This window comes from Arvicola amphibius, chromosome 13 (assembly GCF_903992535.2).
Source record: "Arvicola amphibius chromosome 13, mArvAmp1.2, whole genome shotgun sequence".
Taxonomy (NCBI): domain Eukaryota; kingdom Metazoa; phylum Chordata; class Mammalia; order Rodentia; family Cricetidae; genus Arvicola; species Arvicola amphibius.
In genome coordinates this window covers 8,518,306-8,590,394 of record NC_052059.1, presented here as the reverse complement: position 1 = coordinate 8,590,394, position 72,089 = coordinate 8,518,306, and the positions used below count along the sequence as shown (strand labels likewise).

The following is a 72,089-nucleotide window of genomic DNA, read 5'->3' as shown; positions in this document are numbered from 1 at the left end:
ATCTCTCTACTCAATCTTTTTGGCATTTTAAAGATATTTTCTCAATATATCCATATCTGTAGTTCATTTGGGATAAAAATATGCATTTTCAAAACTGATTTAATGTAGCATTTAAGATCAAGAAAAACATGCACTATAAAAATTGGATATTTGAAGACCTTATTAACAAGGTTATTTGTAAAACTATTAAAATCCTATGGCATTGAAAAGTAGATGAATAAACATAGGCACAGGGATACTCTGTAAAAGGAAGTAAACCTTTCTTTTCACAAAGAAAGAGAAATAATAAGGTATTCTAAGGATTAGTGTCCAAATAGATTCAGGTTTTAAATAATCGAGAATGGAAGGCACAATAAATTCCCTACAACTGCAGTTCTAAACCATGCACTTTGAGATAATAAAATGCCCAGTCAGAATGGGCTTGTCATGAAAGATTTCTGCAGTGGATAGGAGAAAGCCAACAACACATTACTGTAAGCATGTGTAAGATAATGTATTAGGCAAAAGGCTGTCCAAATCCCATTTACAATCTAATTGTGTCTGAGCTATCAGCTAGACTCAGGAACTAGGCAGAGAGGCCTTTATGGACTAGCCAGTCCCTGAAGGCATCCGTGCAATGTGTGCCTCTAGCACATGGCTTTAAATAGTAAGCCTTCCAAAAGCCACACTGGAAAAGTACCCAGGCATGCAGACTCTATTCAACAATTAATTCCTGAACTGCCCAAATCAATGTCACAGCTCATACAGTGTTGATCTTATTTTCCAGCTACAAGCCTTCAGCATTCATTCCATTTAGGATACTGCAGATGTGGCCAACAAGGCTAATGTCTGCCCACCTACCCACTGAAAATTGTTACCAGCACACTTCTCAGTGTTTCTGTGTGACCCCTTCATCCTGGGTGAGTAGTCCCCTGCTCAGCACAGACAACTAACTACCAGGGAAAACTAAACAAAATGCTCCACTGCAGCTCAGCTCAACAAACCAACAAAGCAAAGAACAGTAGCATTATGTGCTCTTTGTAAGCAGGAAGATAGCTCATTTTCTGTAATGAAGATATAAAGAAAATGTTTATCTTGATGAATTCTGACTGTATGCACCCTCACTACATGGCACCAGGGCAGGAAAAGTCATTTGAATTTTGCCTTATTTAGGTGATTTTGCAAGAATATAAATCTTGCCTTCCTTGTTCCTCACTCTGTGTCATTGCATCAGTGCATAATGTTCTTAGTTTAAATTACAGCACTGTAAAAAATTAACAGGAGCATAAACAGGCAAGAATAGCAACAGAATCCTTAATGCTTGTGTTTTCTAACTACAATCTATGTAATATGTACAGTCTTTGAAAGTACCAGTATTACACAACTGAACTCTAGCAGTAGAATATTAATGCCTGCATCTCTTTATGCCTTTCAACTCTACAGTAGAGCACCACCTGAATAACTGATGTGCAGGTCTATAATTATCAAATTCCACACCTCTATCTTTTAATTAAAATGATTTCCACATTATATCCAGTTTTCCTTATTAAAACAGAACACAATAACATAACAGAAGTCTGACTGAACTGGCCACCACCTTAGCATATAGGGATGGCTAATTCCACATGATGGCACTCTTTCCTGTGAACTCTTTCTTTTTTGTTTTTCATTTCTTATTCTGCAGATGCTCAGCAAAACCGGTCAGAATTAGAAGTGTCTGTGATGGAATGCTACAATTCCCTTTATATCTATACTGTGTCCCAAACACACGCAAAAAAAGCAGGTTTTTAAAACAGGTTGAAACCATTTGTTCATGCCTTCAATAGGCAAGTTCCAAAATGCAGCCTATTCTAGGTGAGAGTGCTGTGTGCTTCTGCCATCTACCGGACAACGACTTCTTGCTGTTTTCATCATTTTTGCAATAGTAGAATCAAGACAACAGTGACTGAGTTAGACGCACTAGACACTTCAGATAATTTGTCATGGCTCTATGATATTCAGTATTCTAATATTCCCAGGAAAATATATTCCAAAATTAGAAATAGTCAAGAATGTGTGATAATATTTTTTTCTGGGATAAAATTAATATTTGCATTGAAAAATACTTTTAAGATGGCTTCTTGATGTGCACCAGGTGTAGGGAGACATAAAGAGAAGTCTAGATTTCCAAAACCAAAGGCTCTAAATAACAGGGAGAAAATATTAAAGCCCAACATATGCATTATTAGTCCCTGGGAACATTAAATTTGGCTGAAAGGGGGTTCCTTGCCATAACCATGGCCAATCTGATAATTTCTCATTTATTCAAAAAAATAACAGTTTCCTGGTCTTTTTCCACTGGGTATTGCATTCAATATGTACCACAAATTTAAATTCACAGGATCGTGTGAATTTCACAATGCTTAGTGTGGAAAATGCACTGCTACTTCTATAGTTAGGGAGGTGAGAGAACTGAAGTGCAGAGGGTTTGTAGAAATTGCAAACACTTGCCCAGCCATGCTCATTGCCACTCTAGCCTCAGGAGCGAAGAAACGGAAAACAGGAAATGTCCTCCAACTAATGAATGGGTAACAAAAATGTTACCCACATTTAACTGTTAAGAAAAATTAAATAATGAAATCGGCAGGTGAATGGATAGATCTAGAAAATGAAAAATTAAGTGAAATAACCCAGACCTAGAAAGACAAATGCCACGTGTTCTCTCTTATTTGTGGATCTGAGATACCAGTCTTTAGACTAAGTGAGCTTATAATCTGGAGTAACCATAGAAACCAGGAGAGTAAAAAGAGACCATTGGGGAGGGAGGGAGCTCAAGAGAAAAAGAGAGTAGGATACAGGTTTGTGGTGAGGAAACTGGGAGGATGGAGAAATGACCTTTCTTCTCCCTTCTGCACAGAGCTGTGGTGCTCCTTACCACTCCCACCTACTGGGCATACCTTTCCTATAAGCCTTTTGCCAGCAGGCTCTCTGCTGCTTCTTACCTCTCCAAGTGCTCTTTCTTTTTCTCCCTTTGAATGAGCATGCCAAAGGTCATCTCAGATAGCTCCTTGACTGACACCAATTCCATCAGCTCAGCAAATAATTCATCTTTGTCCTATGGCAAGAAAGGTTTTACCCTTAAACTTAAGTCACTTATTTGAATGTTTATGGATGAAAGTTACCGCGCACTGTGCCCCCGTGTCTGTGTTAGTTGCGCTGGCACCCAGTTCGCGAGATTCGGGCAAGGGGGCTGGAGGTTAAAATACACAGACACATACAGACAGAGAGACAGCAACAGGGATCATCCTTGAATTCCCCAAGAATGCCCCCTTAATTGTGTTCAGGGGCAGATTATATAGAGATAGCCATGCCCCAGCCAAACCCACCAGAAACCACTCTCCTGCCATCAGGAACTTCTGAAGGTCTCGTGCTCAGAGCAGCTGTAGGCACTCAGATCAGGGGATTACAAGAAATTCAGGATCTGGGGTCTCAGTGCTCCCAACAGAAAGTGATAAGATATTAATCCTGTAAGAAAAGGCATGATGTTGCGTGTTATGAAAGTCTAAATTAGTTAAGCCTGTTGCTTATGGCTAATAGAAATTGAATTATTAGAAATCAGATGAACTGATAAGACATCATGAAGACCAAACATTTGTAAGTAGACAAGGTATGGGATGCAGAGGTTGGGTCATAAAAACTGGTATAAAAGTCATTTCGTGTGTTAGGTCTGGGTCATTCAGGGTGAGGTTAAACCCTAGGAATTCAGGTTGGGAACTGGTTTGAGGCTTCAACTAGAACAATTATGATGTAGAATTAATCAATATTGAGACTATTCATCATAGTAGTTTAAGGAAAAGTTTGAGACTGTGAACTTAAATCTCATCCCCTCTAGTTACTGTTAATGTAGAAATGAGTTCTATAAACTGTAATTGCATTATTTTCCCACATGACCCTTGAAATATGTGTCTCCTGTTGTTTTGTTATTTTGTCTCCTGTACATAAATAAGTACAGATGCTATATCCCAATAAGGAAGGAGACAAATCAAAGCACATTATTGTAGAAACTTTAGAATTTTAATTATAAAGTAGGTTTTCAATGGAAAGGACAGGCACTCATATATCACAGAATAAATAGTGTAAATACTTCTCATCTAGACCACAGATCAGCCACATAGTTTGGGCACATTCCTTTCCTTGCCACTAATTCTACAGTGAGTTCCATTTAAATGGTAAGGATTTTCTTACCATTTAATTCTTGGTTGAAAAGAATAGCTTAATGTTGCATACTTACTATGTTCTGGAATACAACTCTATAGCAGCAGGCTGCTTGTTTGTCCCAGCAGCTTAGCCCCGAAATAACCACGCAGAAACTATATTAATTAAATCACTGCTTGGCCCATTAGCTCTAGCTTCTTATTGGCTAACTCTTACATATTAATTTAACCCATTTATTAATCTGTGTATCTATGTGGCTTACGGGGAAAAGTTCCGGCATCTCTCTCTGGAGGGGCTACATGGCTTCTTCCTGACTATGTCTTCTTCCTCCCAGCACTCAGTTTAGTTTTCCCTGCCTACCTATATTCCCTGTGGAGGCCCAAGACAGTTTTTATTATTATTATTATTATTATTATTATTATTAACCAATGGATTTACAGCAGCAGAGGGAATCCCACATCACAGCTCTAGAGTATTATTTATTCTTAAGACAGTATTCCACATGGGAAAATGTCACCAACTGTGATTCTCGGAGATAATATACCACTATAGTTTTAATACATGACCCTTTGGGCAGCAATGTCTTCTAGTCTAGCCGTCAACCACTGAACAAATTGGGCCACAGAAATGGGTGAGTCAACATGGGCAAGATCAGTCAGTTATTTCCATGCCAGGCTAAGTTAACATTAGTTTTTGCTGTTGCTGATAATGGATCAGGGCATTCTCTTTTGTTTTCTAATATAATTTTCTCAATCCTGGATCATCTTGCTTCTCATCTATGGCCAGAAAAGGGAGGTGTCCCTCTGTATTCTCTCATACAACTAAAGATAATTAAATTAATTTTAAATTTTAAACCCACTTAAAAGTCCATTTCTATATAGCTTATTGAACAAAAAAAGTTAGTTCCATGGTCAAAACTTCTCCATTTTACTCTTTTTCTTTATTATTTGAGACAAAATAGAGCTTCATTTTTTTAAAGATAACAGTATTAGGGTCTTTTGTTTGCTGTTGTTATTGTTGCTTTTTTAAAAAAAAATGGTTATATTCTGACCCTTGGCAAACCTATAGAAATTAACACTCAGTCGAATAAATACTGTGTATACTACTTTGAGAACCTGCTGGAGGCAATATCTGTCATGCAGGAAGTCTCTCTTCACCTCAACAGAGACCAGGAGGGAATCTGACAGGGTAGAACCTAAAAAGCACATTGCCCTCAAACTAAAATATTGTTTAGGCCTCAGCCATTTCCTATTCCCTTTAAGAAACTATGACCCACACACCGCGTGACAGTTAATTTCTTTCAAATAAATTTGTTTTGTGCAGATCCGGTGGTGAAGAAAAGATTAATCTTCAAGCAAAATACCAGCAAAAGCATAAACATGCATTTCTTTCTACCTGTAGCAATGAATTAAACATTTCTTTTGGCGCAGTACAAAAGCGTTCTCTGCGTTTGAATGGCCTGTAGCTAATATAGTGGCACTAAAAATTTTTTTATAGTGCTGATTTATTACAATTATTCTGCATAACCCAGAAGCCACTGCAAATGAAATCATCTCATCACTGTCAGAACGAGAATTTTCCAAGCAATAGTTAAAATGCAAGTAGTCATATTGAAAACGAATCCTTAATGAGGAATTATACTTTGAAAATTAAAAACTTTGTATGGAGAAGTAAAGTTCCATGACTTTCCTGGGCATGTTGTATCCAGTCAATTATACATTTTTTTCTGAGAAAATAAATCTTTTGTAGTTGTTAAAGAACTAAGGGGTTGTTTTGTTTTTAATGATGTGCCCTGGTGGATTTAATTTAAAATTTGCAAACAGAACATAAAAATCATATGAATACTAAATCTGAATGCTCATCTGCCTTCCAAATTCTCATGCTATCAAGTCTTGACTAATCTGATGGGACTCTATTTCTGTGAAACAGTGGCTTTTGTATTCCCGGGTCAAATGCTATGGAGTGTGGGAGCACTAAAGATCCTGAAGGAGGGATTTCAGATGTATTTCTCTAATATCAATTTTAGATTATGCACAAGGGCTAATTATCTGTTATTATCTAATGCAACTTACACTTTCAACTTAAGCAGATTTCTAAACGTTAGTTTGTTTGGGACTATCGTGCTTGAGCGCAGTATATGTGATCATCCTCACCTCCCTCTCGTCACATGCGCTTGCTTTCTTCCCCTCCTGCTGAACTTCTTCTCAATTAGTACACTACTTCTTCCCTGTTGACTGTGTGTATGTGTGCGCACATGTAGGTATCATGCAAGTGATCATGGGTGCTATGTGTTCATGATTACAACACCCATATTAAATTCAGGAGAAAGCATTTGTTTTATTAGCCTGTCCCTTGGCTTTTTTCATCTTCCCACATTCCTCTTCCCTTGTTCCCTGAGTGCCCGATGGGGTGACTCAGATGTCTGCTTGGGACTGAGCACTCAGCAGTCTCTTATTATAGGATTTGACTGGTTATGATCACCTGGTTCTACATTTGTCTCCCTTCTTTGGATAATTCAGTCAAATACAAATGTTGACTAATTTATTTAAGCATTCATTTTCTGTTTAGTATAAGATTTAGACAAATGCATATCTTTCAAGGTGGATAAAAAATGTAGACATTTGGCTTTAAAATTCAGGTTTATTAGGAGATTTTTAAAAAGTGACATGCTGTTTAAGAACATTTTGTTCTAATGTGAGTTCCATATTACTGCCAACTGACTCTGCTGAGCCTCCATCCTCTCGTGTGTAAAATGGTACAATAGTTTTGGACTCGAAGCCCTGACAGGATTGAAAGAACTTGTCAAGCAAAAGGCAAAGTATGTGGAGCTAGTTGTTCAAGGCACAGTTATTCCTTTTTTTTCTTCCTTATATCGACACAATGGAAGTTTGACAAGTCCTGGGTTATCAGGCTTTTGCTTGAAGGACATTGTCTCCTGATCACTGATTTAAGATCTTCCAATTTTTTTTACGTACATAAAAAAATTTACATAGAAACTTGTTTGTTGAGAGACAAAAATGGGGTAGATTGAGATGGGAGGGGAGATGTGGAAGAACTGGAAGGAGGAGAGGGAGGGAAACTATAACCAGAGTATACTATGTGAGAAAAAAAATGTATTTTTCAATAAAAGGAAAATAAAGAATATGGTTTCAGCTTCATTTGCTTTGATATTTTTGTCTAGAGAGGAACCTAGAATGATGATACGTTCTGATCCACTCACCTTACATTACCAACAATGATCCCTTGGCCTAGGACAAAGACTCATTTGTAAAAGACTCCCAAATTACTTGCTTGGCTCTGAGTCAAGGTTTATCCATTAGAAAATAAGACACAAGGCAAAAACTCACTACAAGCAAACACTTACATAAAAATTAAACACTTCTGTCTTGAGGTCAGCATTATAATAAATACCAGCAATGTTTCACACACAAACAACCATCATATGTTTGGTTGAACTTAGAGAGGTATAATAGTTTAACAGAAAAATCACAGAACCAAGTGGCCAAAGTTTGCTTTCCCAACCCAACCAATCTTAATAGATTCTGGGTATGACATTTAGAATATTTGACCTGCAGTTTGATTTGCAGTTTTTTTATCCATATAATAGTAACAAATCACCTACCCTGTCTACTTTAGTTATTTAAAAGATAGAATAGAGACAAGCATAAATTTTCCAAAGGCTAAAAATAAATGCAAAGCAGTTCTTGCCCCCAGTGAACTCAATATGAAGCTTCCATTAGATCAGGGTTTCTTCCATTCTAGAGGAGCCAGTACTATTGTATCAGCAAAACCATGGCCAAAATGTCAGCAAAAACTCTTTTCTGCCAAAAATAAAAACTGTCATGGCAAGGAAATGAATATCTCCTTAAGTGCACTGCCTACTAGACTTACTCCTTAAACATGTTTAATTCACAAGTTAAGTAAATACATTAAACTTTTAGCAAAGGAAAAGAAGATTTATGCAAAATGGGCCATGAAGTAGCAAACTGAGGGGAATCTCATGACTCTACTCTGGTTATTTTTAACAGCACATCAGGTTTTGAAATTCAGATTATTTAATCCTTAAAAGGCATTTATTCTTGTTAGCCTTTCCAGTGATTATCATTTGAGTACTGAGTATCCATGGGTCATCTGAAAACGATGCTCCACAGACACGCATGTGCATGTGTGTGTCTGTGTGAGAGAGAGCAATCTATTGATAAGTCCTTAATACCACATGACTAACCCAAAACCAGCCCCACATTTACCTACTGATACTGTTAGCATTCTCATTTCCACTCCCTGTTCTCTGCAAACTACATATTTAGTAGGTAACTAAATAATAATAATTATCCTTTTGTCATGAATAATGAGTTAGCCTGTTGCTAAAAGCATGCAAATCATGAATACTTTATCTCCAAGTAGTGCTGAGACCAAGTCAAGGGAAGAATTCTCTAGCAAATAATTTTATATTCCTCCAAAATTTTAGGTGAAGATGTCAGATACTTCCAATAGGAACGGCTTGACATTTTCAGCAATATTCAGACCCATCAGTGACAGAACATTTCTCAGTAGATACTTTAGCATAAGGATTCACATCTCAAAAGTTTTTATATAATATTTGAGAGACATTACATCTTTGAAAATAAACCTGCCCACATATATGCAAGACTATTCAACAAAAAAGTGAACAATGGCATGTTTTTATTTAAAGCCAAATAACTAAAAATTACTACTGAATAGATGTCTTCATTCTCTTTAAACATAATTTCCAATCATTCACTTTGGTGTACTGGTAAGAACACTGCAAAATACAGCATTATTATAGATTAACACCGACGCTTCTTCCGAACGCCACGCACACGTGGCAAACGCCTATATGTCACAATTCACTGCAGATGCTGAGTCGTATGTACATTCTCCGCTCTACCCAAACTCTATGGGAATATTCGGTGGTCAAGATAATGCAAGCATTTCTAGCCAGCTGCTATAAAGGAAATCAATACAGTGTAATGATGATTTGGGATGCTTCTGAGTTGAATTTAAGTAATTTTCCCTTTTCTACTTTGAGATTGTAAATCTAACAAATTGCTTCACACTCTCTAGAATCGCTTCTTCTTGCTAAGTATAATTGCTATGTCTGATTTTCCTACGCCCAGAGTGATTTTATGGGGGGCTTACTACTGATCTCATTAGGCATCAGGCCCCGTGCTGTTCTTTACCTACTTCAGTCTACTTGATAAATTAAATCTAAGCCTCGTCCAATTTACCCCTTCAAGTCACAAATATTACAGTTTAGTAGGGATTAAATTAAATGAACAGGCATTTTGGCTTCTTCCACACTGACATATACATTAGTTGACTTCAGTTTTCCATGGGAATACCAATACTGAACGCAGAGTTATAAGGCTATTTGTGAAATAGGTGAGTTTAAGGAAAGATCATTCTAAGACAATTTCTAAAATTGAAAAGTGAATTTACTTTATCATTGTTTAATCAGCTGTTCTCTGTAAAGGTGGAATGCATAGATGAGAAAGAAGAAGACAGGGAGATAAAAGTAGCAACAAACAAGGATAATTGCCAACCTGGGTGAACCCCTAACTGTAAAGTCACTCATTTTGATAACCGTATAAGAATCCCCCTTTTCACTTCCACCTAACACAGTTGTTTTTTTTTTTTTTCATTTAGACCCAATTATTTTAGTCGCATCAAGGAAACCACTTCACTGTGATAAGCTCCTTGCCTCCTTGTTGCCATTGTCCCTGTGTTCACAGCTGGAGAGCGAGACAAACCCCAGGCCTTGCCAAGGACATTTCAGTTCTGGGAAGCTTTCTAGTGCTGTCGTTCTCGCTGGACACTTTGTATACGGAATGTTTTCTCTCCAGTGAAGCCTTCGAGCAAATTCATTTGTATTGGCACCGAAGCATCACTCACCTGGAACCACCCGGGAATGAGCCTTCTTGTCTTCTTTGTTGATGCTGTTGTTGGAACGTCTCTTTGAAGACAATATGCTGACCTAAGGCTGTTCATGCAGCAGAGCACATAGTCTTACAGGACAGAGGGGAAAGGCTGAAGGCAGCTGTGAGATGGGAATGTCCGTAAAGCAGAGCCTATTGCAGTAAAGCATCTTCCCATCAAAGACTCGACCATGTGATGCACATGGTGTTTTTCAAAACAGCAAATGTATGAGCTACAAAACTGGACATTTTTATCTCGGGTTACTATCAATTCAGAGGGAAAAATAAGACAGAAATTTTAAAATATTTAAAAAAAATGAAGTACATTCTATTTGAAGTACATTTCCTTCTAACCTATGCTTGGGAGTTTCCTTGATAGAAATGGAATCAGTCAGAAATGTTTTGTGCATCTAGTTATGTTACTCAAATCCTGAAACTGAACTATTTGCACTGGTGAAACTTGGGAAGCTTAGAATTCAAGTGAGGTAGGATGTTGAGAATGGTTTGTCTGAGTGGCTCTAAGTCAGATTTTTCTCATGAAGTGACACTGGCTGGAGCTGCTGTTACAGAAAACATTGTCTAGGCTAAAGAGTCTTACCCCCGAATGAGTAACTTGAGGCTGTTAGCAGAAGACAACACTCACAAAGCTGCTGACAGAACCCTTTGCAGTGTGTGACAGGAAGCCTTGGGGTCGTACCACCTGGGCTGCTCCATAGGACTCCTGTATGTCCTCATGCTATAGCATCTGGTTTTCTCAGAGTAAGCCACCCATAGGGTGAAGAAAGCCTCTTGAAGACTTTTTAATACCACTGGTTCAATTCTCCTGAAGAGATTTTTCTACTTAATGTTATCATATGTTGGAAAACAAAAAGTAGTTTTCTCTTTTTCTGATAAAGAAATTATTATACAACTTTAAGGCTGTGGCAATGAACTATAAAACTCAGTTGACAATTTCTTAAAAATTAATTATCTGTTTAATTATAATCACAGTTTAAATGTTTCTGATTAGCCATTATAGTTCCTACATTTTAAACTCAGAACGGCGTGCTCATATTTACACACAATTAAATCCCATACCACTCTTTTCACTCAGTGAAGCAGGCATCTGAGTCATTCATAACCAGATATGTGAGTGGTCAAGCCAATTAATCAGTAAACATCTGCGGAGACATTAGAAGATACTGACTCCCTCAGGAGGCCATGGAGTCAATAGCCCTTTGTTACAGTCTGACTACATGAATAGAAAGAAAGAGAAGCACCATTCTTTTTTCCTTTAAATTTGCAAGGTCAATATTCAAATAATTAAAAGAGGTACTAATGCATCAATTCAAAATTCTTCAGTTGATGACAATCGAACTGAATCCTCTACTGTTGTAAATGATTATTTTTTCAGGTAGATTTCTACCAGATTACAATACGTGATCGATAAGAATATAGTTACACATTGAGTCAGCTTGAGGACTGATAGAGCATCTTACAGAGAAGATTTCTAGGAGCTGGGGTGATAGCTTAGTGGTTAAGTGTAAGCACTCCTCTCCCAAAGCACTGGGAGCCTTTTGGTGACTCCAGTTCCAGTGAATTTAACACCTTCTTTTGGACTGAGCATGCAATTGTAGTCATGTGTGTTAACATGAACATGCAGACACACACATGTACACAAGTTAAAAATAAGATAAACCTGAAAACAGCACGTTTTAAGAAGGAGTATGTGGTGGCTTGGAAAAAAAGGGAATGGCACTATTAGTATGTGTGGCTTTCTTAGAGTAGGTGTGGTCTTCTTTGAAGAAGTGTCTTGCTGTGGGGTTGGGCTTTGAGGTCTCTTCTCAAGCTTCACTCAGTGTGACAGTCAGCGAATTTCTTGTTCCCTGCAAGATGTAGGACTCTCAGCTCCAACGCTATGTCTGTCTATATGCTGCCATGCTCCCTTCTATAATGACATTGGACTGAACCTCTGAAAATGAAAGTAAGCCCCCCTCAATTAAATGTTTTCCTTAAAAAAGTTGTCATGATCATGGCGACTCTTCACAGGAATAAAAACACTAAGACAGCGTGGATCTTGCAGACATTTCAAATGTACTATTATGATTCCTTTTCTAGAGTCAGAGCTATTTTTAAAGCATAACTAAAGAAATAAGCAAATGTTGACCATCTGGCCCAAAATAAACACACAAATGAAGTTTGATGTGCGAAGAATATCCCCTTAAAACCTTCACAGAGTCTACCTTGCAGTATCTAATAGAACAACAGGAAGTTGCCTCTAAACTGAAATATTTTGGATAGCTTGAATCAATATGATGCTTGTTGAAAGAAATGGTAGATTTGGCATAACCTATAAAAGTGTCTACTAGTGTAGAAACAACTCATGACATTTGCATGTGGCATTTAATTACAGACATCATTCAAACAGTCTTACTATGGTTAAATGTTCAGGCTTAGGTCTGAACTCATAACCCCAGGATTAACCCTCTTACTTGATCAATGATTAGATGTTTGTGCTTTAAAGCTATTCATTCCAAATTTTTTATCTGAAAAAGTGAGCTGTTTCTATAACCAGCTCTCAACAGCTAGAGATGTGGTTCAGTGGAAAAACGATTGAATTTCTTTTGGGAATCTTTGGATTCTATCTCCAACTCCATTAAGGGAAAAGAAATAAAGGCAAGGCCAACCCTCATCTATTTGAGAAAGAACTAAGTAAGATAATTCCCATAAAGAACTCAGTAGAATTCCTAGCACTTGGTTAAGTATTTTTCTTGTTATTCTATCTACAAGCTGACAAAATGTCAGATTACCTAGAACACACTCTCTGCAGTTTCATAGAGCCAAGGATTCCTGGAGGAATAGGACAACAAGAAAAATCGAGATTCACAGTGCAGGAAATGTTGAAGCTGTGAAAAGCTATGTTGTGTTTTCCCAGTACAGGTGCCCTAACAGACAGTTCTTAAGAGCCCACAGCAGATACTCAGGAAAACAAAATACTGACCATCTTAATAAACAGACAAGTGGTTGTAGGAAGAGCAACCATGTAACAAGCACTAAGGGAAATTATAGAAAGAAAGAACATTTAAATCTGTCTTTTCAAAGTAACATTTTCAAAAAGAAATCTCTTTATTCTGCTTTTTAAGATGGAATATAACCAGTAAATTCGAGATAAGCCTCCTTCTTTCTTCTCTGGGTACCATGACGCTTGCTTACCAACACACTACTTCAGTTACAGAATTGAAAATGAATACACGGATTTGCAGGATCCAAAATAATCTCTCCAGCAGAGGGAGCAAATAAGTTTCTTCTTTATGAGTTCTGCAGAAAGGAATGTCTCCACTTACAGTGTGCTTTTGGGTAAAACGGGAAGAATAGGCTACGCTCAAATGCCTCCGTAATAAACTGAAATCCAAGTACACTTGATGGCATATATTGAGTGTTTGCAACACACTCAGATGGAGACCTTGTGCTTCTCCTGTTTCTAGAGGTATTTTGGAAATATTAGAAAATATGATTACTTTTCATCTCTTAAAGTACTAAAATATACACAGTACCCTTTTAATGATCATCTGTTCTAGAGTTGCGGTGGTTTCTTAGGTGTTTGTTTTATTTTTATTTTTTATATATCTCTGAGGAAGTTAGTAACTTATGAAGCCAGCATTCAAATGAAGCTGTGGGGGAAACACTGCTATTCCACTGAGACAGACAGTATTTGAGAGGTAATCGTGTAGCACTAAAATCAAATCAGAGCCTAATGATTTAATTATTTAGGCTTTCAGATTGTAATTCTCAGCATTCGTTGCTCTCACATTCAGTCTTAAACTATTTCAATAATTTCTAAACAGCTTTATAATTTGAAATTAATTAATTAAAGTTGTACTTACTCCTCAGTTTTCATTGAGTCTTAAGAATACTTAGCTGTCTTAAGAATAAATAATTATTTAGGGGCATTCTAGACTGAAAAGTGACAGTAGGCTTTTTGCACTGACTTCCATTTCTACAGGAAAGCTATGTTTAGGTTTGCTTAAAGAAGTTAGCATTGAGTAGTTTTTAATACATAGTCTGAAACTAGAAGGTGTTTGCTGCACACAGACTTATGGCTTGCAAAATGGCACAGACTTGTTCTGCGAAAGGCACCAGCAAGTGGTTAGTTATCTTGTGAACAATACAGAGTATACTTACATAAACTAACAAGGTCACCTGTGTATAGGCAGTCAGTCTCTGATGGAAATGAAAGGCAGTACTTGACTGCATTTACATAAAAGCATATTACTTCATAATAATATTTCAAGCATTTCCTTTATTGTGGATATTTCTGAGAGTATAATATAATTATATCATTGCTTCCTTCTCTTTCCTCCCTTTAGACCCTCCTGTCTACTTCTCTTTGCTCTCTTTCAAAGTTGTGGCATTTTTCATTAACTATTGCTACATGCATATGTGTGTGTGTGGTGCATATATATTACTAAATATAACCTGTACAGTATGTATAATGTTACCTATATGCTTGTTTCCAGGGCTGTCCATTTGGTACTGGATACCAAATTGATGTGTTCAACCTCCTCTCAGTCTGATAATACCAGTTTTGAGTATGACTCTGAAGTATAGCTTAGATTCTGTTGTTCATTTAAGGCATTAGGAGACTTTAAGAAAATTGCTTACTGTTACTAAGATAAATTTAACCATAGCAACTCTAAGACACAAGCAGCCTAGGACCCTGAAGAATTTATTGCTCATTGACTACAGAGGAAGAAGGATAAAAAGGACACATAACTGGGTAAATGTTCCATCTAAGCTCATCCTTTAACATGATAGAATGCAGGTAAGACAGTGGAAGTATTCTAATTATATATATATAGAGGAGAGAGAGGGAGAAAGAGATGTTGTGATAGAAATATGATATATATGTAGGGTTGATGTAAAACAAATAGTCCTGCATTCAGAGTGTCATCTGTATATCTCCATTGCAACAAAGAAATGCAGGAAACTCTGAGGCTTGTGCTTCCTTTACTAATATATCAAAACTATCAAGTACTTTACTTCCACCTCCCAATATCTCCTGAATGTTTCTGTGCATGTGTGTGTGTGTGTGTGTGTGTGTGTTGTGTGTGTGTGTGTGTATGTGTGGATGCATGTGTGTTTCACTACGGTGTATATAAATGTGGTATTATTCACATGTGTATACAGGTGTGGGCTACTGTGTTTGTTTGGAGACCAGAACAGGAGAGCAGGTATATTCCTTAGAGCTCTCTGTCATGTTTCATTGAAAATGACTCTTTCAGTAAACCCTTGCTAGAACTAGCAATCCCCAAGAATCCTCTTGCCTTTGTTGTCCACAGAACTAGAATTACGGATGCAGGGCACCCCACCAGACTTTTTTTTCTTACACCTGTCTTTTTACGTGGATGCTGGGATCCAAGCCTAATTCCTCATGCATGAGTACACGGCACTCTTCCCCTCTGAGCTGTCTTCTCAGTACTGCTTTCTGCTTTTCTACTTCACTGTTTCTTAGTGAACTACGCCAGGAACATAGATGAACACACATGTGGATATCTATAAAGTCAAATTCATCAAGTCAAATAAATTCACAAGCTCCATCACTTCTAGTGTCTGTAACTCTCCAATCTCCCCTCATTGCACCCAGTAGAGTTAGCAGTTGCCAATCACAGTTTCCTTAGCTCAGTCTTAATCACTAATATTAACTCTTGAATCACACATTACCTTTCGCAGTTTCGTATGTGTGCCATTACTCTTTGTTCCTAGCAAATGAGTCATTAATTTAGTTTTTGCCAACTCTTCTTCATTTTACCAACACAACTCAAGTCTATGTTTCTCTCCTGGCATTATTAATTTGGGGACAGATTTTTCTTTGTCTTGTAGAGTTGTCAAGCACTTGGTAGGATACTTAGCAGATTGTATATCAACTTGAAGAGAGCTATAACTCACCCCCAATCATGAAAGAAGAAAAGGACTTCAGATCTTGCCCAGTGTTCCTGAGTGAAAAAAGAAGAATCACTTCATCATCTCTTGAGAATCACTTCCATAAGTAAACATTCTTAGGGCTAGAGAGATGGCTCAGCCATTAAGAGCAAGCATTGTGCGGATCTAAGTTTAGTTTCCAGCATCCATGTTGGGCAGCTCAGAATTATCTGTAACTCTGGTTCAAGAGGATCTAACATCCTCTGCATAACTGCACTCACATGTACATATTCCACATGTATATACACATAATTAAAATAAAATAAATCTACAAAAAATGTAACCCAATCCACCCATGATTTACATGAAAAAGGTTAGACTCACTCTCCTTTATCTCTAATATGTGTACAGTACATCAACTCCAAGATTGACAAACATCTAGTTGGTTTCATCACACTAATAATTTTTGTCCCATCTACACACTACAAGAAAATTAATAGCTAAGGATACTTTGTAAGTAAGAAAAAAAAGTCCCAAAACAAAACAAAACAAAATGACTGTGGCCAGTTTCTATTAAAAGAATGGCCCTAAAGAAACACACCTGGTAGAAAGGATGCTGAGAATGGGAAAATTAGATTTTCACTAAAAGCCTTATTATTTGAACTAGATGAATAAATAAACAACTAATCAGTTTTGCAGACTGTATATCACAGAATTATTACCAGTTATTGCCATAAACTGCCCCTTTGACCACCAAATTACTTGTTGTCCACTTTTCTTTAACAATCCTATCTTTCTCAAGAAAAAATAAATAAATTCTCTACTAGTTATTCAATTATAACCAAAGCCAGGACTTCTTCCTCTGTTCCTAAGATGACTCTCCTGCTAAAGGGACACTCGAGTAAGAGAGGATGGCATGCCTCTCCCATTATTCCTGCACATGATCACAGAGACAATGCAGACAGTGATTCAGGAAGAGACCAGTCTCTAATCTCCAGTCTGTAGAAACAGTCAAACCTTGCTATGCAGAACTTGGGAATATGCCTGCCACTACCCTGGAGACGTTTCTGAACTTGTAACTTGTCAGTCCCCAGCCAAAAGGGCCTAATTTTACTATCAGGGCAGAAGTTCTTTTTGGTTCTTAGTCTCCATCCACATAAAGAGTGGGGGAAAAAAAGGAAAGCTTGTTCCTCTGGCAGGCTGCATATTTTCAGCCTCTTTTCTACTACAGAGATTTGGGTCTCTGAGCTGAAACCAAGACATGACTATGTAGACCAGAAGAGTGGCTTCTTCACAGATGTCAAATATCTTGGGTTAACAAATACATGATTTTTGAGAAAAGTAAAGCATGAGTTTCAGGTACAATCTCCCATCTCTGTATTTAATTATGATGTCTCTTCGAATCTGACAGAGTAGATTCAAAAGAAAGGGAATCACTTCAATCTTGTCTTTGCTCTACCTCCTAAGGCTGCCTTCTCAAAGCAACCCTTCGTGACTGCTTTCATTAGAGGGAGGAGACAGCTGTTCATCGTTTTGTTCTTTAAATATGTAAAACCGTCATTGACTCAGTGAGGTCCCTGAAGTTCGGAAATACGTGAAGAAAATGGTTTATTGACTTCTGGTTCTCAAGATTTAAGCTTGTATTAGGGGAGAATTTCCAGAAACATTATCCAGTGGGAGAATACATGCAAGGGGAAGAAACAATGTGGAATGATCAGAAGCAGGGGATCACAGAGCAGCCAATTAATGACAGCTGATTTGATTGATCCCCATGCTTTAAAGGTCGATCATCTCCTAAATCTCTACACTAAGAACATCTCTCAACAGAGTAACTTTTAGGGGACAAACACAACTCATATCCAAACCACAATAAACAGCATCTAACACTGAGGATGTCTCTTGTCGGGCATTCAATGACTGGTTATCAGTGTTAACATTAATTATGCAAGGCATATGTAAACATCCAAATGGGATAAAGTTTGTTGTACATTGTTCAAAGAAGAGCAAGCTGTGGATGTAATTGCTAGGAAAACATTTATAGACAAAGTAAGATTTTTAGAAAACATTCAATATCTTAGAACTTAAAAAAACAAAGAAAGATTCTGATTGTATTATTTAAACTTTAAATCAATCCTATGAAGTAAGGGATAGATAATCAATTTACAAATAATAAAATCAATCTTTGAAACTTTCTTTCTGATGCTGCACAACTAGGAAGAGGTAGGACTTAGATGAAGTTGGCATCTTCCAAATGTATGTGTCTCACTAAACGAGGAGGAATGTAGGAAAGGACCATAGGCATGGAAAACCATTAACAAGTGCAGCTGAAAAAGAAAGAGTGGTTAACAAAGAATTATGTGTTGAGATGGGCTTCATGGAAAAATGGGAGCTCATATTCAATGCCCTTACTGAGATGACCTGATAGTGAAAGACATTTTAACCAGTTCTTGACCAATGCTTCTTAACTAAACTTACATTTTATCCAAATTCAATAAACAATAAATTGTGATTATAAAACCTTCCTTTGTTTTATAAACACTTTAATGTATCCCTTTGTTATCTTAGGAGATACCATTGTTTTAAAGATATGGGATTTTTTCTTATGACAGAGAGTAAAGTTAGAATTTTGTCTTTTACAAATGTAAGTCATAGTGTTCAATGTTTCTTTTTAAAAAATTGCTTATACTACAGATAAAAATGGAGCAGTTTTCTTTACTCTCCTTGAAAATTTTTTTTGAGAAAGCATACTATGTTCAGTCTTAAAATATAGAATTAGGCATTGTTGTTTTTTTGGGGGGGAGGGCTTTTTTGGTTTTTGGATGGGGTTATTTGTTTGTTGTTAAGTTCTGCTTATGTGTTTGGTTGGTTGGTTGCTTGTTTCTTCTTTGAATGCCTTTCCTTAAAACTGGCAACCCCAAGGATGTACAAATGAGTTGATATTGCTGATAATCGTTTAACAAACTGGCTCCATCATTATTTATTCATTACAATACAGATGATTTTCAAAAGAAAAAAATAGGATATGGGATATGTGAGAGTCACTTAATTAGATAAATGGACATTGATAATTAGACAATTTGAGGAAAGATAATGTATTTGTCAGATATATTTAGGACAGCTTATTTAATAAATACCTTCTGGAGATGTTAATTCCTCTTGTGCTTAGCTGTGGTTTCTATACATATCCTGATGACATTACAGAGTTTCCTGGTCTGTTAATTGGCTTCTCCAAACGACAGAGATCTCATCCCAGGCTTAATGACTAGCTAAAGAATTCTGACTAGAATAGGTTATTAACAACAGGAAATAGAGCCTATATAATTGAAATTTATCTTAGACAAAAAGAGGCAGGAAGTGAAGACAAGAAAGGCTGGAGACCTAATAGTTGCATTCCTGGATATTGAAGAGTAAAGGCTGAAAAGGAATATATCTGCCCTAAAATGGTTAATATCATTTTACTTTATTTGTATCTCCTTGGAAAGCTTTATTTTTATACTAGTTCATATTAGTAAGACAATTTTATGGTATGTTCAATAGGAGTTAATCCTCATGACCTAATAAAGGTTCTGAATTATGTTTAAATCCCACATGAAAATGAAAATATAAACCTACTTCTAACCCAGTACCTAAAATGCATTAGAAGGAGGCACTGGTGTTCTCCATCAGTCAAGTAATCAAATAATAACTTAGAACCACAGGCAGCTCATTGAGGAAGAATATCAATTGTTTAAAAACAAATATGTTATATGCACATGGTTATCATTCAAATTGTGCAGGTAAACTTCAGCCTGTGTAGTGACAATAGGGAGTTTATATGCTCTAAAAGTGGGAAATAAAACACAAAGAAAAAAGGCAAAGTTTCTTATAAATTCAGATAGGAACAAGTATAAATCCAAATTAGAATCAAATCCAGTCAAACTCAGAAAAAGACAATACATGTAAAATTACTTGATGCACTGTATAGCCTTGGCAAACATGAATCAAATGTCTAAACCTTGATGAGTTTCAAGAGTGCACATATAAAAAATTATGATTATTTTTATTTCTCAAATTCAGTCACACAGATCTTTTGAGATCATTCTTGTAAGATGACAGAGACTTTCCATAAGAAGCCAATGAATGAGAAATAACAACTTGAAGGTCTTCTTATGCACTGTGGCTGAGAGAGTGTGAAAGAAAAACAGAAGCTAAAATTATTATGAGTAGGTCCCCAAGAAAACACAGAGTGGGCATGAGAGGTGGTTGCTAGCCTGAAGTAATGGAAAGGGACACAGTCCAACACGTGTCAAAACTTCAAAGACTTTTATTACAAATATTTATTTATTTTGTGCATGTAGTTGTGAGACCACACACATGCTAGTGTGCGTAGGTCAGAGGATAACTTGAGAGAATCAGTTCTCCTACCACACAGGTCCTAGGAATTGAACTCAGCAAGCGTCATTACCAACTGAGACATCCTCCAGCCTCAGTCTCTATGTGCAGGTATTGCAGAGATGCGCTACCATACATAGGTTGTACTGTAATACTTGAACATTGTTACTATTTGGTACATCACTATTAGATTCAGTACAAATTTTATTCTTTATTTCTATAATATTTTATTTATATCATTTTATTGTTTGAGTTGTCTGACTGCTTTGTTTTGCTCTTATGTTTATTTAATTGATGTGTTTCATTTGATTTTATGGTTTTGAGACATCATCCCACCATGTAGCCCAAGTTGTTCTTAAACTCCCCATCATTCTGCCTCCACCTCTTGAATCCCAGCTGTGTACCCATTCTTGTCCTGACCTGTTCTACTGTTTTCTTTTTTTCTCTTCTTTTTCTTTCCTTGCTATTCCCCCTGAGGGAAAACTCTAACTCTGTGATACTACAGAGAGAATATAACCTAAAAAGAACCAGTCAAACTGTCAAAAAGGATAGAGGAAAAGGATTTGACCCAGAACCAAACAATGACAAGGAGCACAGGATTCTGCCTGATGGGAAAATCTTCTCCATACGGTTCATTGCTAAGCCAGCAAACCGCAGCCCTGAAGAAAGCATGGACTTCCCTGACACCAGATACTCTGCTTCAAAATGATACCAAATTTAAGTTTTATTAATGTGTGGAGATTTCTGACAACGTCTTTGAAAAATTGCAGCAGGTCCCGTCAGCGACCTATTTGACAGTCGTATGTGGCAGTCTTTTTCCTTCTCTTTCTTCTCACACTAAAACCGACTAGAGTAGAAACTGTCAGTCTCCCCTCACCTACAGAATGCCTAATTTATGAGAATACTTCTTCAGCTATCCATTTTTCCTTGCATTTTTTGAAGTCAACTTAAAATATGAGTCTTAAAACTATACACCACGCGTACTTATGAAAGACTAACTTCTTGGTGAATGAAAATGACGATTAAGAAACTGTCAAACAGATGCCAGTTCCTAGGATTACAGTCAGAAAGACAAGAACAGCTGGCGTTTTATTTGAATGTTAGATGTAAAGCATAGTTGGTGCTCCTTACAGGAGGTATTTGGGGTTTCTAGCCACTCATCTTCTCTTTTCTATTGATGCTTTGTAGGTGAGGCTGCTCATTTGTTTCCCAGCCTCCCAGACCCAAAATAATCACAAAGAAGCTATATTAACTACAATACTGCTTGGCCAATACCTTAAGCATATTTCTAGCTAGCTCTTGCACCTTAAACTAACCCATTTCTATTATTTTATATTTTACCACAATGTTTTTGGTTTACCAGTACCAACGCAAGAGCGTCTTTCTCCTCCGGTGGCTACCTGGCATCTCACTGACTCCTCTGTGTCTACCTGGAATTCCTGCCTTGCCCTTGCACTGCCATAGGCCTAAATCAGCTTCTTTATTAACCAATGGTAATAAAACATATTCACAGCATGCAGAGGGGAGTCCCACAGCAATGTTAGCTTAGTTGCTCTGTTACTGAGAACTGATGACTGAAGTCTGTAGCGCTCTTGTTGACTTTGGGTCTGACTTCCCCACTACCTATTTATAAAGAACCATCTCACCCTATCAGGAGCCACATGGTTATTGAGTGAGGTTTCCTGTGAACATGAATTTATAATTTCATTTTTCATGCAATATATTTTTATTGATTTTTATTGAACTAAACATTTTTCTCTGCTCCCCGCCCTTTCTGCCTCTACCTTCCCCATCAACCCTCTCCCAAGGTCCCCATGCTCCAAATTCACTCAGGAGATCTTGTCTTTTTCTTCTACCCATGTAGATTAGATCCATGTATGTCTCTCTTAGGGCCTTCATTGTTTTTTAGGTTCTCTGGGATTGTGATTTGTGTGCTGGTTTTCTTTGCTTTATGTTAAAAACCACTTATGAGTGAGTATGTGTGATAATTTTGATCACATTCTTTGCCCTCCCTCAGCTCCTACCAGATCCTGCCTTCTCAATACATACCCAACTCTATATTGTTATTTTCCCTTAAAAGAAAACAGAACAAAAGGTAAGTTTTGTGATAGCCAATTACTTCTGAGCCTGAGGCCTGCACTGGAGTGTGACAGATATTCCCAGTACCCTGTGACCATGTTTATAGAATATAAATGTAATGTGCTTGTTGTTCAAGCACAGAGACCAGAGTTTGATTCCCCAGAACCTACATAAAAGTCCAGGTATAGTGACGCACAATGGCCATCTCAGCACTGCATAGAAGGAGCCGTGGATCTCCAGGGTTCACAGCCTTTTATCAGTCCCGACTAATTGCTGTTGTCTGACAGTTTTCCTCGGGAGACGAACAAGCATCATGCCACCACAGATAGGGAATAATGACAAACCAAAGTACAGACAACACTGAAGCCCAGCTGATGAACTAGTGGGTTTATTTTGGGGGTAATTACAGCAATGTTGGTTAAGGGTTACACATGAGATAGCAGCATCACTAAAGCCCACACCTGCATCTGTGATACTCGTGAAAGCTAGAACTCTGGAGTACAACAGGAAAACCCCAGGTAGCTGCACAGGTTGGACAGTGTCATTCCCTAGTAGCTCAGTTGGTCTGAATGTTGTCAGGACAGCTCACCTGGTCTCCATCTCTTTGGGTGGGTTGGTTGGCCTGAGATTGTCTCTGAGCTGTCCTTACATACATGTAGATGCTTGAGGAACAAAGGACCTAAGGTATGTGATCAGTTTTAGGGAGTTAGCAGAGTTTTTGAATTGTTTACTTTCTGAGTTTAATGTGTTTTCCTTGCATCCTACATCTTAAAGAAATTCCTACAAAGTCGAAAATTTATTTTAAAGAAAATCACCACACACTCGCTAAGCTCGGTGAGAAACCCTTTCTCCAAACACAGATGAGCAGCTCCTGAGACATGACATCCAAAGGTAATCCTGACTACACACGCATTAATATATTTACATAAACACGCAAACAGAGCAAGATTCACAGTGATAATCATGTTATCTAGATATACTATCCAAATAAAAGCACTCACACACAGCAAGGAATTCATAATAATCATCTTGTCTAGACAGACTACCCATATCTCAAAGAATTGCAAAAATTTTGAAGGGATTATAAGTTATTTTATGAATTATTTCATTATTACAAGTAAATCTATATGTTTGAATTGAAAAAAACTGGATGGACATAAAACAATATGATAATTATTGTTTCTGTGTGATAAACTAAACATAATTTCACTATCTTTATTTATAGCAAGTATGTGTTATATATAATTTAGATAAACTGAAGCTAAATTTTCAAGAAAAAGAAAAAATACGTTTTTTTCTGGTCATATAAATGCATAATATAAATATATGACCAGAAGGAAGAAGTCTGCATCATAAGGAAAGTGCCATAGAGCTCAAACAGTGGGTGATCAACAGGCAACAGAGCCAACATTGGACCTAAGACCCTGGGGCCTTGTTTCTGGGTGACAGGAAATAGCTGTTAAGGACTTGCTTTCTCTTAGTAACTTTGAAAGTAAGTGTGACAGTGTCTCAGCAGAAGAAACCCAGGCCTGGTGGCTCCATTTCCATTACTGAAGATACTACAGAAATGCTTTTGTGTTATCTTCTTGGGGGTGGGGGGTGGGGATGATGGAAATGCCTTGCAGTGTATTCTAAGGCAGTTTCACCTGCTTTCAAATCATTTAACAATTCATCATTCACCCTGTGAGGAACTTCCATTTGCCCATCTGTCCCCCTGTCCTTTTCCTGACCCTGCTGTGTGCTGCAGTCTCCAATAGGAATAAAAGCAAGGGCCTCCCCATTGCTCCTGTGCTCTGTCTGCCTGACAGAGGACTGGCAGGCACAGGAGGAAGGTGGAGGGAGAGAGGGAACATTTATTCCTCAGACATCCTTTTCCAGCTGAGAAACAACTCATGGTCCCAGGAGTTTTCTGCTCTCTTCTTCAAACCTAGGGATGGGGAAACATCCTACCTCTGTACCACACTGCCTGCTTGGGAGCCCTGACTCTCTGCCCGCACCTTAGAAAATGGCCCTTTTATTCAACTCTCCTCAAATTACGCAGTGGAGCACGCCATCTGTTTCCTGCTAATACAAAAGCTTATCTGTAGAACCAGTTAAGAGGTCTACACCCTTTTTTTTTAATAAGAAAGAAAAGAGAGAGAAGAAAAAACACTCATTAAATATTGTTTCATCAGCTCCATGATGGCTCAGGAGACTCAGGAGATATGGTTTAGAATGGTCTGCACCGACCAAACTCTGCCCTGCCTACACCTCTTTGCTCATTTCTTTCATCTTCATTTCCAAAGCTACTATCTGCTTTTTTTTTTTTTTTTTGAGATTTGCCTCCGTTCGCTAGAGCCCCTTTGCCTATGCACTGGAAAAGCAAAAACGGTGCCTAAAAATATACATCTCCCATTCCTAGCAGCAACTAATTAATAGAACAGAGTGTCAGTCGATAAATATTTCAGGTCCCTAATCTTTGGTAGGAACAAATACAGGGTATGCCATACTACACCCCTACATCGCCCCCTGCTGGGTTGAACTTGAACCGGCACAGTCAGTTTCTCCAGTGCCCTTCCCTACCTCTTCTCTCTTCACATCTCCACCAGTGACCTCTGTGTTTTCCTTGTGTCCTCACACAGCTCTTCCAATCAATTCCCCATCTCAGGGCATCTCGAATTTAAATCAGCAACCACATGACACGCATTAGAAAATAAAATTTAGCATGCAATGGTGTAAAAATATTTTTATTTGTTATAAGCAAATACCCATGTTTGAAATCAATGTTCTGTGATCAACTGGGAGTTCATGCCAATCGTTTTTAGCTCGAGAATTTTCTGAAGAACAATGCCCTAGGAAGAATTCATTTCTTTTCATGGGCACCTTTTAAATTCTGCGGTAAAAGTTTATGAATGTGCGGCTAGGATGAAGTCTCTTTACCTATTAGGTGTGGCTTGACGCTGTTAAAGACAGTCAGTGGGGTATTCCTTGCCAGGTCTCTCGGAAATACAGGGCTGGAAGGAAGGACCAGTGCTGGACAAGCTAGTGTCCTTGCTTGTAGCTGTTTTCCCAAGCCGGGTGAGGCGGGGGAGACTCAGACCTGATTCATCTCTTATGTCTCCTCTAGAAAACAGGGATCTCTGTAAAACCAGAGCAGTGGGTGGAAACGAGACCAGAAGACACGTTTCATTACCTCCCTATTTCGGCCTTTTACTTTGATGAGTGAGGAGACCAAGGTGGAAGAATTTGGATGGTTCTCCCAGACCATTCTGCTGACGCCTGCAAGGTCAGGGCTCAGTCCCAGGTGTCGAAGTTCTAAAAAAGTGAGTTCCCTTTGACAATGCTACTTATTCTCCTTCCGAATTATCTAAAATCCCTGCATATTTCTACGATATACATGTTTACTCTTTTGATTTTTCTCAGATAATTGTTGCAATTGTATCAGAAAGCAAAAAGGTTTTAACATAATTACCAACATGGGTTGATGTTAATTATTTACAAAAATCATTAGAAAGTTTATAACCATTGTAAGTCTGACTTTAAAAATAGCAAAACTGGAATACAGATCATTTTCTTTTCCTCCGAACCTCCAGCAAGGGACCTTGTGTCATATAAACCAACAGTTTGGAGAATGCTTACCATTTAAAAAAATCATGGTTTAAAACAAAAATGTAAGGCATTTATTCAGATCAACAAAGCAGTATGAAATAGTGAAACAGTAAATGCCTTCCATGGTCTATTTTGTTTATTTATTGAAAGGAAAGATATCTCTTGCTGCTTTAATTTCTAAATTATATCTCAGTTTAGAATAAATTAAGTGAAAGAGTAATCTCATTCTTTTGACATCCTCAGAATATGGTACAGATGTAAACAATTATTTCAGGAAGGTAGTTGGATAAATCTATGTATCTAAGTTATTTCCTGGGGTGTGTGGTTGTGTGGTGGTTATATTTTTCAAAACCTTACTAATAAGCAGACAGCAAGTCTATAGATGAGTTCTCCCTCTGAGTTGGCATCTATCATAAAGAATAATGCATGAGGCTTGTTTGTGACCTGGCTAATTGTGGCATATTGAGAAATACTAGTTTAAGATGTTTAGACATGTCTAAAAGTTAGAATATAATGCATATGAAAACAGTTTTAATAATAAAATTCAAATGGATTTTATGAATGCGTTTAAAAGATATTACATCATTGCATGTCTTGATTGGTTTGAATAGCAATTAATTTGTAAAGCTTCTTTTCCAGCAGAACTAGGCCACTATTAATAGATTTTTAATCACTTATAAATTAAAATGCAGAAATGTTATACTGTCCTATGATAAGCCTACACATTCTATTCCTGTAATATTTGTTTCTACCTACATGAGAAGTAACATTATTTGTTAGGGAGTGGGAGAAATTAAAATATGGACAAAATGGTAGCACATAGAAAGCAATTGCTCATAATTAGAGGCAGTCTTTAGAAATTCCATACATTTCTTGCCTTTGCTATACAGATAAAACCGATTTGAAATGAATCTTGAGTGTCTTAGTATTTTTTTCTTTAAGCATTAGAAACTGTATTGAGTTCACCTTCCTTTGTTAACATTATCAACATTATAAAAAACATTATAAACCAAATTAATCTCTTTGGGACCCAGGCTTGTGATAGTAACCATCAATTGCAAAATAATGGCAGATGTTTGTCTATTTGTTTTGTTTTTCTGGCCCCTTTCAATCTCTAGCTGTCACTTGTCCTTTCTTGATTATCTCTTAATCTATTCTAACATCTGTGAAAGAGGGACCAAAGCTACCAATCTCAGTATTCTGAGGCTTCAGAGGTGGCCCAACAGGCTCTAAAGAATCTCAAACTCCAGTGGTTCCTGGCCTTTGGTGCAGCTCCTTCTGAGTTCCCGGGCTGAGAAACCAGCAGATTTGTAAATCAAGTGAGGGTCTGGATGGTAAATGTGGGCTTGTGACCACCACTAGCAACATGCAGCCTCAGGACTTCCACTACTCCTGAGCTCATGTCACCTGTGGATGACTCCCATGTACCTCTTTACTGGGGACTCTCAGTTCCCCTAGCCATACCTGAACAGTATTGGGGATACAACAGAGGCCAAAGACAGAGTGACTAGCCCCACTGGAGCAAGCACTATCAAAACAGCTACAAAGCAGGTGACATTTGCTCTTGGGAAAAGGATGTAGGACCTGGAATAAGGATGGCAATTGGAAGATAAAGGGCAGTCCTGGCTCTCAGCAGCAGTGATGATCAGGCTTGTAAGGACCATCACTGGACATGACCAGGTACTGGGTCTTTTCCTCAGTTAAACTGACCAGCTTCATATTCAACTTGCCCAGGTGGGCTTTGACCCCCTGCCTTATCCAGCTTCTGAGGCAAGAAGAGAACTCCAACAAGTATTTATCTGGATGGATCCGCAACTTTATCTGTGCAATCACTTGATTTGTAAAGGAGTTGCTCATCACGAGGCTGGGTGGCCCAGGGCTCAACCCAGGTTGACCAGTTGGCCTTCAGCCCACAGGGTGATACTGTGCCATTCTTTGGTCAATAGCGGTTTTCCTGGGGCTTAATGTTCACCTTATCTACAACATTCTCATTGATCCACTTCACATCAATCTCCACTTCAAAGTGTCCAGTGATACACACAATGGTATCATTCTTCATCGGTTTAAAAAGCCAGCCTAGGATAATATCAACACAGCCTGTGGTAGTGACAAAGATGTTTCCATCCTTACAGGTCTTGTCCATAGTGGTCACCTAATACCCTTCATGGAAGCTTTCAGTGGAGTTAATCTTGGTGATGATGACTTGGACCCTAAAACCCTTCTTAGCCTGAGCATAAACCTGGCCTATATTACCAAAATCTACTACCACTGCCATTTTGCCCAAAACCATCATAACTGAGGCCATCTATTAGGAACTCTCATCAGCCATAAAGGTTGTCAAACTTGCTGTTGGTGACAGAATAGTTGATGGTGATAGCAGGTATCCCATTGGTTGTTTTGTTGAGATATTGTGGACCACAGTTGTACATGCCTCAGGCGCCTGACAGAAGCTGTGCGTATTTAGTGTGGATGAGGTCATTAGGGTCACCAGAATCATGTGTGGATGAGGTCATTAGGGTCACCAGAATCATGTTAAGGGGTTCATCTTTGAAGTGAAATGCCTGCTCAGTGCACCACAGATACATTGGTATACAGAAGCAATTAGGCAAATTCTAACACAGTTCACTATGAGCATATTTACTATTATCATTCACCATTCACAACTGATGCTTAAGAAAGGTCTGCTGAACTAAGTTTCCATCTGAACTAAAACTGTACAGCAACTCTAATCAAATAGTCAAAGTCTTCTCATATTTAATGAGCATGTAGGAACTAAGGCAGTAGCTAAGTCAGCAGTTCAGTTGCAAAGCCTGTAGTTAAAAAATAAGAAATGTAGTGTTATCAGAGGGGTTCTGTAACTCCCATGCCCCCCCCATCATCAGCATCCCACTGCCTAATGCCCAGTTGATAATACTTGGATGAATCTACTTTCTGTAAGCAGTGGGACATCTAGACATGCATTAAATTGGAGTCAAACACTTAGAACTGATGGGGAATTACCATAACACATACCTACTGTCCCTTTAATGATACCATTTTTATATTTTTTAGATTACATGCCTAGTTTCAGAAATAGCGGGAATGTATCACATAAAGAAGAAACCTGCCAACAGGATAGATCTGGAGGGCTCTACGAAAGGGGGAGAGGAATAAAATGCCTACTTAATTCTTTTCAGAGGCTAGTATACCTCTGTCATGTCATACTGCTATCAATAGCACTTTAAAACAAGAATTTTCAACTTCAAGGTATATGTGGTAATGTATTTAGCTTTTGAAGTCACTGACAAAAAAGATCTGATAATGTTCCGTGTTATGACACTTCCATTATCCCACAAAATGAGGACTCTCTTCCTTTAAAAAAAAAAAAAAAAAAAAAAACATGTGATTGAGGGCTTCAAAGAGAACAGTTCTCACCAACTACCAGTAAAGGGTTCGTTTTTCACTGTGTGCAGAGTACAAACTGCAGTACGGAAGTGAGACTGGCTCAGTCGGTGACATAATTAGAGAATTTGACATGGTGTTAGCAGGGCGGACCTTACTGCTATGCAACCTTGACCTGTTACGTTCAAAGGTACAGGAAAAACACAAAACCCGCTGCTGTAAAGTGAGATAGAAGTGGTGCTGGCTTTAGCACATACCTTCTTGACTGACTTTAGAAAGTTCCTAGAACAGCGCTGTTACCTGGAATTCCGGGTTCCGGGTCAATACACCCAGGAAGTGTGCAGGGTGTAAAGTGAATCCTGGAAGACACACAGTAATTGACGTTCTATGAATAGCTGGCAGCGGACCTAGGAACAGCATCCTTTCTTCCTTTCGGAGATCAGATTAGACAAAGTCAAGCGTTAGAATGATTGACAGGCTGACAATCTGACTGATAAAGGCTAGCGTGGAGGATCCATGGTGCATGTGCTAACAGATGGCTGGTGACTAATGTTGACTTTCACACTCCTGAGATGTGGGCAGGAGGCAAGTCAACTCCCACCATTCATCATGAGAGCAGACCAGACGGCATCTTCTTTAGTCACACACAACACCAAAATAAGTAAAAAGCAGGCACTTCAATTTGTTTTCTCTTCGGTGATGAATTAAACACCCAGTGTTCTTTACAGAGAAAGCACAGAGGGGTGTCCTTCTAGCAGCCCCTTTTGAGGGGAGGCAAAAGGAACAAAAAGTGCATTGCTGTAGCAGGATGATAGGTAAGAATGCCAGTCAGACAGATCAGAGGGACTAATTCTCCTCTTGGGTCTTCAGCTAGGAGCTCAACACTTTCAAGTATTGTTGTGAACGTTAATTCTGTGATAGACAGTTATTCTAAGCCCCTTTTAATGTTTTCCCTTTTACGTGTCCTTAAGTTGGCCATCTGATAGACAACTGTCACACCATTTCCTTGTGCCTGGTTGTCTTGAGTAGGCAGTTTGGACTGTCATCAGAACAGCTCCAAAACTAGCTCTGAGGACCATTGAACTCGTTGTCACTTTGGAAGCCACTTCTGTTACAGGAGACCAAGTAAATCCAGTCAAGGCAGTTCCTGGCAAGCTTGCAACCAGTTCCTGGGAAAGAACACTTGCCTTGAAAACCTTCAGTGGCCTCTTGATGACCCTACCTTTTTGTAGCAACTGGTTCCCACTTAAACCCAGAGAGCACTTTCCTGGTAGCTTAATAAAAGTTCGTGATTGGGCGATCGAGACATGGCTGTCATGTAAGACTATGACAGTAGAAATGGGAACTGAACACTTATGAGCCCTGTCACCTTAATTCTCGCTGTACAAGAAGTCTGAGAGTCGTTTTTATCTTTTTAGTCTTTCTGGTCTTCCTTCTTTTATACTAGCCCTGACGTTGCAATATTGGGTGCCAATAAAGGCTTCTCCAAAATGGTTTTTCCTTGCCAACTTTGATCTTTCCTGTGAGGAGGGTTGGCTGGTTGCATGAAGAACAAGTGAATAAGACTGGAGAGATGGCTTAGCAGTAAAGAGTACTTGCTGATGTGCTAGACTTTGTTGACGCCCCGTGGGAGGCCTTACCCAAGGAGTAGATGGGGGTGGGATAGGGGTTGTGAGGGTTGGAAGGTGGAGGGAACAGGAGGAGGAGAGAGAGTGGGACATGGATTTGTCATCTAAAATGAGAAAATATGGGGTTTTTTGTAAAATAAGTTAGAAAAAACAAATATTTCCTGTGCTGTCATGGGAAATGTGCAGATTTCAGTACAAATACCTGTAACTCTAGCTCCAACCCCTCCTTCCACTGTCCATTTATCTCTCTCTCTCTCTCTCTCTCTCTCTCTCTCTCTCTCTCTCTTGCGCGCGCGCGCGTGCTCTCACTCTCTTTCTCTCTCGCACACAAATAAAATAAATATGAAAATTATTTTAGGAAGAAAGAAAGGTGACCAACAGAGGAGCTTGTGTATCTTTTGGCCAAAGACCCACCCAATAACAACAAGATGCCTGACTAGCAGGTCCAGAGAGCAGCAAGAAGCAAACCTTGTAGAAAACCAGGAGTGTGAAGATGAGCAGTCCTAGGAACTGAAGATAAAACTGCAAGCTCTGGTCTCTGGGAGTTTCAGAGAACCACCAAGGTTTAAGAACTGAGGGTTTCCAATTTGAAGCCTGCAAGCTATACAGTAGCTTCTGGGAGCTTCGTCAATGGAATTCCAAGTCCAAAGCCATAAGCTCTGACCCTACTACCTGGAGCTGTAGATCACTGACATCAAATGCTTGAAGCAGTAAAGCCACTGGTTCTCAGAACCTGGAGCTGGAGGCCTCTGCTTTGCAAGCCTCACCCACAAGTCTTCCACATACAAAAGCTCAGAACCTTCAACACCAAGAAACTACTCTTTTCTTGTACAAAAATTCCAAACAAATAAAACAAAAAGAACCCTGGGTCAGCTGCACATGATCGGCTTGTGGGCATCTACACCTGTGGGGACAACAAAGTCAATAACAACTAAAAATTCTTAAATAAAATACTACAGTGTGGTAGTCTGAGCGCTGACAATGACTGAGATATAAAATAATTCTATCACCTCCAACTTCCCTTAGTACTTTGGAAGTCTACTCCTGCTTCCCCAGCCCCTAGCAGCTATCAATCTGATGGATGTAATTGTGAGCCCAACTCTTCCAGAATGTTCTATGAATGCAATCATACTTTGAATCTGGCTTCTTTTACTCAGCCTGGGGCACATTTGAAATCAGGTCCAAAATCATGCTTGTTGCCATTTGTATAAATCGGCTGTTTCTTACGATACATGGTACTATGCAATACAGGCAAATATATACATTCTCAACTAAGAAGAAAAACAAAGATTTGTTGTGTATTAAAACATCTTAAAACATCTCTTTTCTTGGAAATTCCAATGAACTTAAGAAGCAAAATGTTCAGAACTGCTTCTTTGAGAAATAGAAAAATAATTTTTCAATAGTCAATTGGTGTAGAAGGTCCTACTGTTTATGTGTTGCTTTCATTGGTTGAATAAAGAAACTGCCTTGGCCTTTTGATAGGGCAGAACTTAGGTAGGCATGGAGAAGACAGAATTGAATGCTGGGAAGAAGGACAGAGAGATGCCATGGAGCCACCAGGTCAGACATGCTGAATCTTTCCCGGTAAGCCACAACCTCATGGTGATATACTAATTAATAGAAATGGGTTAAATTAAGATGTAAGAATTAGCCAATAAGAAACTAGAGCTAATGGGCCAGGCAGTGTTTTTTATTCAACCAATGAAAGCAACACATAAACAGAAGGACCTCCTACACCAGTCAATCAATCATCTTCAGCCAGTGATTGCTGAATCTGAGCCAGAACTTTCTACTATTGAGATAATGACTGGCACAAACTAGAAATTAATTATAATAGTTGACATACTTGATAAGATTTTACGATGGAGTCACACCACCTTTCCCTAACAGTAGTTGAAGCACTAAAATGAGTTAGAGACTGTAACTGAGGTTACACAGTCATACTGGTATATGGAGACAAACAACGCAAGACAGCATGTTCATCCTTTGCGGCTTCATCTTTTCTAGCTAGCAAGCTCCTCCTCTTCAGTGGAACTATCTTTGAACCATCAGTTCTCTGCAGTGGAATACTTAGAATATATTCCAGAAAACAATGGCGATTTTGTTCTTCATATGTGATATTTTCAGCATGCCTCAAAGAGAAAGAGATGAATAGAATAAGAGAGGAGGGGAGAAATAGAGATGACAGGGAGGGGAAAGAGAGTTGGGGAAGGGAGGAACAAATGAGAGAGGGGAAGGACAGAAGGAAGGGACAGAAGAAGGAGCAGTCAGAAAAGCTATTGTAATAAGTCTGGGTATGAAAAATTATCATTTTAGGTTGTTACATGTTAAAATAATTCATTTTGGGCCGGCAAGAAGGCTTGTTCTGTAAAGACACCTCTCAATGAGCTTGATAAACTGAGTTTATTTTCCTGAACTCATAATAGAAAAGCTGACTCCAGAAAGTTGTTCTTTCACCACAAGCTCTCTGGGGTACACTTGTGCCTGCACATGTGTGCGCTTGTGTGCACACACACACTCACAAACACACAAATAAAACAAAAATTAAAGTAACAATAAAAACGATTTACTTGTTATGAGGGAAAAATCAAGCTCTTATCATCATTGCCTATAACCTCATATTACCAAGTCACAGTATTTCTGCTGCAGAAGGTTTAATATGTTAACTAGGACATCTATAATAAAGCAACAAATGTGAACACCCACTGACAACAGAATTGAAAGTAAGTAATCTGATAGATTTTTAAAAGTCTAGAACAACGTCATGCTTAATATATATGCATAATTTGTTAGTGATCTAACATCCTTTTTGAAAGAAATGTTATGCGTTTTCAATTAATATCTATAACTCAAACATAAAAAGAAGCTAATAAAATCTATGCATTCAATTATCATTTTATTTCATTACTTTGCTTTATTAAGCACAGCTTATTGGGCTCTTTAGGCATCAATTCTTTATCAAGGATGGCAGCTTCAGGGATGATGGATAATGTGTCTTCATATCACTTGTTTAGATTCCCACTGCCCGATTTGAAAGCTTCTAAAGGATAATTCAGGCCAATCTTATGCCCGATGATGTGCAAGATTTTTTTAGAAGAGATAATATTTATACGGTTTGCCTGGTTCTCAGAAAGCTCAGCTAGCCCAATCTTTGTAATGTGTGAATAGAAATTTCTAAGCCATCAATATTCTATCCATAAGGCCAAATGAAAATATGAAGGAATCTTTAGGATATATGAAAAAAGTTGAAAAGTATATGCAAAGAAAAGTCGGATCAATTTTCTAGGGCTTCTAACAAATACCAGAGGAGTTCAGTGCTGCAGCTATACAGGCATTAAATAAGCAGAGAAAACTTCCAAGCATTTGACTCTCACATGCTCCCCCAGCCCCTTGGAGAAGTGGAATCTGCTGGGACGTGCTGGGGAATGCAACTTGGAATTCCCCTCCCCCATGCCAAGACTACCAGTTTGATTTTTCTCAGCAGCAAACTAATCAGGCTTAATTATCCCCAGCTGTGATGCTTTCTCTCCCAAGGGTGGCTTCCTGCTGATGCCCAAGTCGTACAGAATCATGCAATTTTGTTGAAGTCCAATAAATACATATGGTTTGTAAAATCTAATTCAATCATAAGGTTTAAAGCATTGTGGCTATCAAGTGAAAGTTCAAACCACTCCTAAAAAGAACCACATAATGAAATCCACCATGCATCAAAAAGGAGATAAGATGGCAGGTCCTTCAAGTTCTTTTTTTCTACCATTAGGGTTTTCATGAAATAGTTCTCATATTTTTTATTAATTATGTGTATCTGTATATGCATTCATGCATATATGGAGATACATATTAAATTAATTGTGGTGTATTTAAGTATTTTACATTCTTGCTCGCTTTCAAATTCACAGGCCCTTTTTCCATTAATTATTCTTACATGCACATGTGTTTATCTCTATCTCTGTGTGTTCCTAAATACATAAGTACAATAAGCTTAGTTTGTATTGTGTTGCTTGTAAAGTTGTTAGAGTAAACAGAGAAAACATAATCTTGGCTCTATGACTGTATCTTGCTGTGATACTGCCAAGAAAGCCAGTTGAAATGGTGACTTGGGCACAGCACCTCTTCATAAATATGTGCCTCTTGTATCTCAGAAACTATGTTTCTCACATTATTTAAACATAGTGATCAGAAAAGCATTTTGAAAAATTATTGCCTAAAAAGAATATTAGCATTTATTCTTTTCTATTTCATTAGTGGTACAAACTCAATCATTTGGCTGATATTAATGAATCAGAGCTCCATTAATTATTTTCTGCAAAGAGTTTTTTAAAGCAGCAACGACAAACACATGATTTGAAGAAATTACAAAAAAAAAAACAAAAAACAAAAAACCACAAAAAATCAAAAAAAAAGAAATTACATTTCAAGGTGATTTAAGACATGAATGCAGGCTTTTTATTAAAACCGGTGAATCCGAAGCTTCAATTAATGAATTAATGAATTAAGGCAGGGCTTGTGCAGTAAACTCTGCTCCTGTGATAAAAGGTGAGCCGAACACAGCACATCAGAACTCTGGGAGCGCGCGTTCCCTTTGGCAGAGACTGAAAAAGTTCAAATGCCTAAAGGAATGTTGGCAAAACAGCATCAGAAAAGCCACCCAAGTAACTACTTATACCTTAGGTCTCCATGAGCTCACTGCCCTTTACCAAGGTCCATCCGTACCACCAAAGTTACTTACGGAGCATTGACACCTTGTTGTGTAAGACACATTCTATAGTCGAATTAAATTAAAATAAGAAGAGAAACTTATTTGGTCAAAGTGTCTATACATTTTTAAGGATGTGTAGAGACTGTTTTTATTGTTAATTTTACTTCTGACAATGATATTGTAAATAATAATTCATGGCTGCGAAGTTCAGCCTGTGCTGTTTTTATTCTAATCCTAATGATTTTAAACTGACCACTCAGGTACAGTTTATAGCCAATTGGAAGTCTTTATTCCAACTGTCTGGAACCACACCAGGGCTTCAGACCTAAGTGTAGTATAAATGTCCAATGCACAGGGTTTTTGAAGGTAGAAACCACATCCTGGCATCTTATTCAGCAGCTGCAAGGTGGGACTTCATATAAACCAGCAATTTGACAGAAGCTAAGATTAGCACTTAGCTGGAAATGGTGCTCTGTGCAAGCAAGCCATTTAACAGAAGCCAGGATAATTTAGCTAGGGCATCTTGACCTTGGGTTCCTAGAATAGAATTGTGTCATATTCCTTGGGATTCTCAATCAAGGAAACCAATTTCTAGTTAAACCTGGAATGGCCTCAGCAAGAATACAAGATGGAGGAACTTCCACGCTGTCTTGTCCTGTCACAAAGTGAAATGAAATCTCTAATACTAAATATAAAGATGGTAAAATGGTTTGTAAATACCAATGCACTCCCAAAGAATAAGAAGAAAAGCAAATGAAACACAGAAGTCATTTGTTTTACACCTCATATTGATACACAAGCAACAAAAGCTAACACCAAATGAATCTGACATGAGAAGTCCATGGAGACATGAATTGACAGCATGCATCATCCTTTCCCTTGGAGGAACCGAACAATTTTGAAAACCAGAAAAAAATAGAAAACTCTGGTTTAGACCACTACGGAAGGAGTGAAGCCATGGATCATTCAGTGATTGTTTTGATGGTGGTAAAACAAGCCAGCGATGTAAGTGTCCTCAATGATATTGGATGATCCCCCCAAAGACATGCCGAGCTCTAGACTGCATAAGAAACAGGCAAGAGCACCAAGCCAGAAACCCCTGGAAAACGCAGAAGACAGCCAGGTGGGAAACGAGCATGTGCTAACACAAGCTACCTCACGGGAACATCTGACAACGCAACAGGAAGTGGAACAACAGCTCATACGGCATTAGCTTTCCACCGATATTTAAGGTTTCACAGGCAAAGATAGGTACCATGCATACACTGTCATCCCAACATTTAAAAGACGTGCAGGTGAGTTAGAGGCAAACCTGACCTGCATAGCAAGTTCCAGACCAAGCCAGAGCTACGTGATAAAAGCCTATCCTTCAAAAAAAAATTCACCAAGTGACACTCATATTAAGACAAATATTAGAGTTTATAATAATATCTTATCATTCAAAAACTCTAAGATAATTCTGGGCAGTATTTTGAGGTATAATATGTCCAACATTCAAATTATTTCTCAAAGGCATGATAGGAAACACACACACACACACACAGAATGATTCTGAAGGGACTTAAGACTCACTTAAGAACTTTTCTCATAAATATTTATATGAATTAGGACACTTCCTTGCCAGATGCCCCAGAATCTACTATCTATCCATCTGTCTGAAACTTACACTTTGCAAGATACAAAAATAGGAGCAAAGTCAAATTTTCAGGGCAGGCAAATCGATGGAGAGAGCTGTAGGAGAAGCATATTAAATTTCAGCCCAAGGTTAGGTCAGGCTGCTGGGAAACAAGGCAATGCATGGGGTAGGTAAACCAGACACAAGGCAAGCACAAGGGGGACACTCGCTAAGGATGCCCCCTGCTGGCTTTTTAGTGCACTGCTTGGCACCCTCTTTTTTTTTTTTTTTTTTTTTTTTCCTACTTGGCCAGATCTAGGGACCAGCAAAGGATCTGGTCTAAGGACCAAGAATTCAAGTCCAAGCAATGACCACAAAAGGGGACTCGGGACATTTGAAAAGCAGCCACATTCCCCTACCTTGGTCTTCCTTTTCTAGATCAGTACTATTCTTATTCCTCGAGGATATTTCACTGCATTTATTTATGTTTCCCTTAACCTCAATTTAGGGGAAAGAGAGATGATTCAAGATAAACAAAATCAACACTAAGAGAGAGAAAAAAAAACCATCAAAATCTCAGTGTCTTTAAACGTTGTATTCCTTGCTTATGTCTTTTGGCTTTGGACCTCAGCCATGCTCCAGGAAACTGGTGCTCGATGCAATGGCTCTGCATGGCACCTCTGTAGCTACATTTGTTCCCACAGGTGCGAGTACTGGGGGGTGGGGCAGAATTCCCAAATAAAGCCTTCATCCCATATATAAGGCACGAGACGTGTCTGTTTGATTTTTATTCTTAACATGTCGTTGGCCACACGTGCCTGAACTCAAGAGGACAGAAGAGTGGCATGTGTCTCTTGCAGTCTTGTCCAACAGAAGACAAAAAGGAACCATTTGTTAAATAAAACACATTAGATAACTAAGGCTTTAAACCAATTGTCCAAACTGTATCACCTTTTAAATTCCCAAATATAAAGGGGAAAAATAATCGTAAAGAAAATAAACACTGACTACAGAAGGGAAAGCAGAGTTTGCCTCATTAATGAATCAATTTGACATTGCTTCATAGAAGACTAAGGCTAAGGAACACAGAAGCCAACATCAGTTCAGTGAAGGCATTTAACAGGTCAACACTAAACAGAACGAGGGGCAGTCCCATGTGACAGACTGACGTACCGATTCCACCCCTTCCATCCTCTATGCCCACATCAGAGTGCAGTGGAGTGTGTTTATCCTTCGACTCGAGTTTGACTTTGTAATCTGTTTTGGCTAATTGCCTGTGGATGGGAGTGTGCAGCTTCTGAGAGAATGCTTTAAAAGTCCTGCTTCCACTTGCTCTCTTTCTGCCTCTGCCATGTTTAAGAGGAAAACCCTCCATGGGGGTGGACTACTCCTAGAAAAAGACATAGAGGGAACTTGACCACTCGGACCCTTCCAGACCCTGTCCCCTACAGTCTATAGACCTATAGAGAGTGAAAAATAACGCTGCAGAAAGGTGCCTAGCCTAGGCCACCGCAGCATCAACTAGTCCTCAAGCTAGCACAAGTGGAGCCCAGGCTAGGCCACCGCAGCATCAACTAGTCCTCAAGCTAGCACAAGTGAAGCCCAGGCTAGACCACTGCAGCATCAGCCAGCCCTCAGAGAAGTGGAGGAAGTGACTGTAAAAGTTCTTTGTTTTAAACCACAGCATATCTGAGCAATTCATGGTATAACAAGAGCTAATCAATATTGGTCTGTGGACCCGACGAGGACCCCTTATAAATTATAATGATGGAAAATGAAAAAAAGCCTATAAAATCGAAGGGGAAAGGAGACTTTTACACAAACAAATCAGCAAAAGGATAAATACTCCTGAGGATTTAGGAGGAAAATAAGAATCAATTTAAAGCGACTCATTTCTGAACAGCCAAGATATTTAAATTCATCGGGTCTAGTTCAGATTGTTTAGATGGTAGCTGAAATGGCCTTATTTATTATGAAATAGGGCTTATGCCTAAGTAATACATGGAGCATAAAAAGTTATAAATTTCCATACCACATTTATTACAAAATCTTATGCTAGAATTAAAGGGGTGTTTAGGGTGTAAAGAAGGTGACTTCTGGGAAGACAAGCAAGTGTTTCAACAGTCAAACCACTATCTCAGTAACTAGCACAAACATAAATACTTGAAGATAACATTAACAATGTTGATTTCAGAACCTCTGTGATATTTTTAAAAAGTTAATTTGAAATAATTTGTACAAAAGAGCCATGTCGACAGGGTCTTCAGACCCTATGTGATGGGGGGCAGATATTGATTTTTTACGTCCAACACAAACTGTTAGCATCTCCATCAACAGGACAGACAGCAAAGCAAAGAAGAAAACACAAAACGACTCTTCAGCCTGTTGACAGCATGTGGGGGATTCAGCAGCTGAAGACTTTATCAAAATGTTACCAAACTGTCATTCAATAACAGACTCAAATTCTCAGTCTGCACTCACATTAAATGCTTTTTAGAAAAACAAGACAAGCAAAAAATCTCTTGTCAGGTCTCAGCTCTGATGACAATTAATGTTGGTACTTTTGCAGAGATCTCCAAGTAATTTTGATGTGTGACTCAGGCTGACAACCATGGTTACTTTAGCCTTTTCAAACTACGCATTATAGAAGAAGTCAGTTCTTTGAGATAGCTCTTGAAAGTCACCAACTCCCCTGATCCTGATTAGATCCAGAAATACATGAAACCAGTTTTGGATCCTTCTGATGTTGTGATTCTGATACACAAATATGTAGGGAAAACAGCATCCCAAAGCCTTCACAGATCCTGCGGGGACAAGTTTGTAGCCTGTGACTTACTGAGCTCCAGGTGATCACAGAACAAATAGCAGCAAATGGCACAGCAATCCTCGCAGAAGAGTCAGCCTTGTTTACAGAGACCGTCATGCAGAACCACCAGTTACCAATTACACCAAGCAAAGCACAGCTTTTTTTTTTTTTTTTTTTTTTTTTTTTTTTTTTTTTTTTTTTTTTTTCCTCATGGTTTATTTTTTTTTATATTTAAAAATTTCCATCTCCTTCCCTCCTCCTCCCCCCTCCCTCCCCTCCTTCTCCCCTTTCTCTCTCCTCCTTCTCCCCCTTCCCTCTCCTCCCCTCCACCCATACCTCCCCTCCCTCCCTCTCAAGGCCAAGGAGCCATCAGGGTTCCCCACTCTATGCTAAGACCAAGGTCCTCCCAACTCCCCCCAGGTCCAGGATAAGGAAGCAGAGAGGGAAATCAGAAAAGCACAGCTTTACTTCCTACGTGATGCTAGAGAAAACACTAGAAACTGCACTCTCATATGAGAGAGACTGAACAACTGAAAGACCTCCTCCCTAGGAGATAAGGTTTCTGAAGTTGTGTTCTAAGTATGAATGAAAAGAAATGTTGAAGATAAATTCGTAAATGATTTATGAAACAGCCACATTCTGGAAAAACTGGGTGCTGAATAACTGCAAAGTCCACGTTGAAGAACTGAATATATGGGCTCCAAAGGGGCGAGAGATGGAAAGGGGTGGATTCATCCTTTAAACTTTGGATCAAATTTAGAGAATGGAATAATAAAATACTTTGAAAGTTACTACTAGACAATATTCCTACTTGATTAAAAGCTTTTAAAAAAAGAAAACCATCTTAATGAGGTCACATCCTGCTCTGAGTTTTCATGGTCTGTTTTCCTGCCATGCACTCTCCTCTCTCATTCCATTTCTTTGTTGACCTTGGAAAAACCTAACAAGAGAATCACCCTGGTTGCCCATTAACCTGGGATTCTGTGTGGGGGATGAGGGGTCAAGCATATTTGAAGCTGAGGCATTTCTCACCCTTCAGCACTATTATTCAGTAACTTTTATTTGTGCCTTTAAAAGGTACAGACCCAAATGATGGAAGTAAATTGGAAAGGAATTTTTTAAAAGTAATTCTATAATTGACTTTGAACATTGCATCTGAAATCAATTCTGACAAAAAAAAAAAAAAAAAAAAAAAAAAAAAACCACCTTCATGGGTGAATTAAAAATTAAAGGAACATGATTCATTAAGGGCCTTGACTATTCAAACTAATGAAGAACATAAGCAAGTAGACATGATTATTGTATTTTTGGCTGGTACCTGCCTCTTGCAGTGGGCAGAGCAGTTTAGAGTGTGCCCTTTATTGGTGCCATGCTGTTTTAGGAGCCAGCTTGGGAATTACAGGTTCATGCCTCTACATAATGATATATGATTAGTGCTGCAAAAGTAATTGAACTCTTCATTCTAGACAATCCCTTGCAGTGTCAGCAAGACGGTGGAACAAACTGTGTTGTTTAACGGAGTTACGCTGTGAAGAAAGCCCTCTGATCCCTGCACAATTAACTTCCTAATAATTTTGAGGTTATCGAGACTAAATGAGAGAATTAATATAATGGACCATGGAAAAGTGCATCAGAGAAATGGAGGAATGCAAAGGCACTGAGGGGACTAGGGACATTCTGAAGGGATTAACAAGCGCTCCAAATGTAATAAGAGACAGGTGTCACACTGTTGAGAGGGCGATTGTTTCAACCGCAGCAGCTGGGGATGTCAAAGTATGGCTGTCACCAAGATTCGTTACACGGCGACAGAGAATATTCTTTAGATGGGAACACCACTGAACTAAATTATGCTATGGGGAACTCAGACACCCAGAAAGGTGAAGTAGTAATGATATTCACACCCGTGTTGCATGATAAAATACTTTAACTCAAAACATTTGCCTTCACTTTTACATGCTCAAATTTCCCACAAACTGGCTTTTGTTATTTGTGAAATTTCCCAATTTTCTGTACGATGTATGGAAGATATCCCAGGTTTGATTACAAGAGAACAATAAGGCAGTTGCATATGGCTGCACTAAAGTCAGTGTAATCACGGACTGAACGTAGTCTGTTTGCTCCAACTTTCAGCAGTATCTCATGCCCTTCTATTTGGAGATGCAACCCTAAGTGTTATTGTATTAAATACAAACTGGTAAGCTTTTATTTATGTATTTTTTTTAATGTGTGAACTGCGTCAGTTGAATAACGGTGGGTTGTATTTGGTTCAGTTTTATACCTGGGCTGACTTTTAGGGAAAACAGAAAAGTAGAGCATTTCGTAATTTTGAATCTTCAGTCTGTTACTAACACAGACATTTAATATCCCCTGCACAGCAAAGACCAGGAAGTGAAAAGCATGAGGGCCTGCATTTGGATCCTATGAAGCCACACAGAGCTGTGTACAGAATGGTACATCTGTAATCCCAGCACTCCCACTGTGAGGGGAGCTGGCGTCTGGGGAATCCCTGGGGTCTCACTAGCCAGCTAACCTGCTGTCAACAGTGGCACACATCCTTTCAAAAAAAAGAAAAAGGACTCTAATCCTTGAGGTTGTCTTGACAGCCACATATGCACCGTGCCCTGACACAAGAACATGAAAGGCGCACCACATAAATGTACGCACACACACACACATGCACACTCGCACGCATGCATGCATACACACACTTGTTTCTAATTTTAAGCATAAATATATTTGAACTACCAGTTTTCTTAGATCTCAATCACTGCTTTTATGCAACTTGGCTGCAGTTACTACATATTAATACATGTTTGTTGACTGATTAAATTAACACTGTTCATCATAACAATATTAAGTTGGCCAGACATAATATATCAACCATTTCTGTTAGTGGTCAAGAGTTTTGGTTTTGCCTAGATTTATTTCAGTAAGATATTAATTTGAGACTGTAAAACTTTTCTTTTTGTTTTTTGTTTGGATCTGATTTTTGAGACGACTTCTCTCTGTGCAGCTGTGTATCCCAGGCTACTGTACAGTTTTGGATGGTCCTCTTAGCTCTAGTCTCCCAAGCACTGGAATTACAGACATGCAGCACCAGGGACATCTGAGTATGGAGATGTGCTTTGCTTTGGGGGGTTGATTCTTTGTTATTTGCTTGTGTGTTTTTCTTTTTTGCTGGAATGTGGTTGCTAAGCAATTAAGCTTCTTCCAGTCTTTAATTACCTTTAGCCCATTGAGTTTGGATTCAGGGGTTGAGAAGGCTTTTTCGGACTGGTTGCCTAATCAAATGCATCACATAGTCAAAAGACAGTGTGAAGTGATAAATGTTGATAACACTGAGCTTGCTTTGTAAAATAGAACAAAGACAAGGCATTGTGTCAATAGTTGAAAGGGTTGGCTGAACTTTTAAAAACGTACGCTATGATATTCTTTGGAGGGCAGTTACATGTCATGAAGATGCTAAAACTTCACCAGTGCTCTAGCTACATGAGAGTAAATGGAAAAATTTTGTAAGAATCTGCTGAAGCTATGGGTGACTGTCACTGGGGTGAGTTTTGAGCCGTGGTCATATCATAAAACACTGTAAACCTCCTAGTGTGATTTTTGCCACTGAAATCGTAAAGTTTATCTGTATCTTTTCCTTGACTTCTGTGTAACTAGCACTGGCGTTGAAATTCTTGAGTGACTTTGTAGATAAACAAAAATATATATAATGATCTAAAAGGAGATTGCTAAATTTGGTGGCGTAATCAAGAGAAACTCAGGGAGGAAGCATAAAACTAAATTCTCAAAACTCAAGAATTCGGGTTTGGCATTTGGAGAATGGCAATAGCAAGGAGCATGGTGAGGCTTGCTCTGTTCAGATCGATTAGCACATTCAACTCATCTTTTTTCCTTTGTTCTTTCCCTAAAGTTGTGCAAATGGCATAGAATTACTTCATGTGTGTACTGGGGGCAGGCAAGAGTGTTGCTTATGGTTCTATGACTTTTGGTGTTCAACAGACTGCCACTCATTTAAAGAGCTGAGTTTTTAACCAATCCTGTCAACATTCCTGGAAACAATACTGGGGCACAGAAGTCCATGATAATGCACAGAAGCCAAAAAGATGGGGGAAGGGTTGCTAGACAAACATCAGAAACACAAGCCAGTGAGCAGAGAAACGGGCTTCTGAGTGGCCACAGTGAATAAATGGTCAAGACGAAGTGGGTGCTTATTTCTTCAATGTACAAATACTAATCTGGAGCCAGATGGAGCCTGAGGAGCACTGGCTGGTAAATAAGACATCTTTCTGGCGCCCTGTGGAGTTTTGTAAAGCACAGAAGAAAATTAGCATCATTTGTGGTAGAGGGCTACAAGTGGCAAGACATGAAGTGGTCAAGCAAGCGTCTACAAATAGATGGCATTTATTCTGCTACCTAGAAACAAGGGAAAAACTCACAAGAAAAACCATTCAAAATGTAGCAGGAAGTGCATTCCAAGCACAATGAGCATGTGCCAAGTTCCTAGGGTGAGAGAAAGCTTAAAGTATCCAAGTACCAGGAAATAAAAGGTGGTAAGACTGGAGGCGTTAGTGGGAAGGGCTTTGGCAGAAGGTAAAGTTGGAGACAGGGGTGGTGGCAAGCTAATGCAGAGCCTTGGAAACCATACTGAGCATTTTCTTCCAAGTGGGATGAGAGAATTTCAGACACCTCCAGAGATCATGATCTAATCTAACTAAAAAGGAAAGAAGAAAGACATCTCTGAGCTTCCATGAGAAGTGTTAGATTTAGGAAAAAGCGGTAAAATTAGAAGGTTTATGAGCAGGACAGTAAATGGAAGAACATGAGTAGCTTCTGTGTGGGCAACAACAGTGAAGACAGAGAAAGCCAAGTTCCTGGGTTGTGCAACATTTGCTGACGAATTGGGCAGTGCAAGTGGGGAGAGAAAATTAATCATGCCTGAATTTGGGGGCCTTGTTTAAGAAGCTAGATGATGTGAGTATAAATGCATATGGATAAATCCTACAATTTTAGGTATGGTCAGATGATGATGACTCTTAGATGTCCAGGCAGACATGAGTAAAGACACAAACGTGAGATATTAACTTGGAAAGCATTTGTAAAACATAGTCTTTAAAGCAGTGAATATATATATATATATATATATATATATATACCAGTGAATATATATATATATATATATATATATATTCACCGAAAGAAAAAAATGAAAGTCAGAATTCATGTACTACTAGAAACCATAAATGTCATAAGTTTCATTAAGGCATCTTGGTTATGCTTGAAGTAATACCTTAGACACTTCTCCTAGCCTAGTATTAGTCCATATGACAGAGTACAGTCTGTATATTATGGTCTTCCAGTGGAGAAAGGCCCTCATAACTTATGGGCTGAGGGGCATACTTGATTAGGAAATAATAACAGATAGGAATAATCAGGAACAGATAGGAATGATCTAAGTAATGTTGATACAGATGTTAATTAAGAAGCTTCCATGCTGATTCCTAAAGCTGCTGCCCACTGTAAAACCTGGGTAAGAGTAATTAATCCTTTGTTCTGAATAAACATTCATGGACCCCACCACTTCTTTGAATGTCTTGGGATTCTTAGTTGCTACTGGCTACAGTTATGAATGAAATGTTGGTCTAGTGAAGAATAACTCTTCTGTTGTGTTGGTTCCACTTCTGTCTTTGCATGGCTTTCCCTCATTGTCCAATAGCCAGGGGAAGAAGGAGTTTCCTGCTATTAAAAATTAAAATACTAAAAATTAAAATATTAAAAATACTAACATTTTTTTCTTGTACTAAACATGTTTTGGCAGCAGAGAATGCAAATATATATCACATGCTCATCTTAAACATTGTATATAAAGTCAGAGAGCCAGATTAACTGATTTCTACATAAAGCTAAAAATTAAGTCTCAAGCTTTGGTCCAACCCAATTGAATACTTTTTCTTAAAAAAATATACACCAGTTATAACAAAAATATTATTATTACTTTTTCTGTGTTCATGTGTTTGTTTTTCAACCACAGAGAATTTGGCCTTCAGCTTCCTCTAAGAAGAAAAAAAAAAGGCAACGCACAGCCTGCTGTGGGCTGAAGCCACAGAAGGAGCCGTCTACCTCACACACAGTTAAAGTCAATACAGACAGGACAGTTATTTGTGCCGGCTGCCAGCGGTCGAAGGGGTTACGAAATAACCACGATAGTCATTTTATAATTACTCAATTTTAATACAAGGGGAGATAAGGGAACTTACAGAACCAAGGGTCCAGCGGAGCAGAAGGTGAGCTCGGGGGAGAGCAAAGAACGGGGCCGGCGCCCCGATCCTATTTAAGGGGAATGCTACCCCGCTGGAGCAGCCACGCCCCTAAACGCAGGGATTGGGCCAGCTGCCCCAACAGTTATTGGCTGCTGTAAAGTTGGCTAACCCATCCAAGGCATAAGAAGAATTCTCTCACCTAAACATTTCCCTATCCTATGCTGTGGATGGAAAGTTCTGCATTGAATCTATGAATAGTAAAATTTTCTGAAATGGCTCTTAGTGGGGAAGCATATGCTGAAATAGACAAACTTAGAACAGTTTTTTAAAAACCATGAAACATGTAGCTACACCAACTAAACAAGGGGGATTTCTTCACTTCAAATAATAATGTAGATGACGACAAGATGTTTTGAAGCGCCAGCCAGACCAGACGTGCAAAGTTAACACTTTGTTAAGGATAGGGCTTTCCTCATGTGGTTGGGTAAACTTTACTCCACCTCAGCTGGCATGAAACAAAACAGAAGGATGTATGATTCTATTATATGGTTTTAAATAAAGCAGTTTTATAAACAAATTTTAAAACACTATAAAAAGAAGTACTTGGGGACCGAAGAGATGGATCAATAATTATAAAGTACATACTGTTTCTCCTGAGAAATGGATTTCTGTTCTTAGCACCATGTCAGGCTGTTCACGGCTACCTATAACTCCATAGGTAACCAACTCGTGGACTCTGTAAAATATTCACACACACTCAAGCATACATGAGAGAGAGGGACTGGGTGGGTGGAGTCCTTATATAAAACAGAAAGTGGTTCTTGTTATTGCCAACAGATAAGTGTGGTTTGGTCTGCTGCATCCATTACCATTGTCACTGGTTCCTTATCAACATTACAGTCCACTAGTATTCAGGATATGCATTGTGCCAAATATGGTGTTACCTGGATACTTCAGAAAAATAGGAAGTGAGCATCTGGAGTTCGATGCTATAACCGTTCATCATAGCCTGATAGCCTCCAGTGGCTGTGTTTTGTTTTTTGATCTCTAGCTTACTTTGATAGCCAATGTATAGCGATATCAAGTTAGACACATTGTAAAATGGACAGCTTCAAATAATTCAACAAAGTGAGACCTAGTTCTCTGTTTCTCAAAATGAAGAACAAAAATTATCTCTTGAACTGATCCAGACAAGAAGCAAATCTGATTGGTGCACAAATCCTTTGCGAAGGAGTGTCAGTAGAAGCCTTAATTCTGACACCTTGAATTGTGGGACACAAGTCAGAGGCCATAACAAACCCAACTCCATTACTAATTTCACACTTGAGTAGAAATACAGGGAAGTATTCAGTGTGCGGATGCAAAGCAAAGTAGTGCACTGGCCTTCGCCGTGACCTGAAAGCTCATGTTAAAGAATGAGGGAGGAGAGCCGTGGGACTGCTATTGCCTGTAAACACCCATTCACTCGCTGCTTTTACTGGAGTCCAGGAAAATTTTAATGTTTGCAGGAAAACCGTGAAAGAAGATAGAGTTTTTGACATCTGAGTTAATTAAATACAGAAGTAATTTTCCAAATAATTTCATAAAGGCCTTATCCTTGTGTATGAACTCTGATTGGGGATAATATTTAAATATAAATAGCTGTGACATAAATGAGTAAAAGAATTCTAAAATTTTTGAGAGCACTTTAAGCTTGTAGCAAGGAGCATCCAAAAGTTGAGAGTGAAGGAAGTCCAGAGTCCAGTTCTGGAGTAGGAGCCTCACATGTGGGCAATTTAAATTTGTAAGAGAACTTCTGGAACCAAAGGAGACGTGACTTTAAATATAAAAGTCATAAATAAGACTTAGAATATCCCACAGATGTCACAAAACAGCTCAGTGAGCTTTCTGCAAATGTTTCTGATAATTATATAATAATAACCAATTAAAGTGTCCCCTAAATTTTTCAATGATAAAATATTTAAAAATTTGTTTTCAGTTTTGTGTGTGTGTGTGTGTGTGTGTGTGTGTGTGTGAGAGAGAGAGAGAGAGAGAGAGAGAGAGAGAGAGAGAGAGAGAGAGCGCGTGTGCATGTGTCCTCATTCCCAACTGGCCATCTCTATTGCACGAAGAATGGGCACAAAGATTATCAGAGACAGAGGAAATTCATGACTGCTGCAAAGCAATATTTGCTTGGCACTGGGCTGTTGTGCACCTGAACTCAGAACATCTGTGACGACATGTCTGGTGTACAGGATCAAGTGAGCCAAAATGCTAGCTGGGGGGTAGCCCATGAAGTCCTACCTCTGTCTAAGGAGCTACCAGCAATCAATGGTTGTGGGGTAAGGGGAGTGAGTTTTCTCTAGGTATGTGAGCCCTGACAGGCTGCCCACATTCCAGTGGATGCTTCTACACCACTCATATGAATACTGGGAGCACTAAACAGACCCAGTGTTTTTTGTTTGTTTGTTTTGTTTTGTTTTTGTAATCCCATGGCAGCCCATGGCAGCATTCACAAGATGGAGGCAGGCAAAGCTCAGTGAATCTGATGCCAGCCACTTTACGGTGAGCTGGGGCTATATAGTGAGACCCTGTTTCAAAACAATAATAACTTTTTAAAAAGTGTCAATGAAGTTAGGATGGAGAAGTGATGGAGAAAAACAGGAAAGGAATTGAAATGGAGGGAGTAGAGCTTGTGTTTGATCAAAATACATGATATGCCTGTATGAAACTCTCAAAAATATATACATACATACTAGCTACGTCATTTTCACATAATTATTTAGCTGTCTTTCCTTACAATAGGTATTAGTTTTGTTCATAAATCAAGAGAATGGAATTCTCTACAAATTCCTTATCTAAAATTTCCAAGTGTATCTTCTCAAGAACATCAAAGAGAGATGCAAGGCAATCTGAATACTGATAGCACACCTGAGCTTTCTTGGGCAGACATCCTTTTTGAAGTAGCTCATCTTTGTTCACAGTTTTCAAAAGGTTTTTCATAGAAACAGAAATATATCTACTGTATCTAGATGTATAAGTATGTGTATGTGTATATAGCATGGCAGATGATGAAAGAGTATATTATAGAATCATATGGAAATGTAGCCTTCCTATGTCTGTCCCATGTAGACATTATAAACCCATAACTGTAATTTTTCCAAATTGGTTTCTACCCATTTAAGAAATTAAGTTTCACTGAAAATCTATACATATCTTGTAAAGATAATTTATTTGATCCAGAAAGGAAAGAAAAGTGAGGGGTACAGAGATTTCATGAGTTTAAACTTTATTATTTTTAATTTGGTTTAAGGAGAAATATCATATATACAAAAAATGATGATCTAGAGGCATTTCATTCAGGCTTATAAAAGTATGTGTTTAAACATACCAATATTGATAAATTATGTTGTTAAATACAGTTATTATCAAACATAAACTTAGAGTTAAATAATTGACTATAGAAATGAAGGTGGTAAATACTCAACTTTTAACTTCCTAATTATTCCAATGTATTTTGATATTATCTATAGTTTTGAGTTTATTGCATGGTAATGGCATCCTGCTGGCCAGCTCTTCTCAACTGTATACTCAGGATTTTGATGTGATGAAGTGTTTATATCATGAAACCAAAAAAATCAGCAACCCACACTACAGCTTCTATGAAGGGAGATAACATTGCTGCTAAGCATTCACAAGCAATCATTGTCTAAAGAGTACCACACAACACTAAAGCACACACTATAAATACATTTTGTCATGTTCTTAAGTTATCAAAATAATTTTAGCAGGGTGAACTTTTGAAATGTTCCCAAAGGTCATTTCTAAATGTGTTTCTCCACTGTGCTCAAGAAGAATTTTTTTAAAATAAGAATTCAATAAAACCCTCAGCCTTTCATAATAGACTCAACTATTAAATCAAATTCTACTAATGGCTAAAAAGAATTGTCAGCATATGTATTTAGTCATCTAGGTAGGAAACGGAATGGATCCATTCTCAAATGAATATATGCGTAAGTTATATAAGTAGAACTGAGAAATTTTAAAACTAGGTAATAAAGAATACAAAATGTAAGAAACAAATGCCCAGCCTTGCATTCCTCTACTAGCTACTCTTCTTGTTTGTTTGGTTTGCTTTGGTTTTGTTTGTTTGTTTGTTTGTTTCTTTTAGTTTATTTTTGGAGAAAAAAGACTTTATTCATCTACTAAAGACTTGTATTAAACTCCGTGTACTTGCTAGACTGGTGAATCATGAGTGGAAGGTTTTGTCTACAAAATTAAAGTCGACTTTATAGTAGAAGAAAAGCGCTAAACATAGGAGGAAACGGGAAAACAAATGATGTGGAATACAGTGGCGTGATTGGGATAGATTCTAAGAGACAGGAAAAATCTGGGGAAAAGCTGCCACTATGGGAGCCTGTTTGGAAAGATGTTTATGGAATAGATTTAAATTAATAGTAATAATAATCACATATTGACTAGGAATTGTGTACCAGTCTTATATATGCAAATTCAGTTTAATGTTTATAACAACCCAATATCTGCAAAACTGTATTCTAAGCCTCCTGTGCTTTCCCCTTGAGACAACTCCAGGACATGTTAAACAAATAACTGTGGGCAACTTATTTCCTACAAAGCATCCAAGTTGGAAGCTGTGTCACGGCAGTTGGACCCTGAGGATATCAACTTACCCATCCTCATGTGTAGCTCACATAGACAAAAGCACTTCATGGTTGCCTCTGAAAGGTTTACAGAAAACATCACCAAAGGTCTTTCCTTTTCTAACTTTTATGATTCATATTTCCTTCCTTAATGTTAACACCTTAGATAGAGTTTCACTCTTCTTGTACAAATAAAATTAAGAGTCAAACATAATATCCTAGAATCTAGGGCCTAGAATCTAAACCTTCAAATCAAACTAAATACAATGCCAGGTATGGTGGCAACTGCCTTTAATCTCAGCACTCGGAAGGGAGAGGCAGGTGGACCTCAAGTTCAAGGCCAAATTGGCCTACAGAGTGAGTTCAAGGATAGCCAAGGACAGACAGGGCTGCACCGAGAAACCCTGTTTTAACCCCCATCCCCCCCCAAAAAAAGCTAAATACAAAGTAAGCTGTAGGCAATTGTGCAGGCTTGATCTTTCCACCCTAACTCTGGAAGAGTAGGCTGCAAGACTCCCTAATTTTGAAGCTGTCTTGGACTACAACCTGCAACGTTGTCTCAAAAATTCCCTTCTGATTAGAAAGATAACAGAGTCAGAGGACCAGGACACCCGCTGCTGGGTAGTGTATTCTATACCTGAGAGTGAAACTGTATCCATGAAATGGATGCCTAACCAATACCTGCAGGGGACAACACTAGCTGAGGGCCCCACCCGCTGATAAAGGGCTAGAGATGATTAACAGCTGCTGAGAGGGGTGAAATCAGTCTTCTCCAGGAATGTGCCCTGATAGGTTATCCAATCCCAACTAGTCACTCCTAAATACATGTACATGCAAACCACACTAAATATCCTTAGCAGGATCTCCATAGGATATAGATGATAGATGATAGATAGATCATAGATAGATAGATAGATAGATAGATAGATAGATAGATAGATAGATAGATAGATAGATAGATAGAGGCTTACACTTCCACATCACTGAGGGAGGAGGTCAGCATGGGAACTCAAACAGGGCAGGAACTTGGATTCCGGAGCTGATGCAGAGGCCTTGGAAGGATGCTGCTTACTGGATTGCTCCTCATGACTTGTTCATCTTTTTTTCTTTTAGCACCCAGGACCACCAGCTGAGGCATGGGACTACTCACGACAAGCTGGGCCCTGTCCCATAAATCATTAATTAAGAAAAGGTTTGCCTACAGTCTGATCTTATAAAGTCATGTTCCTTTTGAGGTTCAATCATCTCAAATGACTTTAGTTTGTGTCAAGCTGACATGACACTGTCTCACGCAGTATCACACACACACACACACACACACACACACACACAGAGCAGTAATAGAAGACATTGCTATTATAATTACAGTATTATGCACAGGTCTCGAGATTATTCTTTCTAACTGAAAGTTTGTGTACTTTGATCAATATCTCCCCAGTCCCTTTCTTCAGTTTTGCTACCCTCCATTCAACCCTCTACTTCCAAATTCTTCTTTAGTGGTTGGTTTCGTCCAAGGGCTACAAACATACCAAGAGACAATTTAAAACAAACCATTTCCAAACACAATATTTTTTATTTATTTTATGTATTTGTGGTTTTTGCCCCAAATACATAAATGAATTTGTATGTTTGTGGACTATGAGTGTGCCTGGTGCCGTTGGGGATCAGAAAAAGGAGTCAGATCCCTGGAAATAGAGTTACAAACACTTAGAAGTAGCTATATGGGTGCTGGGAATTGAATTTGGGTCCTCTAGAAAAGCAGCCAGAGCTCTTAACTGTTGAGTCATCTCTCCAGCCCAACTGCATAATTATATAATATGTATAATATATATAATTATTTAAAAAATCAAACCGTATCAAGTACAGAAAAATTAAGTCTGCAGAACAATTATTGGAAACATTTGTGTTTCTCTTTAGGCTTCCTTAAGGAAGTCTTACACAGCCAAGGAAGAAAGATCAACTTTCTGAAGCACTTAAAAAGAAAGACATTCAATTACATCCAATAATTATCTCTGTGATTATAACTTTAGGTAACCTTGGGTCATTGTTTTAATGGCTCCTTGCTTGTACAACAAGCCATCTCATGCTTTCCCCTGTTACTTGCTTTTACTAGAGGTTTCTTTCTTATATCTTAGCATCCCCTAATGCTGAGACCTACAAAAGGGGAAGGCGTCCTTGAAAGAGTTTGTCTGTGACTGTCATAAAGTTTGCCAGTCATCCTGAGTGAGGTTGTGAGTTGTTGTCTACTGACTGGAAAGATAGGAATGGAATTTTGCTAGGTCTCCCCCCTCCCCCCCAGTGAAAAAAACTAGGTTATCTTCTCCCCTCCCCCCAGCATATCAAGAAATGGGTTAAAAGGATAAATCCCTACATTTTGCACAAAGAAAAGCACCACTGACTGTTCCCAGAGCAGTTAACCTTTTTATGACCTAACCTGTAGTCTCTGTTACTCTGCAAACCTCACACACAAGGACCCTGAAGTTTTCACAGCCGGCTGAAGCTCCTGAAGATTTTATCAAAGAACTCTGCAGTTGTGGTTGAGTTCCGTTTATCACTCTTTTTTCCCCGAACACTGGGGAACCGAGAGGTCCATGCAGAAGTCCGAAGAGAGACACACTAACAACATTTAGTCATTTTACAAATGAAGTGTCGGTGTGCAAATAGGAAGAGAGAGAGGCATGCATAAAGATATCTACACCTGTAGCCTCTAAACATTGTATTTTTAAAACAAATGTAAGATATGCGAACATAAAAACATAACTAAGAGTAATGCCAGGAAATCTTGTTCAGAAAAGATGTTTTCCTGGAAATTTTTGTTCTCAAAACCACTTTTCCACATGTATCTTAATTATCCTTTATTCATGTCTGAGCAAAATGAATTGCTTTCCATTTCAATTCATTTTGTTCTTCAAGTTAACCAGATTTTTGCCTACTCTGTGTAGACACAGGCTTCATGGACACTGTTAACTTGGAAAAAATTAAGTCAGGGACCAAGAGAATGAAAGAGCTGAGAGCTTTAACATGTTCCCTGGATTGCCCAGATTCGAACTGGCTGTAGCTCATGGTCAGTCTCCTCCCTAGTACTCAAGTTAGGATGATGAAGTTACAGGAATCAAGTAATTCACTTGAGACATCTGATAACAATTAAGATAAAATTCTTATATCAATTCTTAATTCTTGTGTCAAAACAGCTGTAGTCATAGGCAGTTAAGTCTTAGATAACGAAAATGATCAACTTCCAACAATTTTTACTACATGTGCATTGAACTGTTGAATCAATTATCTAGCAAATAAAGTATTAATCATCAGCTGCCTTCATTCCAGATGGGGTGTTGATAAAGATATATAGTATTTTATGGATACAAATATCCCTGTGGATCTTGAAATGACTTTTCAGTGCCATTAAAGAATCGCATGGCTTGGTCATTTGGAAGAGTCCACAGGCATACCACAGCTTTATCATATTATATATCCTTAATAACACATCACAAAAGGCCCATCCCCTTTAAATGTATCATGAAGTATAGGTGTTTTGAAAGTATGAGATTTATAGTCCGTGCATGTGCTAATGAAATTTCTGGTTTAGTGGCACTTAGATTAAAGAAACTATGGTTGAGTAATCACTACCCAGGATTGAGGAAGTTAAGCAGAATTCCCCTGAGGTGCAATTAGCAATTCAGACCAAAGGATTATTTGTTTTCTAACTTCTGGCAATTGTTTGCCTGAAAGAGCCCAATTTAGCTGATGACCTGGCAGGTATATGGCAGATTGCACTCCTAGGGCTCCCAAAGGATCTCAGGACAGCTTCCACATCTCTGCATCTCTCAACTACTTTTGCTTACATGTAAGTTAAAAATTTATCCTGGGCCTGTGTGGATGTCTGTGTCCAACTTAAGGACTGCAACGTGTACATTTCCACTGAGCTCCATGATTAGCTCAAATCCAAAGAAAGGTGGGTCCTTTGGTTTCTTGGTTGTTAGGGACAAAGAAATTATTTTAGGTGCCTGAGAAATTTTTATTGATAGAATATATATGAACACAGAGACTGTGAGTCAATTCTCAAAACCTAGAATGGGATAAAGGAAGTGCCTAATAATGTCTCTTAACAGAGTGGGAACAAAATCTAAAGAGACAAAGATTGAAGTCAGTGACTTATGTGGAAAACAAAGATAATAATGAAGCTTCAAGGTACACACGGGAAAGGAAAAAGGAGGAGTTGGGAAGAGAGATGTTGTGGGGTGGTTTGAAAGAAAATGGCCCCCAAAGGGAGTGGCACTATTAGGAGGTATGGTCTTGTTGAGGGAAGTCTGTCTACTGTGGGTGCCGGCTTTAAGCTCTCTTATGCTCAAGTGTACCCCGTGTTGTAGTCAATTTCCCTGTTGTTGTCTGTAGGATGTAGGACTCTCAGCTGCTTCTCCAGCACCACATCTGCCTGCATGCCGCCAGGTTCCCCACCAGATTGCAATGGGCTAAACCTCTGAAACTAAAAGCACTCCCCCATTAAATGTTTGCCTTCTAAGAGTTGCCGTGGTCACAGTGTCTCTTCACAGCGATAGGAACCCTAACAACCACAGATTGTATGCATTGCTGTATGTATGCAAGGATGTAGATGCTGTAGCCAGACATGGTTATTTGTGCCTCTAAACCAGTTTCCTTGGAGGGGAAGGCAGGGGAATTAGGAGTTAGAGGTCTCTATTAGCCATCTTGAAACCAGTTGGGTTATATGACATGCTGTCTTAAGAAACAAAACCAAACAAAAAATTGTATCAAAAGGAGAAGGAAACTAAGAACCCAATTAATCAGGCACATCTGGGACCACCTGTCAGTCCTCTACTTTCTGAAGTTCAGTCTTCAGCTATACTGTTTCCAAGTTTGTGACGATATGTAACAGTCAACATTGCAAGGGGTGTATATCCTTTCTCAAGACCAGAGACCCCTTTGTTTTTCTCAGTTGGTTTACAATGTGTTAGTCTTTCTTGGCTCCATCTCTTATTCTATATTCTCTTTCTATAGTAATAGCCTCTGTATTATTTCTAGGACTTGGTTTCCCCAGTTACACAGTTAGTTGTCATTTCCTTAAAGATTTTGAGTTGGGGATCCCTTTCCTAGACCTAAGGTGAAATGAAATGTTGTTATACTGAAAGGAATTATTGAGGTTGCATATGTTTAGGTAATGCCAAGTTACCCAAAGTTGTATCTCATGAGTTATCAGCCTCAGTTTAATTATTATAGCTATATAGACAGAGAACATACCTATGTTCAGTATGTAACTGCACATAATGTGGAACATTCCATAAATGCTTGTCCCATGGCATTTTATATAGTAGAAAATCATAGTTTTGATCTTCCATATGTGTGCAGTTAGACGTGTTGTTCAATACACTCTTTTCAAGTGTTACTACAACCGTCACTCTGTTACTGTGACTGCACCCCTCACTCTGTTATGGTGACTCATAACAGTATAGAAGCATGTGTTACGCTGTTGTAAACTCTTTCAGACATATAATATGATTTCCCTAAATCAACCTAGAGAAATTGTTTGCCAAAGACAACCTAGGACGGGCAGTGGTGTTGCATGCCTTTAATTCTAGCACTCAGGAGGCAGAGGCAGGCGGATCTCTGTGAGTTCGAGGCCAGCCTGGTCTACAAGAGCTAGTTCCCTAACAGGCTTTAAAGCTACAGAGAAACCCTGTCTCGAAAAATCAAAACTAACAAAATAACAAAAAGACAACCTACTTGGACACCTGAAATCCAGATGTTTGGATCTGAATCCAGATTATTACGTACCGAAGTCTGGGTGCTGAGCCCTGGCTGCATTGAGCACTGGGGTCTAAGGCTGGGATTGTGGGTTCAACATTGACAACACTACTAATTCTAAAAACAACAGAGTAAACCACTCTGGATCCAGTTAAATGTACGACCCCTACGGATGTTCCATCAGGGGGTGAAGGACACAGAAGGAAGGCTTAGTAACGACACAAATCCTGAAGGTAACACACCAAGAGCAAGGCCCCCCCCCCCCAACCTGGAGATTATAAATGAGTGGCAGAACCTACTCTTAGGAAGATGGCATGAGCAAAGAGGATGAATAATCTTAGTGGTCCTAGAAGCCCAGTTGCCAAAAAAAAAACTCATGTGAGAATAGCTTCACATCAGACTGTGAAGGAAGGCTGGCGTCTGACTGCCTGGCAAGTCGGGAATGTCAGAAAGAATCAACAAGAGAGATGTAGGTCTGAATCCTTTTACTCATGGGATTCCTATGGTGTTTTCTCTTAGGATCAGAAGGTTCTTTTTTAGTATTTTGTTTTATTATTTTTAACTCCCAAGTATTGAAGACTATTAATCAACCCACGTATTGAAGACTATTAATTATTCATTACACAGTAATGACCCATAAGGCCTCTTGTACTCTGTACCTTGACTTCCTCTACCTTGCCACTAGATGGCACTAGAACCAAAAATCAGGATCCCTAAAAGCTATACAGTTGTGTCCATTTAATAGGACAACAAAGATATTTGATGTCAGATAGATAGATAGATAGATAGATAGATAGATAGATAGATAGATAGATAGATAGATAGATAGATAGATGATAGATAGATAGATAGATAGATAGATAGATAGATAGATGATAGATAGATAGATGATAGATAGATAGATAGATAGATAGATAGATAGATAGATAGATAGATAGATAGATAGATAGATATTTCTGTTACCTTGTCAGTTGCTGATCTCTTTGATTCCCTAGGGATATTTTCCCTTCATTAACAATTTTCAGTTTACTAACTACAACATATGGCGAACTCTTACAGACCAATCTGAGGAGCAATGCCTTCTGCAGAAGACACTGACCACCAGCTGGAAGCTGATCCATTTGAATTTATCTGACCCTGACGACTTTCATAAAAGGGGGAAACTCTTCTAATTCACAAAACAGGGAGGCTTCTCGGGAGGGTGATTAAATTACCTCCTTGTCACCTAACTCTGGTTAGAATGTGGAACGGAGTGAGCCAAGTGATTACCTAATTCCTCGGGAAAGTCACGTGAGAGCCTGGGGCTTTGGCCCCTCCATCCTTCCTAAAAGCCCTTTTCTCTGTCTTTATGACAAAAGATATGTCTTCATTCATTTCTTTTCAACTACATTTTTCTAGACATTACTGCTCTTTCTTTTTAACAATGGGAAGAACATGAGTTCTCAGTGTTTTGGAAAATTAGTGTTCTGATAAACTACAAAAAAAAAAAAAATCCTGGCCACTGGTAAACATGTGCCTAGTATGAAGTGAGACAAGCATCTATCAATCAAGATTCCTGCATTAACATCTAAGAGAGAACAAAGCTTCAGAAGGCAAATGGCGTCCTCTACAACTACAGGTAAGAAGCCAAGGGATGCCATCATCCCACTCAGCCCTCCACGCTGAAATCTGAGGAGGAAATGTAGTTAGGCAGCGTATCACAAAAGGAGCATTGTTTAAACACAACCGGACCTTTGTTTAAGGACCATCACTTCAATTTCCTCAATAATAAAGAAAAGAGAAAAAGCCATGTGTACCCTACTTAATTGTATTTATTTGGAATTTTTATGTTTTCCTTTATTCAAACCTGCCACTTCACAAACAGGCAGCAGGAAATGGAGGTTAATAGAATGATAGACTTATAGATCCAGATAAATAATTAATGGCTTGAAGTAATTAGCTGGAAGATGTTTAATCATCAATTTGTCTGACTCATCAAAAGCAAGGGAGTCCATCCATAAAATATTGCACTAAATAGGAGTATACATATTTTGTCAAGATGGAAATTAATATATGATGAGAATCAGCACTTTAAAAAATTAAATAGTGGGAAAATCTGTTGAAACCACTCTGCAGTTACTAAGACTTTGACCTCCTTTGTCTTAGCTAATACGATGAAAGTAACATAAACTGTGTGAAGTGTACATTAGGAAGAAGAAAACTTGGGCAGAAAGATGAGCAGTCAGAGAGTTGTGTCTTTCTAGGGAAATTTTGGAGGCAAAGAATGCAGAAACCAAAGTGTGTCATTATTGAAGTATCCGGTGAACAATTTAGGTTCTTTGGGAGATTTAAGACAGAAAGAAAAGTCCTTTAACATAATGCTAACTTTTACAATGTATGACTGTGTACTTCAATGTGCTGGTTCCAATACAATTTTATTACAGGCCCTAAATTATGCTTTCACAGGGAAGGTCTGTCTTTAAACTTTTAGGTCGGAATTGTCTCAAACTTTTCACACTGAATCAATCAGGTTTAAAGCTGGCAAGATCTTTGGCAGCCTTGTAAATCTTTCAAAAGATGTTATCCAATTACCCTTCACGGGCCACAGGATTCTACACCGTGACCATTTCCTTCTCTGTGAGGAATGAAGTGCTCACGAGAGGTTAGAAAGCAATGGAGTTGAAAAGCCAGGCTCTATCCTTTCCCTCTGCCTCACATGCGGGAGCTACAATCTCCAACTTCTAATACGTCACAAGGCTGCCACAGAGACTGTGGCCTAAATAGTGGCCCTGGCATCACCACCATCTCAGTTGTTTTAAATCAGTAAAAGAAAAAATAAGGACTGGAATGATTGCTGTAAACTTGTAGCATGAATATGTAGTCCATGTGGAAAGTATCAATGATGCCTGTTACTTTTTTATTTTTCCCAAATCTCAAACCCAGAATCTTAGGTACAGTCCATAAATACAGAGGAGACTGGAAAAAAAAAAGAAAAAAAGATAAATGTACTCCTTCTGTCCTGTCTTTGATCTTCCAAATAATGGTCTTAGTTTTCCATTTAAAAAACACATATTAATCTCTGTTAGTTCTTCTTCCTCTCAGATGCCAGCATTGAATAAGAATAAACAGCTAAGGAGATGTTCAATTTATATAAAAGCCTATTTCATGCCATTTGGTTTCAAAGGGGAAAAATCATCGTGTGCAGAATTATTTTCAAGTAATTTTTCAAGGAAAAATGTGAACATGTATATGGGTTCCTTCCCAGAAGTTCGAAAGCCCTGCTGGCCTCTCTGATGTAAAATCTGAGGGGAGGTTATGGGATTCCAGTTGCACCTTTGACCTTATGACCTCTTGAGTCAGTCACTCATTATGACCTTTGTCCTTTGGCAAATCCTGACCCTTTCTGTTTCCCTTGATTTTTACTACCTACAACAAAAGGCTTTCCCCTCTAGAATCAAAAGCAGAAGTCACATAAACGTTTGGAGTATTTTTTTTAACCAATACTCAAGAAAGGAAAAGGGAAAGTTTTCAACAGCAGAAAAGAAAATGCATGAAGGGAACATTTTATCATTTAAAGTTTCATCCCATAGATTGCATTGATTCTAGGAACCACGGCGCAAGCACTTGGCCATATGTTCCGATGGCAAAAACCTTTACTTTCTTTGATTTAAAATGTGTTGTAGCAAGAGATGCGTAAGCTGGGAGCTTTATAAATTACACTTCCAAAACTTTACACTTCCAAAACTTTACACTCCAGCCATTAAGAACTGCAGCAATCACCTCGCAGCTCGGCACTCATCAACCCTGCATCACCCTGGTGTCTGGACCACATTGTCTCCAAGGAAATGCAGCTCCTCTTATCAGGAGAGGGAGTGAAGGGTGAATCTGTGTAAACACCGCCAGGAGAGCACTGGGGCCGGCTCCCCTCTAAATGAGGAAGCCAGACCACTGCAGCTGCGAACAGGGTCCCTGGGTACATGAAACCAGGTTCCCAATTCTAAACCCTGAACCTCACTTTGTCTTTATGATAGTACCAGCTGTGGAGAATCTTCTTAAAGCACACCGCTGGCTGGTAACAAATGAAGTTGATTTTCATGTGTTTACCTTCTTTTATTAAGTTCTAATTTCATATATGTTTAAAATGTGTTTAGATCATGTTCACTCCCCCAGCCTCATTTTTCCTACATTCAAGTTCTCTTCTTCTTAAAAACAATAATCATAACAAATACAAAGTTTGTCTTTTAAAACTCAGGTTGAGCCATTGTTGCCCTGCTTTCAACCCTCAGATGCACAGGGAAAAGAAAGAAATGAAAACTGACTCTTGACATAAGCAGGTTGGCAGACAGATATACATACCACCAACACCATCACCACCACAAATCATAAATAAAATACAATAAAACTATATCTTAAGAAAAACTCTAGACAAATAGTTGGATAAAAAGAAACACTTATTAAGTATTAAACGTCTAGGTCTGGAGGGCAGGTGAATGGGAGGGGAGGAAAAGGATGGAGAAGAAAAGGGAGGAAAGGGAAGGAGAGGAGAGAAGAAGAAAAGAGAGAAGAGGAGAGGAGAGGAGGGGAGGAGACAGGAGGGGAAAGGAGAGGAGAGAAGAAGAAAAGAGAGAAGAGGAGAGGAGAGGAGGGGAGGAGATGGGAGGGGAAAGGAGAGAAGAGAAGAGGAGGAGGAGAGGGGAAGAGAGGGGAGGGAAGGAGAGATCTCAAAATAAAGATTAACCAAAGTACCCAGTAGGGCCTGGGGGCTCACACTTTTCATCTCAGAAATCAGGATACTGAGGCAGGAGGATTGTGAATTCAGTGCAGCTCTAGCTACTGGTAAAGACCATTTCTCACAAAAATAATACATGCATGTACACATATATGAATACATATGTACGTACATATATGCATACAAGCATAAACGCATGCAAACAGTGTCTCCAGGGTTGACAGCAGAGTATAATATAACTTTTCACAAGAATGGGAATAACTAGGATCTTTTGAACTGTAATACTCCAAAGTTTGTGTAGTTGAGAAGCAGCTACATTGTTATTTGTTGTCCATACAGCATGAAAATTTTGGTATTTTATTTTTCAACAAGATATGAATATTAGATATTACTTTTAGAGACAATTTTATTTTAGGTCTTTCTGCTATCCTTGTAGAGTTCACTCATAACCTATGTCTTTTTTATTCTAAAATTTTTCTTTCTCTGATGCTTAAGTGTTTGATAACTTTTTAAATATAATGAAAATTATCTTACCTTTTTCTGATTTTTTTTCAGTTTGGTTTTTCTTATTTTCAGTTTTTCTTTTGTCAGTCCCCCCCCAATATTATCTTTGTAACCAATGCTGACTGTAAACTTACTATGCATCTGAGGCTGACCTTGAGCTCTGGATCCTCCTGGTTCCACTTTCAAAGTACTGGAAGTATTGGTATATACCACCAACCTGGGTTTGGATAAAGTGACTTCCAGGGGCTGGAGAGATGGCTCAGCGGTTAAGAGCACCATCCGTTCATCTAAAGGTCCTGAGTTCAATTCCCAGCAACCACCTGGTGGTTTACAACCATCCGTAATGAGATGTGGTACCCTCTTCTGACCTGCAGGCATGAATGTAGGCAGAATACTGTATACACAATCAATCAATCAATCAATAAATAAATAAATCTAAAATTTAAAAAAAAGTTACTTCAAGATGAACCAACATTCTTGTTTTCACCATGCACAATAATAGTAAGACTGTAGAATCGGTGTGTGTATGATTATTGTAAGCAAATTCATTCTAATTATTATAAGGTGAAATTCATTCTGTTTTTTAGAGAGGGATGTGCATGATACAGGTGAGAAGTTCTTATGTTGTTAGTATGTTGTTAGGTGCACTGTTCAGAGTGGCATGTTTTGCTCAGTATGTAAAGGTAGGGCTCTCAGGCTGCCATGTATGGTATTTGAATAGTATATATATGACCCAGGCTAGGTGGAGTTCTGGTTTCCTAAACTATTGCCTCCCTGTGCTTGCTTGCCTCATCACTTTCCAGTGATCATCAAAATCCTTTCACCTTGGGTCAGCTCAGACAGTGCTCTGTGGTTTCCTATTTAAACTCTCAGAGTGTAGGTCTCCTTAGCTTTCCCGTGGTGTACCTACAACACCCTGTTCAGTGAGGCTTCAGCAACACTTGTCCGTGATGAACTGTGAGAGACTTTGTTTTGCATTCCTACTAGGAAACACTTTCAGGTGTGAAGGCTGAACTGGTAGAGAATTATTTGGTTCCTTCACTCTACAGAAATGAAGACATTTACATAACTCTTAGAAATAAGATAACTAAACTGTGAATGTTATCAGTTCTGTTCTCCTGTATGAAGCTATTTGAATACTGTTCTTGGCTTTCTTCATCCTCCTGAGGGACAGAGATTTTATAGGCATATTTTAATTGTTATGAAAAATAATAAATTTTAATTAATGTTCTACAAAGCTAATATTAACAAAATCTCTCTTTCTTTGCTTTTTAAATGTTATTTTACTGTTTGACAATTCCACACATGTGTGTGATGTTTTTGGTTATTTTTCATTCCTTGTTTCTTTCTCCCAGCTCTACTTTCTACCACACACCCTGTTCTTCTGAACAATTTGCCTCTGCCCTGACCCTATCTATCCCTGTCTGACTCATACACCCTGGGGAGGGTTTGGGTCTCCCAAGCCTCCCTTCCATGTGTGATGAAATTGTAATAGGGATAATCTTGCATCCATAACCACAGCTTCAGTGAGTAAAGAAGTCCAACAGTAGCATGATATCCACGGTTACTGAGTTCTCAGATCTAAACAAAACATCTAAAACAGTGGTCGTCCTCTTAGTCTGCAGTATATAGCTACCCTGGTATATAGCTTGATTCTGTTGCTGTGATACCCAAGGCAGAAACCTGGAGATAGAGACTGAAGCAGAGACCATGTAGGAATGCTACACGCTGGCTTGATTTCTTCCTCCTTGGATAGATACTTTTCTTTTACAGATCAGGCCCAGTTGCATAAGTATGTTGGGCCTCCCTAGATCAGCTAGTTGAGAAAATACCTGATAAACATGCCTACATGCCAATCTGATGGAGGTAATTTTTCAACTGAGATTCCTTCTTCTCAGGTGACCCTATCTGTGTCATGTCGTCAAATACTCACCCGTATACCTGTTTTTTTGTTTTTGTTGTTGTTTTTCAAACTAAGATGGCTTTGAAGAACAAATCTCCTAATCTCTACCCCCATCCTCTGTACTGGCTAGTTTTTTTTTTTTTTTCTTTTCAACTTAATACAAGCTACAGTAATCAGAGACATGAGAATCTCAACCAAGAAAATGTTTCCACAAGAGCAGGCTGCAGGCAAGACTTCAGGGCATTTTCTTAATTAGTGATCAATAGGAGAGGGCCTAGTCCATTAAGGGTGGTGCCATTCCTGGGCTGGTGGTCCTGGGTTCTATAAGAAAGCAGGTTGAGCAAGTCATGATGAGCAGGTCAGTAAGCAGTGCCCCTCCATGGCCTCTGTATCAGCTCCTGCCTCCAATAGTAACCCTGAGAAAGCATCCATGCCTAACCCTGCTAAAATATCTTAGTGTTAATCCACTCACATGAAGCAATTTCTCAACTATTTCTTTGGGTGGTAGACAAGTCACTGTTTTTCTCATGTGCAGAGGCTTAGTTTTTCTAATCCTCTAGATGCCAGGAACGTCAAACATCATTGTCAGGTGATAGCAATCAAATGCCTGGAGACATTGCTAATGCCTCCCATTGGAGACTCATTTCGGTAGAGATCAAATTCTCATGAAGGAATTAATGTGTTTACCGAACTGTTAAAATGTGTATCAGAGTTCTCATGAGACAGAGAGCCCACAGAAAGTTCATATGCAGAGAGGAGAAGAAATCTATTATGAAGAAATGGGACTAGGAAGATGGCTTCATGGGTGAAGCCCTTGCCAAGAAAGCACCTGAGCTAGTGCCCTGACAACCACACAAAGATAGAAGGGAAAAAACAGATTCACAAGTTGTCTCTGACCTCCACAAGTATGCTGTGTTGCATATGTAGCCCCCCCAACTTTTTTCTAACATAAGTGTCTTGTGAAAATATATGGAAGCCACATAGTTCAAATCGGTAACCTAGATAGCTAAGCCAGAGGCCCAGGAGAGCAGAGGTGAAATGGCTGGGGAGAGAGTCTCTCTCGGGGAAGTCTCGCCAGGACCCCCACATCAAGCACACAGACCTTCAGACTCCAGTCAGCGCGTGCTCTCTCGGGGAAGTCTCGCCAGGACCCCCACATCAAGCACACAGACCTTCAGACTCCAGTCAGCGTGTGCTCTCTCGGGGAAGTCTCGCCAGGACCCCACATCAAGCACACAGACCTTCAGACTCCAGTCAGCGCGTGCTCTCTCGGGGAAGTCTCGCCAGGACCCCCACATCAAGCACACCGACCTTCAGACTCCAGTCAGCGTGTGCTCTCTCGGGGAAGTCTCGCCAGGACCCCACATCAAGCACACAGACCTTCAGACTCCAGTCAGCGTGTGCTCTCTCCCTTCCCAGGATCTCTGCATGCTATGTTCACTTTTCTAGGTGACAGCAAGCTCCTTTTGATTCAGAACTTTCACAAACCAGGACATTCTCCTGACCTGAGTAAGCCACGTCTCTCTCTTAGCTGCACTCACTGAACTCCCACATCTTCTTCAAGGTGATTATCACTTTAAAGTCATGGAGGCCTTTTCAGTTTTATCTTTATCTGTATTTCCAGCACCTAGATGAAAGTAAGTATTCATTGAATATTGATTGACTGACCAAATTAATGAATTAACATGTACCTAAACTATGTTCTCCTTTTTTCAGATGATAATTGAGTGACACGTTGATGGTCTAAATTACCACTTCTAACTCAGATACAGAAATAACAGTATGTTTCTTTGACAAAGAGAAGATTAACTACTTATTGGAGATATTACGGAGAGCCCAGATCACAGCTGTTTCCTAATGCTAGCTCCTTCAGGGGCCTACCGTTTGTTTTGAAAATGTGCATTCCACCTTGGGATCCAATGGTTGGGGAAGGTAAGTGTGCCAGTTATCCATTTATTGCCGCTGATCTTCAAATTCATCCTTTGCTGTGTTCCTTTGTAAGACTGAAGTCGAACCGGAAATATTTCTCCTTCTTCAGTTTGTGTCATCTTCAGTTTGATCAGCCGTAGATATCAACAGAGGGGCAGGGCCAGAGGCAGAGACTTCCGTTGAGTGGCTGTATCTGCTCTTTTTGTTCTGCAGTGTGGCTGCGTGGAAACTCTGGAGGCATGTTGCCTCACAAGTGTTGCTGGGACCCCACTAGAAGACATCCTTCACACCAGTTCCTGTACACACATCCCTTCTCTCCAGACTCACTAATAAAGTGAACAAGACCTGAAGCATTAGAAAGCGTACAGCCAGAAGAGCAAGCCTCAACCTCTCCAGTAAGTCTGAGCTTGGCATTAGGGAGCAAATCCTCTGCGGGTATGCTTTCAGTGTGGACTGTCAGTCAGTGTCCTTTTATATATCTTAGGGATGCCTCTTTAATGCCAAGTAGTAATTCCTTAAATACTTCTCTTTTCACAATTGATATGGTTTCTTAGGGCTTCTTTTTCCTGCCTGGACTCTATTCAGTACTGTAGGGTCTCAGGAAGTTTGAGTCTACACGTCCACAGAACCTTATTTCAGAAGAAGCTGGGAACTTGTTTTTGGCTTTTGTTTGCTTGTTTCTTTGTCTAGCGAGAACTTTTAAAAGACCTACTGAAATGATCAGAAGCCAAAACAGATAACTTTACTGCTGGATGGAGCCTTAAAGGTCGCTCGGGCTCTCCTATGCTGGTAGAAGCGAGCACATCAGCCACAGAAAGGTTAAGTAACTTCAGTTACTGGATAAAAGAGTGTGTATGAGCCCCTGGGGACACGCTATGAAGCAGCCCCTCCATGAAATGCACCCCACTCCAGTGGAAATTCTCTCCCGGGGGCCTCCCTCCAGATGGTGCATTGGCTCTTTTATGAAGACCCGTGGGAGGAGGAAATGTTTCTCAGTCTAAGTAGAGAAAATTACTATGCTTCTTTAGAACTATTCTGGTTTGGTCCATGGACACTGTGAAAAGATAATTGCTGGCTTCCCACTGAGAGCAATGGCCAGGAGATGCTAAGCTCCAGAAAGTGGGCAAGCGGGCCTCATGACAGTCGCATCTCTGATATGTTTCTCCTTCTGCCTTAGTTCTCCCCGACTTTCCCCTTTGCTTGGATTGTGTCAAAGAGTCTTTTAATCCCACTGTACATCAGACACTTCTGAACATAATATAATACACAACTAAAAAAAATGCAAATAGTAACATGGCTTTGAACAAAATATCAGGCTTTAATCTTCAATTCCAATTATAGTTTGATGTTCTCCCTTTCCTATTTGCTTCCAGTGGCAAAATCATTTAAGGGGCTGGAAATGTATCTTCATGATAGAATGCAAGGGTGGCCTTGGTCTCTGCCTTCAGTGCACCACACACTTGCAATTTAAATACGTACATTCAAAAACTAGTGCTTCTAGGAAACGAAAGGGAACTCTGTTTAGGGTTTCCACGCTTTCCCCGCCACTTGCATATGTAACTGTGTAATTAACAAGGTTAAGAATTTTCTACCTTTCTTTCCCAGGAATAAATAGCGCTCCTTTGAGCTTTATCCACTTATAAATGCTTTTCCAGTATAAAGGCATCAAACTTAGTAGCATTTGACGGTAAATCCGATGATAGACACAGAAAGAACAAGCGTCTATTGTTTTTAATTTCTGTGTTAAATTATGCCAAACTTTGCTGTAGATTACTTTGAGTTTATGTTATTTGCCCATTTATACTGCACACATGTGCACACCCGTGTGAGGGGTCATGGTACAGGCATGTGGAGTGCCAAGGACAACAGAAGTTTGGTTTCTGCTAAGGACACCCACTTCACAGTATTCCACAAAACACAGAAGACAGTACCGTCTCCTTTACTGTGGGGCTAGTTATCTCTTGGTCGCGGAGTAAGCAGGATTCACGTTCACAGCCCTCAAGGATGGGGATTGCGAACTTTAGCTGCACCTGGATTCCCTCATGTTCCTCCGCCCACAGGCGGACGTCGGCAACCGTCATTTCATCGTTTATCATGGGCACTGACTCACTCCGTGCTGGGGCAAACTAAGTATTTGCTGAATAAATCTTCTGAGCAGCTACCAGAAATGGGAGGTGTTGGAAACAAAGAGGCCATCACAGCAAACAGAGCAACCGCAGCTGTGGAAAAGAGAAGCTGTGATATCTCTGCCTCTCTCTTTCTGCAAGCAAAGGAAGAATCCGTGTCTCTGTACCAGAGCTGAAAGGCAAAGCACTTCTGGCATCGTCTGCTTTCAAAGAAGCAATTTGAGAACTGTGTTTTTGTTCTGTTTGTCTTCTTTTACTTCAGGGGGAAAAAAGAAACAACAGATGTAACACTCAATGCATCATTAAGTAGTCATTCTTGTCCTTGAGTACCTGCCTGAGATTTGCCTGTGTTCTTACAATACCCGCTCACCCTGCCTCTGACCCAAGAAAGCAGTGAATGGAAGTCAAGGAAATGGGCCTACCAAACAGTCCAATGGGTGGAAACCCTGGAAAATGGACAACAGGGACAAGTAGGGAAGAAACTGAAAATCAAACTGCAAGGAGCTAAACGCTTCTTGCAAGTAGATTGTTAAAAGACACATTCTTCCCATGGCCCCTGATTTAACCCTGGAAATGGATCATAGACAAGGAGGCCACAGTGCTTTTATACATCACATTTTCCATTTATCTCAGAAAATGTGAGGTCAATTTTCTATCTGACTCCATTAGCTATTGAGTTATTCCCTCCGTGCCTTCAAACATCCTGGTGGTGGTTACTGTCGCTGAGGTCTTTGATCTTCAACAGGACAGCCCGGGTTTCATTCAGGACCCTATAGAATGTCTGGACAGCAGAAACAAGGAAGAATGAAGCTGTAACTTTGGACATTCTGAGTTTTTCTTGCCGATATTGCTAACAGAAGTAAAAAAAAAAAATAAAGGAATAATGAAAGACACATTTAAAATACCATGTTGGATTTATTGATACTTATTAAAACAAACTACTAGATTTTCAAATAAATAATAGTATTGAAGTTGTATTGTGGTGCCTCTGCCCTGGTAGTCTACACCTACCCTTGCGCATGTGTGATGCCTCGTTTTTATGTCAACTTGCCGCAAATTAAAGTCTCCTTATTGGAGAGCTTTGACCGAGAGAGAGCCTTAATTGATGTAGGGAGTCCTACTCATAATATGGGTGGGAAGGCTGAGTGGGTAAGAGAGAAGGTAACAAGAGCATAGGACAAATAAGCGCTTCTATCAGACCTTTCCCGTCTAGGCTCCCACCAGAAGTTCCTACCCACACTGCAGAGTTACCAGAATTCCTAAGGCCTGCTCTGCAGGAATTCTTTCAACACCAGATTGGGACTGCTGAGGTATCCACTCTCATGGACACAACTACCAGGTTCTCAGCCTCTCGGTGTGAAACAGTCATTGTGGGATTCCTCCCATTGCTGAGGCAACCAGTCTTAAAGTTGGACAATTACCTGACTCCAGGTCCTCTGCTCTCAGGTGGAAGGCTTCTGCTTTCATTATTTTAAAATTATATATATACACATATATATATGTATATATATGCTATGTATATGTATGTATATATAGTTTGTATTATGTTAAAGTTATTTATTATATGTAATACATATCTGTTCTTTTCCTCTAGAGAATGCTGATTAATTCAGTGTGTCCTTCCTCTGCTCCTTTTTGAGAAGACCACACATTCATGCTCTCTGACCTGTTCTGCTATTCCTTCTGAGTGCCTCCATTTCTCTGGTGAGTGCCTCCACTTGTCTTCTGAGTGCTTCCATTTCTCTCAGCCCTCATGCCTAAGCCTACATTAAAATACCTCAACTGAACCTCAGCTCAGCTTCCCTTTCTAAAAGTGGGCTGTTTTTGAAATTTATAAACAGGAAAATATGGTTTTCGTTTCCAATTTCATCATGAAAATTTCTGATGAGCACGTAGAAGCTATTCTAACGAAACCCAGACTTTTACCTAGAAGTGCTAAGGTTTTGGTGAAGAAAAATGCATTGTTAAGTGAGAATTATCTGGCCCTGAGATGGAAGAACAGGATCCTAAGGAGTGCTTTCAAAGCAAACACTCCAGGTAACGAGCGAAGACGGGTTTCCTGAGTACCAAGAGCCTCTACACTATGAGAATGCTATAACGCTTGTTTATCACCATACTGTTGCCTGCTTTTGTTCTGTGTGGTCAGCCTGCTTCTGCAAGGTAGGATCAGAGCCAGTCTCAAGACCAGAGAACCTGAGGTAGGCAGTAGAAGCAGCACACTGACCCTGAGATATACAGGAGGTGAGTTTCACCTCAACAGACACAGGACTTCCTTCTTCAAAGGCTCTTTTCAGTACACCATGAGTAAATGTCACATTGCATTTAAGAATATAAATATGACAATATCCACGCCTAACTTTGACTTACAGAATGCCAGTGGGAACAAGGCTGCACATAAGAAGCCAGGGCCCTACATACTTAGTATTGGGGTGAAGATCGAGATAATGTCTGGTGCAGTTAAAAATAAATAATTTGGTTGCCATGGTTTCCTTCTTTATGAAGTCTTTTTAGCATGAATTGCTGTTGTTGTGTTTAATTTTAGGTTCATGCAGATTTCCGACAACTAAGAGTTCTTGTACATCTGAAAAGTGGTTTTTGAAAAGCTGTTGGAAACAGGTTTTGGCAGTCTGGTTTAAACATATCTATGCAAAATATTCAGGTTCTGGCTTTTTAATAACTACCAAAGGCAAATGAATAAAGAGAACAGGACCATGGAGAGAACACATTCAGCTTCTGATTATAGCTTTTATTGACCACAGGATTTAAGGGCATATCAAACATTGAGGGCTGATTCCCAAAACCATGGGAAGGTAAGTGTCCCCTCCCACACAGTGACTGCCTCAGCAGCATTTCCCTAAGGAATTTCGGTACCAAACATTAAACTAGATAAATAAGAATTTACTATTAGCAAAGCTCTAATTGTGCTCACAAAACTTACAGTAATCAATTACAACTTCCTTTTTTGAGGACATTGGAGGATTTCAAATTTTCATCAGCTCTCAAATATCTACATTTCACTGTTGGAAAATTTCACTAGAGGTTATTATGTGTTTAAAGATCATACATGCAAAGGAAGAGTTGACTTTCCTAAATGAATTCTTTTTTATTTTTATTAATTTTTTTATTTATTTTATATACCAAACACAGTTTCCTCTCCCTTCTTTCCTCCTGTTCCTACCTCATTTCCACACAACCCCCAGCCACTCCTCAGAAAGGGTAAGGCCTCCCATGGGAGTCAACAAAGCATGGCATATCAAGTTGAGAAAGGACCAAGCTCCTTCCCTCACCCCATATCAAGTCTGAGCAAGACATCCCACAAGAGAATGAATTCTTGTTTGTTTAGTTACTATGTGATTGCTTAAATCATAAACTTCCCTACCACAACGAAGATGAGAGTTGGATTTTTAAAAAGAAAGAAAATAATCAAACGGCCTTTGTAGAGATGTTTTAGAACACAATTGCTAAGTAAACAGGAGGCATTGACATGTTGGGAAACAATTCTCCCCAGCATCTATAGTAAGTATAGTATTGAAAGTTCTTTGTGTGAGGATTTTGAGGCTGCTCTTGGGAATATAGGAGAATGAACTTAGAACTCTTCCTAAGGCCTCTTCCTTGGAGATACAAAGCAATGTATTTTATAACCCAAAGGAAATAAGCTAACCATATTGTGTGTGGAAATGCACTTTCTGTTATTCCAATCTATGATATGAATTAGTCAGTTCCTTGCTAGTTGCATATTAAGTCTTTTAGAGACATACTTTTGTTATTTTTTTTAACTAACACACAAACTAATGGGCTGACTTGTGATGTTTTCATATGTATGTATCATTAGTGCTCTTAGACTACACTCTGCTCTCCTTCCTTCCCATCCCCACCACAGAGAATTCAGTACTTTCTCTCCCTTCTCTCTTTAGTCCTCTTCTTCATCTCTCTAGTGTCCTTCTAACTTTAGGTTATATTCACACACACACACACACCAATATAAACCAATATATACATGTAAGAGAAAATAGGAAATTTTGAAGGATCACATTTGATTCTCAGTATCACACATGCAAGATAACCTCTGAACACTCACAAAA

General features: G+C 39.0%; 1 pseudogene; it reads right to left on the bottom strand.

Annotated features, from left to right (window-relative positions):
* Nucleotides 1-27,674: 27,674 nt before the first annotated feature.
* On the bottom strand, nucleotides 27,675-28,630 carry LOC119800298 (annotated as a pseudogene).
* Nucleotides 28,631-72,089: the final 43,459 nt, after the last annotated feature.